At 46.8% G+C, this 51,229-nt stretch overlaps 4 protein-coding genes and 1 non-coding gene across 26 annotated transcripts in view; 2 read left to right on the forward strand and 3 right to left on the reverse strand.

The window, feature by feature from the left end:
* The window catches only part of REM2 (RRAD and GEM like GTPase 2), a 3,763-nt gene extending 1,110 nt beyond the window's left edge, over window positions 1-2,653 (forward strand). Inside the window, exons 2-5 of the mRNA XM_032622712.1 lie at window positions 313-654; window positions 898-971; window positions 1,706-1,913; window positions 2,304-2,653. Coding sequence (XP_032478603.1) covers window positions 313-654; window positions 898-971; window positions 1,706-1,913; window positions 2,304-2,599 — 920 coding nt within the window. The 3' untranslated portion in view covers window positions 2,600-2,653. The remainder of the gene's footprint in view (window positions 1-312; window positions 655-897; window positions 972-1,705; window positions 1,914-2,303) is intronic.
* A 4,294-nt stretch (window positions 2,654-6,947) lies between these two features.
* On the reverse strand, window positions 6,948-24,500 carry RBM23 (RNA binding motif protein 23). 13 transcript variants are annotated; one of them, XM_032621985.1, is made up of 16 exons: window positions 24,305-24,499; window positions 21,479-21,509; window positions 21,229-21,280; window positions 20,503-20,578; window positions 19,600-19,721; window positions 19,049-19,096; window positions 18,753-18,920; window positions 18,494-18,547; window positions 18,222-18,339; window positions 17,972-18,124; window positions 17,749-17,886; window positions 17,154-17,219; window positions 15,431-15,626; window positions 15,239-15,343; window positions 15,065-15,149; window positions 6,948-7,554 (listed from the first exon to the last, which is right to left on the reverse strand). In XM_032621985.1, the coding sequence occupies exons 4-16, from the start codon at window positions 20,566-20,568 to the stop codon at window positions 7,497-7,499; spliced, it is 1,377 nt and encodes a 458-aa protein (XP_032477876.1). In that variant the 5' UTR covers window positions 20,569-20,578; window positions 21,229-21,280; window positions 21,479-21,509; window positions 24,305-24,499; the 3' UTR covers window positions 6,948-7,496. The 13 variants fall into 13 exon arrangements, 12 of the variants coding, with proteins under 12 accessions (XP_032477876.1, XP_032477874.1, XP_032477872.1 ...); XM_032621983.1 differs by lacking the exon at window positions 21,479-21,509; XM_032621981.1 differs by having other exon boundaries at window positions 19,600-21,280; window positions 24,305-24,500.
* Window positions 24,501-25,780: 1,280 nt separating this feature from the next.
* PRMT5 (protein arginine methyltransferase 5) lies at window positions 25,781-33,680 on the reverse strand. 4 transcript variants are annotated; one of them, XR_004348704.1, is made up of 17 exons: window positions 33,386-33,680; window positions 32,611-32,729; window positions 32,209-32,294; window positions 31,908-32,042; window positions 31,417-31,529; window positions 31,221-31,270; window positions 30,839-31,002; window positions 29,960-30,121; window positions 29,707-29,784; window positions 29,553-29,611; window positions 29,344-29,466; window positions 29,082-29,257; window positions 28,394-28,503; window positions 27,845-28,183; window positions 27,540-27,656; window positions 27,139-27,203; window positions 25,781-26,331 (listed from the first exon to the last, which is right to left on the reverse strand). XR_004348704.1 is itself a non-coding variant. In XM_032624591.1 (17 exons), exons 1-17 carry the CDS (start codon window positions 33,493-33,495, stop codon window positions 26,179-26,181), a joined length of 1,914 nt encoding a protein of 637 aa, XP_032480482.1. In that variant the 5' UTR covers window positions 33,496-33,677; the 3' UTR covers window positions 25,781-26,178. The 4 variants fall into 4 exon arrangements, 3 of the variants coding, with proteins under 3 accessions (XP_032480482.1, XP_032480483.1, XP_032480484.1); XM_032624591.1 differs by having other exon boundaries at window positions 27,845-27,938; window positions 33,386-33,677; XM_032624592.1 differs by having other exon boundaries at window positions 27,845-27,938; window positions 33,300-33,510.
* A 185-nt stretch (window positions 33,681-33,865) lies between these two features.
* TRNAR-ACG lies at window positions 33,866-33,938 on the forward strand. The gene has a single exon. It is a non-coding gene; the product is annotated as a tRNA-Arg (tRNA).
* A 14,312-nt stretch (window positions 33,939-48,250) lies between these two features.
* HAUS4 (HAUS augmin like complex subunit 4) overlaps window positions 48,251-51,229 on the reverse strand; it is a 7,914-nt gene continuing 4,935 nt past the window's right edge. For 4 of the 7 annotated variants that reach the window (XM_032624405.1, XM_032624402.1, XM_032624404.1 and 1 more), the window contains 5 exons: window positions 50,643-50,739; window positions 49,607-49,770; window positions 49,333-49,463; window positions 48,903-48,971; window positions 48,251-48,758 (listed from right to left, as the gene is read on the reverse strand). In XM_032624405.1, the coding sequence (XP_032480296.1) occupies window positions 48,575-48,758; window positions 48,903-48,971; window positions 49,333-49,463; window positions 49,607-49,770; window positions 50,643-50,739 (645 nt within the window). In that variant the 3' untranslated portion in view covers window positions 48,251-48,574. The remainder of the gene's footprint in view (window positions 48,759-48,902; window positions 48,972-49,332; window positions 49,464-49,606; window positions 49,771-50,642; window positions 50,740-51,229) is intronic. The other 3 variants (XM_032624408.1, XM_032624407.1, XM_032624403.1) reach the window with 2 other exon arrangements.

Consider the following 51,229-nt stretch of genomic DNA (forward strand, 5'->3'; position numbering starts at 1 on the left):
GGGGTGTGCCTGTGTGTGTGAAGTGTGAGTGGGTGTGCAAGCCTGCACACAGGTGCCTCCCTGCATGGGGCATGTTTTGAACGGATTGTGGCTGGAACCACACTGGGCAAGCCTTCAGGTCAGCCCCTGGGAGCCCCACCAGTTCAGGCTTCTGGTGGAGTTCAGTGGAAGAAGGTCGGACCAAAGATTCTCAGCTCCTTCTGGGTCACGGTCATCGACTGGGCCTCTGAGGCTGGAGCAGCCAGGACTGAGTCCTCTGCAGGTGTCTAGGCCTACCCCACTCATAGCTTCCTTCTCTTTGCTCCCCCCCAGAAGCAGATGCTTCACTGCTGAAGAAGCCAGAGAAACTGTTGGCAGGGTTGGACTGGGGTGGGCCACCCCCTGCCCCAGGGGCCCCCAGACGAAGAGGAAGTATGCCTGTCCCCTACAAGCACCAGCTGCGGCGGGCCCAGGCTGTAGATGAACTTGACTGGCCACCTCAAGCCTCATCCTCTGGCTCCTCTGACTCCCTGGGCTCAGGGGAGGCAGCCCCCACCCAAAAGGATGGCATCTTCAAGGTCATGCTGGTGGGGGAGAGCGGCGTGGGCAAGAGCACCCTAGCAGGCACTTTCGGTGGTCTCCAGGGAGACAGTGCTCACGAGCTGGAGAACCCAGGTATTTGGGGGAGCCCTGCAAGAATTGAGGGTGCCTCTGGAGCCCTAGTCAGGGATGGAAGAGCTCAAGGCATGAACAGTCCTGGAGGCCAGAACCTAAGAGAAACTGTTTCAATGCTTTCTGTGGCAACCTCCCTGGAGGGGGTCCCTGGTGCTGGGATCTAAAGCATCCCTGGTTACCAGGTCTAACAGGTGTTGGGGAGCCTCCTAATGGGCTCTATTCCCTGTCCCTATTTCCCAACAGAGGACACCTATGAGAGACGCATCATGGTGGATAAGGAGGAAGTGACTCTAGTTGTTTATGACATCTGGGAACAGGTGAGAACTAAGATGTGGCTGCAAGCAGGTGATGAAACCTGGGAGAGCTGAGGAGGGGCAAAGTATGGCTGAAGGCTGAAGGCTGGTGGGACTACAGCCCCTGGTTTTAACATGTAGTGGAACCTGACCTTTCATATATATTGTCTCAGAGAGCAAAGGCTCACACCTATGCACACACCATGGTATTGAGAGCTGCTGTCTGGTTTCCAGGATCTTCTGACCCAGAGGAAAGTTAGGATCTGGATTCGACAAACCCTGCAACTGCAAGCCAGGCTGAACACCCTGAAACTGACCCCCTCTGTACATTTTTCAGCCTAGAAGATCCTGATCTGAGAGGACATAAGCTCAGAGCTCTGTAATGTCAGGGAAGGGGAAAAAAGTGAGGACTTGTGAATATTTGGACATAAATGATTACTTTGCAGAAACGAGAGGCCAGATTACACACACTTGAATAGCATTCATTTTTTAAGAGCTTAAGCATAAGAAAGTAGGATGGGCTACCCTAGTCTAGGATCCTATGTCCCCCATTCGCCCATGTGGAGCTCACATTACAAACTTCTCCCTCCTCCACAAACGCACCCCGAGTATGGAGATTCTGCCATTAACTAGCTCTGTGTCCTAAGCAGGTGGCTTCTCCCTCACATCCTGGCTCCTCATCCTTGAGGTGTAAGGTGCTGGGCAGGTTCTCCCATGCCTCCAGCCCTGACATTCCACGACTCTCTGCCCATCTGCAGGGGGATGCAGGGGGGTGGCTGCAGGACCACTGCCTTCAGACAGGGGATGCCTTTCTCATCGTCTTCTCGGTCACCGATCGACAAAGCTTCTCCAAAGTTCCAGAGACCCTACTACGGCTCAGGGCTGGGAGGCCCCAACATGACCTGCCTGTCATCCTCGTTGGAAACAAGAGTGACCTGGCCCGCTCCCGGGAGGTCTCACTGGAGGGTGAGTACCCTGAACCTCATCCATGTTTGCAATCTCAGGGAACCCTCTCCCTTCCAGGACACTTCTCCATAAGGCCTTTTAACCTCCTGGGTGCACAAAATTGCAGTTAGTCCCAGGCTAGGGGCAGACTCTCAATGCCCACGCCTAGGACCCCGAGACTCCCTTCTCCTCCCCCTCACCTCTTCTCAAGGCCCCTTTCTTCCTCCCCCTCCACACCACCACCGCCCTCCACTTAATCCCTGCTTGTTCTATCAGTTGCAAGAGATCCATTTGCCCCAATCCCTTTCCACTGCACGCCCTGGGCCCCCCAGGCCCAGCCTCGCCCGTCCCCGGGCCCAGCGCAGCCCCGTGGGCGGGCGGGCGGGCGCCTGAACACGTCCCTTCCTGCAGAGGGCCGCCATCTGGCAGGGACACTGAGCTGCAAGCACATCGAGACGTCGGCCGCGCTGCACCACAACACGCGGGAGCTCTTCGAGGGAGCGGTGCGCCAGATCCGGCTGCGGCGGGGCCCAAACCGCGCTGGGGGCCCGCAGCCCGAGTGGGGCAGGCCCGAGGGCCCCGCGCCGCCCACGCGCCGCGAGAGCCTCACCAAGAAGGCCAAGCGCTTCCTTGCCAACCTGGTGCCGCGCAACACCAAGTTCTTCAAGCAGCGCTCCAGGTCGTGTCACGACCTCTCCGTTCTCTGAGCCGCGGTCGCTATGGTCACCGCGGTCGCCATGGTCACCGCGGTCGCCATGGTCACCGCGGTCGCCATGGTCACCGCGCCCTCTGCTCGCCCCCTCGCCCCGCCCCGCCCCCGTCCGGCTTCCTCTGTGAAGACAGTCTAGGAAACCAGAAACTCCCGGGACGCCCCGGTGTGACTACGGGAGCCGGATCCCCCGCCCCCAGACCCCGGCGGGCGTCGCCCCACCCGCTCCGCGCGCTCTCCGGTTACCTCCCGGCCTCGGGGCTCCTGGAAGGCGAGGACGCTGACCCGCGGGGGTCGTGCAGCGGCTGTTGGGCGGGGCGGCTTCCGGCGGGCAGGGAGGAAAGTAGTTCTGCGAGGTATTGTGTTTTTTTGTTAATTCACGCTTGACCACCTCTCCCGTAAAGAGATGCTAAAAGCAAGAACTGGAAAAGTGCTTTGTAAACTCCTTTACAGTTTTCCACCTTTGTACTCAGCGCGAATATGCCTCAACTTTAAGAGATCCTTAAAGGTAAAGACACGGAGCCGCTTCTTTGAGACTTTACTAAAGCGTCCTGGCTCTGATCTGCTGCACTTGTGCACTTTGCCTTTAAGAAGTTCTTAAAGGCAAGGGCCTGGAAGCGCTGTTCTTCTGAATTGTGATTTACCACGGCACTTCCCCTTTAAGGTTATTAAGGGGAAGGTGTGCAGAGACTTGCCTGAAGAGCTGAGCGGTGGCAATCCGCCTTTAGCCAGGTCCCAGGAGGCACCAGCAAGGGAGCCACCCTTCCCTTTTCAATAAAGAATTTTTCTACTGCACTTGCTTACTTTGACTCTCTGTTCTTAAAGCCCCCCCCCACGGAAGGGATGGGTGGATTTATGTTCCTTGCTCCTCTGAGCCTGAGTTTTCTTGTCTGTAACGGTTCTAGGGAGACTCCGGAACTGACTTAGTTCTGGAGTAGTCATAACAAGGGGCAAAAGGCCCCTAAAGATTACGGAGCCCAACTTGTCCCTTTGCCAATGAAAAAACAGGCCTGGAGAGGAGCAGGGACCCGTTAGAATTAATTTGGTAACTCAGTGAGCAGGTCCCCATCACCTTACCCCTTACCGGCAAGGAGCCCACTGGAGGCTACATTTTTTTTTTTTTTTTTTTTTTTTTTTTTGCGGTACGTGGGCCTCTCACCGCTGTGGCTTCCTCCGCCGCGGAGCACAGGCTCCGGACGCGCAGGCTCAGCGGCCATGGCCTACGGACCCAGCCGCTCCGCAGCATGTGGGATCCTCCCGGACCGGGGCACGAACCCGCGTCCCCCGCATCGGCAGGCGGACTCTCAACCACTGCGCCACCAAGGAAGCCCTGGAAGCTACATTTTGCGCCTAGAAGTACACTCAGCTGTGGCCTGGGCTGCTTCAAGGTGGAGCCACATCCAACAGGGAGGCCCATCAGCTGGGGCGTGATAGGGTTGGCCTGCACCTCCCCAGCTGTCACCTGCAAGGTCCCTGTGAGAACTGAAGCTGTCAGTGCCTCCCCTGGGGACGCCCACGCCTGCTGCTGCCTGAGCTAAGAGTCTGAACAAAGAGAGCAGAGGCAGCAGTTCCCCTCACCCCTAGACATACAATACAGCTACCTGAGCACCTGAGGGCCAGGCCTCCACTCTACCCCACCCAGCTTCCCAGAACTCGATGGAAAGAGGGATGAGATGTCTCCTGAGTCCTTGCAGCTGGGGAGGAGCCAAGGGGGACCAGCCCAGCACAGGTGGTGAGATGATGATATGAATAATGACACTATCCTTAGGACTTCACTTATCTCAATTCTTTAATGACTATATGGTGTCACTACCTTTTACTGTGGAAGAAACAAAGTAACTTGCCTGAGGTCAATAAGCAATAGAGCTGGGATTGCACTCTCGTCTTCTTGATACTTAATGGTGATTGTATCCAGCCTTGCATCTGAGGTACCCCTTCAGTGAGGATGAGGGGAAGAGGGAGAGGGACAGTAGAAAGAATGCAGGGGACACTATGGGCAGAGCCATGGGCAGTGGCTGTGGTAAAAGGGCCAGAGAAATTACACGGCTATAGTGGCGTAAGCCAGCTCTAAACTCTGGAGACCAGGAACAGCGGCAGTGCAAATTGTAAACTGCAGGAAAACACACTGGGCGCGTTAAGGGACCAGATGGTCCTACAGTTGCGTTGAAATCTCAGGGACGTGAAGAGGAGGGCTAAGAGATGAGCACTGAAAAGAAGTTTGGGAGCCCTATTGCAAAGGACCTTAAATGCCAGGCAAAGGAGTTTGTGCCCAATTCTGTAGGCAGTGAGAGTCACTGAAGGGTTTTGAGTGTGTAAGTGACATGATGGGGCTGGTCCTTTGGGAAGGGGAGGCAAGGAGATGGACTGAAGCAGCAGAGGCAAGGCCTGAAGAGATGAGTTTAGGGGACAATCACAGAAATACACATGGAAGGTAATGAAGGACCACACTGAGGGAGATGGCAGTGGGAAAGGAGAGGCGGCATGGAACTTAGAGTCAGAATCTGTGCGACTTGCAACTAAGTGGTTGGGTATAAAGACAGGGAGAAGTTGCAGGTGATGGGAGGATGGTGAGGAACTGGGTTAGGGGGCAGGGGAGGTAGCCGGTAAATGTCTCCATTTTGGAGATTCTTGAGTTTGAGACGCTCAGAAATACATCCCTGGACAGTTGAGTCTGAAATTCAGAACAAGTTAGGGCAAGAGACACAGATAGGAGAATAATTGCCATACCAATGGTAGGAGAAAAGCCAGAGGAAAGGATGAGATGCAGGGCAGTCACACAGGGCCCCATGCTTAGTTTAATGCTCTGCTGTCACTTGAACGAGGCTCCTTGAAGAAGGAACCCTGCATTTTCATTTTGCACCAGGGACCCACTAAGGGAGAGACTAAGAGGGTGCAATACAGGCTGGGATCCTTAGCCTCAAACCACACATGGGTTTTAGGGGTCTGTGATTCTTGTGAAATGGTACAATCTGATGCGTTTGTGCAGTCATGCATTTGTCTAATAGGTTCGTGAATTTCATCAGATTTCCAAAGGGGTCTGTGACCCAACAAATCACAAGCCAGGATGGTACTGACTGCTGCTGAGAAAGGGAACTGGGTGGGTGGACGACAAGTGTAGGACGTTTACTTTTCACTGCATGCCTTTTTTCTACCTTTTGGGTTTTTAACTATGGCTAAATAACTTTTTAAAATAAATTTATTTATTTTTGGCTGCATTGGGTCTTTGTCGCTGCTCGCGGGCTTTCTCTAGTTGTGGAGAGCGGAGGCTACTCTTTGTTGCGGTGGGCAGGCTTCTCATTGTGGTGGCTTCTCTTGTTGCAAAGCACGGGCTCTAGGCATGCAGGCTTCAGTAGTTGTGGCACGAGGGCTCAGTAGTTGTGGCTCGCAGCCTCAGTAGTTGTGGCACATGGGTTTAGTTGCTCCGCGGCATGTGGGATCTTTCCAGACCAGGGATCGAACCCATGTCCCCTGCACTGGCAGGCGGATTCTTAACCGCTGTGCCACCAGGGAAGTCCCTAAGCTAAATCATTTAAAACAAAACAAAGCTTTGGTGTTCCAGAGAAAGAAGAGGGACCAAAGAGAGAATCCTGGGGACAGGCAGATAAAGAAGGTGGGGATGCAGCTGCCAAAGAAGCAGTGGAGGAACTAGGGTTGAGCTGGTAGTGGCTACTGCCCAGGGAGAAGGGTTTTCTAGAGGAAGAGTACCACCACTGGTCAAATGTGGCAGGAGGGGAGAATGAGGAACCAGAACGCCCAGTGCCTTTCATGTGGCAGAAGTCTAAAGATGATGACGGCAGGACCTCCCCCATGAGGGGAGCCACACACGCCACAAGCTTCCCTCCCCCCAACTCAGCCAGTTCCATCAGCCCGACCCATCTGTGTGTTCCCTCCAGACGCCTACAGGAAAGAGCTCAGAACAGACAGAAGCTGAAGCCCCGCTCCTGCTAGACTTGGGAGAGGTGGGGTCTTCTCTGAGATCCTAGCCACTCTTCTCCCTCCCTCTGATCAAGGCAAAGTAAGCCCAGGCTGCTGATCTGCGCTGGCATGAGACCAGCAAAGGGGCCCGATGCTGAGCTGCCTGTGCCAGGTAAGATCCTCTCTGCCCTCATGCGCCTTTTTTTTTTTTTTTTTTAATAAATTTATTTATTTATTATTTTTGGCTCTGTTGGGTCTTTGTTGCTGCGTGCGGCTTTCTCTAGTTGCAGAGAGCAGGGGCTACTCTTTGTTGCGGTGTGCAGGCTTTTCATTGCGGTAGCCCCTCCTGTTGCAGAGCACGGGCTCTAGGTGCACAGGCTTCAGTAGTTGTGGCATGCGGGCTCCAGAGCGCAGGCTCAGTAGTTGTGGTGCACGGGCTTAGTTGCTCTGGGCATGTGGGATCTTCCCGGACCAGGGCTTGAACCTGGGTTCGAGCAGGCAGATTGGCAGGCGGATTCTTAACCACTGAGTCACCAGGGAAGCCCCGTGCTCCTCTTAACCACTGCAATTTTGACTTGGGGTCTGTGCTCCCTTATCAGCCCAGTCCCTGCCCAACCTCTACTAACCCCATGCCTCCTGGCCCACAAGGCCTCCTCATTGGCCAAGAGCATAGACTGGGTGTTCTCTCCCTGAGAGGCCAGAAGTGAGGCCAGTCCTGTCTTAGAAGTTATCGCTCTGCTCTGGGCCTCCGCTTACAACTGGGCCTTTCTGCCCTGCTGCATCTAACCCTCTTTAGAGACTGGAACAGGGTCTCTCCTCTTCTGAAGGACTGCCGAAGTCATGGAAGGACACTCCGCAAGTCTTCTGCATTAAATCCTCACTCCCAGAAAGTCCACCCATACATACATCTTTTCATTAATCTAATTGTTCCAATCCACATCAGTCTAAGTAAAATCTTCCTGGATGTTTTAATCCTTCAGCTACAAATGCTTGTTGCTCTGCTCAAGTACTGCCATATGCCAGTCACTGTGCTGGGCCCTACAGAGAGAACAAATACAGATAAGGCACTATCCCTGCCCTCAAGCAGCTTACAATTGAGCTGGAGAGACAGGGCAGGTTGGAGGCAGCACTACCATGGCCAAAACAGCAGCAAACTATACCACATTCTGACTAACTGCAAGCTATATCACGTGCTCTAAGAGTCTGAATGGAAGAGACAGAACATTTGGAAGACATGTTTTAGGAACTGGGCCTTGAAGGTTATACAATAGGCTGTAGATAGATGGGGGAAAGAAGGAAAAGAAATGTCTTGCGGCAAAACCACATGAGCAAATGTACAGGAGAAATGGTGGGCAGCCTGCCACATGATGACGTAAAGACCCTCCCTGTACAGAAAGAAGCAAAATTTGGGAGGATGTCAAAGGGTCCCAAAACCAGACAAGAGCATTCTGCTTCTTAGTCCTTTATCACCTGGCGGCTCTCTGATGGAAATACTCAAGGAATTTGAGTCTTGATGTCATGACTCTACAGCTTGGTGGCCTTGTAAACTCAAGGCATGAATATAAATTCAGTGGGGCTGTGCAAGCCTTTTACCTGGCACTCAGGCTATTTTCTGGATGGAAGTCTATGGAGAAAGTCACTCTTAACCTCTCTTGTCTTTCTGAACCTCAGCTCTTCCCAATTATAAAAGGAGAATAAAAAAAAAAAAAAGAATAAGGGCTTCCCTGGCGGCCCAGTGGTTAGGACTCTGCGCTTCCGGTGGGAACTGAGATCCTGCCTGCCATAAGGCATGGCCAATAAATAGATAAATAAATAAAATGAGGATAATAATACCTATCTTGTAGGATAATCATGAGGACTAGATAAAAATGCAAATATCTTCATGATTATACAAATGAGCAGTGGGAAGTAATGCTTTTTACAAAAATTATTTTTCTTTTTAAAAAAATTTTTATTGGAGTATAGTTGATTTAGAAGCAATGTTTTTCTTTTGTTTTTGTTTTTGTTTGCGGTACGCGGGCCTCTCACTGTTGTGGCCTCTCCCGTTTGCGGAGCACAGGCTCCGGACGCACAGGCTCAGTGGCCATGGCTCACGGGCCTAGCCACTCTGCGGCATGTGGGATCTTCCCGGACCGGGTCACGAACCCGTGTCCCCTGCATCGGCAGGCGGACTCTCAACCACTGAGCCACCAGGGAAGCCCTAGAAGCAATGTTTTTTTGCAACCTGTGTCTGGTCCCTTATTCAGGCAACCATGCAACATGCTAATCTCTCAAAGCATGGCACCACTCTGGAGATACAAATTTAAGTTGTGGTCCACAAAGTCCAACAGCCTCCCGCAAGACTCACAGGTAACCCATTATCGGATTTCTTGTTTGGGTAGTTTTGGGGGGAAGATTGGCAACTGAAGCCTAAGGATGGTATTATACTACAGTTTCCCATTTTTCTGTTCAAATTACAACTTTAGGCAGAGGACCTGTGCTGAGTTAAAACACTATTCTGAAAGGAAACTGCCAGAGTAGGTAGGGCTAGGCTCTGGAGACCACAAAGACAGGTGCTATAGGAATGCTTGGGGGAGATTAGGGGGGATGCTTGCAAAGGACTATAACAGAGACTGCTCTGGGATTCTCCCTAGCCAGACCAAGCAAAGGGCACTAGGTATCCTGAAGGTACTTGAGGGGCCCACCTTGATTTTCCAAAGCCATCTGGTTGTAACCTGATTATAGAGTTTCAAGTATAAAGAGATTTGACCAGTGGGATTTGTTTTCCTGAAAGGTAGCCTGACTGTGTGTGACCTAGGACCTTGTAAGCCTGGGACTTTAGCCCAGGAACAATGAAGGTTTATTTTCACCATTGCCCCACCATCAGTTCCACCCCTGTAAATCTTGAGCATTCTCAAAGTTGGGGAGGAGAATTAGGTCAGGTAGAAAGTCAAGTATGTAGGCATCCAGAGGAATGGGAAGCTATCAAGTTCTAAGGCCTCTACAGGTTATCATTTCATTGAATCCTCACAACATCCCCAAGACAGGTACTACTGTTATCATCTCCTTTCTAAAAGGGGAGTCTGAGTTAGAGAAATAACACCTAAGCTTACTCAGCTGGTTTGTGGCAGAAGAGAGATCGGAACCACTTGGTGTTATTCTAGAGTATGATCTTTCTGCTACAGGGTGGAGGTCCCCTGGTTGGGCCCAGGAAGTGGGAGAAGGAGGCTAATTCTCAGCACCATTCATTTTAAACAGGTAGGCTTCAGGATGCTTGAAAGCTGACTCAAGTTCCCATCCTTTCTGGAATATTGGCAAGAGTCTGACAAGTCTCTGATTTCCAAGGTCATTGTTTCCCTCTTGCAATCCAGCACCGACTGGCTCTTTTCCCATCTTCAGGCACCTCATCCACCCACTGCCCTCAAAAATAACTGCTTAATGGGTCTCCAGTAACTCCACCCAACTCCTTAAGGGCTCCTGAGAGCAGATCGTCTCGGAGAGCCAAGAGAACTCATCCAACTTTTTTTTTTTTTTTTTCTTTGCAGTATGCGGGCCTCTCACTGTTGTGGCCTCTCCCGTCGCGGAGCACAGGCTCCGGACGCGCAGGCTCAGCAGCCATGGCTCACGGGCCCAGCCGCTCCGCGGCATGTGGGATCCTCCCGGACCGGGGCACGAACCCGCGTCCCCTGCATCGGCAGGCGGACTCTCAACCACTGCGCCACCAGGGAAGCCCTCATCCAACTTTTAAAAGTGATCTTTGATCATCTCTTTCCTTGCCTCCATTTTCCCACACGATCTAAGTTGACTGGTCTGCTTCACCTCACACAGAGCTCTCTCAACCAAGAACACACTTTGAGGGGCTTCCCTGGCGGCGCAGTGGTTAAGAATCCGCCTGCCAATGCAGAAGCCACGGGTTCAAGGCCTGGTCCGGGAAGATCCCACATACTGTGAAGCAACTAAGCCCATGCACCACAACAACTGAGCCTGCACTCTAGAGCCTGCGAGCCACAACTACTGAGCCTGCGTGCTGCAACTGCAAAGGCCTGTGCGCCTAGAGGCTGTGCTCCGCAACAAGAAGCCACTGCAATAAGAAGCCTTCACACCGCAACGAAGACACAATGCAGCCAAAAAAAAAAAAAAGAATACACTTTGCGAGCAATCAGTTCTGGATATAAAGTGCAAAAGTTGGGAGGGAAGGGGGGGATATCTGAAGTCAGAAGATTCAGACACACAGCTTCAGATCAGAACTCCTTTCCTGCATTCAGCTCATGACTACTGACTTCACCTGGTTGTCATGGAAACATCAGTCTCTCCTGGTGGCAAGCAGCACTTTAGAAAGCTTCACAGGCTACCATGGTAACACCAAAAAGAGTAAAGCTGCCTCCTCTCTTCGAGCGGTGAGGAAGAAATGGATGAGACTGCTAGGAAAAGCAGGCTAGAAGGGACAGCCTCTGGAAAGCCTGGCTCTGACTTGAACTGAGGGGAATTAATTCAACTCAACAGATATGAAATATGTGCAAACAAAACAGTAATGAATGGGCTTCCCTGGTGGCGCAGGGTTGAGAGTCCGTCTGCCGATGCAGGGGATGCGGGTTCATGCCCCGGTTCGGGAAGATCCCACATGCCACGGAGCGGCTAGGCCCGTGAGCCATGGCCACTGAGCCTGCGCGTCCGGAGCCTGTGTTCCGCAATGGGAGAGGCCACAACAGTGAGAGGCCCGCGTACAGCAAAAAAAAAACCCCAGTAATGAAAAAGACACATCTATGACTGGCTTCATCAAGCTATAACCATCTAGTAACAGAGTTTACAAAGAACTGTAAATAAAGTCAGAATAAGACCTACATAGGACCAAGAATACTGAAAAGGAAAATCAACTTCAACTAGGAAATCATCAGTCTTAAAGGACAGGATTTTGACCAGTAGAGAGGGGCAGGAAAAGAGAACAAGACAGTAGACATGGAAGTGGAAGAATTCAGGATATACTGAGAACTATAAGTAAAGAGACAGAAAAAGTGACACTTCCCCATGACTCCAAGGCTTTGGCTTCCACAGTGATGATGAGGCAGGTTAAGATTAAGATCAAGGGATCTGAAGCTAGACTGGACTGAAATCCCAAACTTGCTAACTGCATAATCGGGGGACAAGTTAGTTAACCTTTGGGGTATCCGTTTCCTCATTAACAAAGTAAAGATAATAAAAGAATCTACTTCAGAGGGGTCGTTGTGAGGATTAAACAATTCAATACATATAAAATGATTAGAACAATGCCTAACCCACACCAAATCCTACATAAATGTAAATTCTCATTAATTGTTAACCATTCCACTTTTTGGTGCCAGGATAGCCTCTTCGCACTGTCCAAGTAATACTCCCCCCCACTTTTTTTTTTCCAGTTGCAGCATGCAAGCTTCTTGGTTGCGGCATGCATACAGGATCTAGTTCCCTGACCAGGGATCGAACCTGGGCCCCCCAGCATTGGGAGCGTGGAGTCTTACCCACTGGACCACCAGGGAAATCCCTGTCCAAGTAATACTTCCTGATTCGCACCAGACTCTTTAATAGAAAACAGGGGCTGTGACAGAATACCTCCAAGTTTTTAGCTCATTTCCCTTCCTTATAAGCACCAAGACTAAAGGTTCATAGGTCACAGCCCTGCTTCCACTGGTAGCCCACAGAGCCTAAGAAAGAAGTAGGGTGAATCCCAATGTAAAGAACACAGCAGTTTAAAGAACAGGGAGGAATGCCACTGCCTTAGAAAAGAGAGAAGTGGAGGCTATAAGCCGAAAGTCAGGTGAAAAATCCCATTTAGAATTGAGGACTCGTGGGGAAATTCTAACTGTGCTGGGAACAGACCTGGGCAACAGTCTCATCTCTACTCCCACCTTAGCCACCATGCTCAGGCAGGAGGTTGAGGGAGGCTCCTTTACATTAGGCTGGGCCCAGAGGCTGTTCACTGCCCCTTCTCTCCACTCCAACCACCCTCTACGGAAGGATGAATAATAAGAAGGCACTGAGTCACACGCAGTGACACTGGCTGTTACCCACTAGACGTTGTCACCTTACGTAGGTTAAGACTAGAACAGAAGTTGTCTTTGACATTCCCTTACTTCCACCCTTGTCTCTCTCCCAGCAAAAAGCTACGCAAGGCTCTAAGAACAAGGAGCAAGGAAGAACTGAGGTGGAAGGACCCAAAATGCAGGAAGGCCAAAGCACCTAGGAATGGGAGTATAAGGAAACTGAGCAGTGGTGGGGGCCCACCTGAGGGCAGGAAGCAAGGCCCGGGGGTACCTACAGTTTGAAGATGTTCAAGACTGCCATGAGGAGGCCTGGCCCATAGCGTCAGGAGGATGCATAAAAATAGTCTGCACTGAGGTCAGGTTGCCTTAGCAGCCGTATCAATAACTGCAAGGGACTGGGCCTTAGCCAGCTGCTCCTACCTGAAAATAACGTGGCCTCCTTCCCTTCTCCCAGGTCCAGAGAGCAAATTAGTACAGGGAAGGGGTAGGGGTGACAGTGGGTGAGACTGCAGCAGCCTGGAAGTCCCTCCAGAGTCCCAGTGGCCTTTTAGGCCACAAGTAGGTTTCAGGTACTTAACACTGCAGTGTAAAGAGCAACGTCATAAGCTAACCACTAAAAAACCATCATTGTGCTTAGAAGCCTTAACTGACAAGTTAAAACCTAGCAGCAATTATCCAAATTTTTAGCATGACAATAAACTCTCAACATTCTGTTGCACAGAGACCAGTAAAGAATGGAGGAAGCCCACAGAGCCCTGTCCCTGAACTTCAGACCTTCTCCTTTTGGTTGGTCCCTAGTTGGTGAGCCAGGCTCTGGACTAGCCCCTTGTTCTAAGCCTTACAAAGCAGGCAGAGGAAGGTGTGCCCTCACCTTTGGAAGGGCCATGTGTGGAATACTCAGCTCCCTGGAAATTCATCAATCGGACTCAGGCCTGTGTTATCAAAGCCATTGGAAAGAAGAGTTGGGGGGACTGAAAGGGCAAACAATGACAGACTTAAGGCCTGGGGAGCCCTGATGTATAATGCCCAAACCCCTTTGGATATTGGACTGGATGTCTACTACAAAAAGGTCCAAAGGCGGGTACAGAGCTCAACAAAGTAAGAATGGTGAGCTTAGAAGGCTTCTCTGGTACTTAACCTCCTCAGGATCACGAAACACCCTTAGAGCAAGGTGCAGAATGTGCTACTGTCACACTGCCATCTGGTGGAAAGACAAGATCTGTCCCCAGGCAGAGAGAGGGAGCCTGGAGGTCTGTCCACTAGGCAGGGAGGTTTGGAGATAATCAAGATAAAGACAGAAGGAGACCACGGGGCATAAAGACCACAGGAGTATAAAGCAGATACAGATGGCATGTGTGCCTTTTGTCTGTTTTTCTTTCTAAAGATCAAATATTTAAAAAATTAAAATAAAGGAAAGAAAACTTAATAGCATTACAAATGTTTTATATCCCTAGAACCGTTCGTGGTTTTGGCTCAGGAGAAGTTAACGTCAGACAGACACACCACTGGACCGAGACCACACATGGGCAGCCGCCGCCACAACCGTGGGACCTGCCTTTTGTACGAAGTTTATATATATATATATATATATATATATATTTATATTTATGTACACAGACACAAGGTTATAAAATACAGTGAGAAGGACTCACGTGTGCCCAGCTGGGCTTGAGCCCACAGTCTCCAGAGGCACATGGAAGTGGTGGAGAGAAGCAGCCTCCCCTCCATCCTCCCACCCTGGGCCAAAGGAAGGACGACTACACAAAGGAAGATGGAAGATACCAGAAAGGTACCCCACCTTTCACTGAACTCCCGAATGCCCCTAAGACATCCAAAACGGCTGGCAGGAGAGATCATTCCCACACCTCCCAGCAAGATGATGAGCCCACAGTAGCAGTTCTGGCCCCAAGCTAAGGTTTAAGGCAGGCTTCCCAACACACATGTCTGTGCTATCTTCCAGGGCCCTTGTAGCAGCAAGCCAGCACTTTCAAGGTTCACTCCCTCAAACCCCAAAGTCCTCACAGACCAGAGGTCTTAAAGGTTTTCCGTGACAGACTGTACGGTAAAGGTACAGGCAGGCAAAGAGCGGTTAGTTCCTTCAGTTAATGCCCTATGGCCTTCCCAATGGGGGAGGAATCAAGGAATCAGTAAGAGGTGGTTGTAAAGGGCAAGGAAGGTCATCCCAGGAGACGATAAATACAGAGAAACAGATGTTCAATTCAAGTGCAGATTCTGTTCTCTTCAACTGGCAGCTTTGCTCACCAGAGTCCATTCCCACTGTGGCTGCGGTGGGCAGGAGCTCTTCTTGGTGTCCTAGGGGGTCCCAGTTCCCCCACCGTCAATGTTCACAACCTCAGGATGGTTTGGTCCACAGAATGGAGAGAAGGGGCCATGGAAGGGTAGACGTGGAGAAGGGAGTGGCAGGACCCAGAGGCACAGGTAGGCAGTGGACTGCGCCACTAATTACCTGTGGCATGGAGAAGATGTAAACGGGAAGCCGGAGGAAAGAAAGTAACTGTGAACACTGAAATGAGCTGGGCCTTGAGACTCACATGGTTTGGCGGGTAAAGAGGCTGGAAAGCTGGAAGCACTGGGAGGCGATTGCCTGGGAGGCGAGGTTCAGGGCCGGACTCAGAGCTGGAACAAAGAGAGACAAGGGAGTTAGCACAGAGCATTCCTGCCTTCCAGGCCCGACCCTTCTCTCCCTTTCCCAAGTCCAAGCCTACCAGTCAAAGCCGCTGGGTTCAGGGCCCCCAAAGGAACTGCTCCATTCAGTTGCAAGGCAGCAGCTTGGGCAGCAGCAGCAGTGGTCGGCAGCTGGATTCCAGAGCCTCAGAGGAAAAGACGAGGTGGGGTTAAGTCCTAACCCTTGATGTAAAATTCAACGCCATGTTCTTCACTCTGCAGAGAAGCCCTACCTTCTGCCAATTTGGCCATGAGCTGCAAACGTCCACACGCTGATCCCAGATCCAGATCCTGGTCTCCGTCAGGAAAAGTGATGTCTGTGCCACCATCCAGTCGCTCGGTCACATGGCCAACCCTCATAGGCCGACCAGCAAGCTCAAAGCCATTCAACTGTTCCAGGGCCCGGCGGGCACACTCAGAGTCAGAGAACTACAAGAAACCCAGGTCATATCAGGTACCTCCTGGCCACAGACATGCTCTCAAAGCCCCACTAATACTCTTTCATCCTACTGTCCCGTGAAAATTGCATGCTCACTGTGGCTCAAATTTTTCTTTCCCAGGGAATGTGACCTAAGATCCCCATGCCCGCAAATGGTTCTCTAAAAAAGACCTTTTCCAGCTGACTCAAGGGCAATCGCTTTTCAATCTCCAGCTCCACTGAGAACCTAACAGTGCATCATTTGTAGGGAGCCCAGCCTGATAGGCTGTTTCACAAATGGGCATATCAAATGGAAGTAAGACAGGCTGAGATCCAAGGCTCCTGAGTTTTAATTTCAGCCCTCAGGACTAGTAAGTTTCAGTCCTTAGTCAAGAACCAGGAACGTGGAACTCCAGAGCCCAGGCTCAGGAAGGTGCACACCCTGGTACTGAGAGCGAGACTGCACCCCCACTCCCACCCCGCCCCAGTGCGGCTGACTCTGGCCCACTGGCCAGAAGGCCTCTACTCTCTCGTCCCTTCCAGCAGCAGCACTAGCAGCAGCCTGGCATAAAGAGGATTCCCCGTTTGCTGTTTATGTGTCAAAGGTGTTGACCTAAAAGGCAGCAACACAAGGGCAAAAAGGCCCCACAGAAGCCTTTCTGCATCTGAGTCACACAGGGAGCTAGAAAAGGTAATTGCCACCATGAACACCACAGCTGGCTTTATTTACTCTGGTATTACCTGTCCTAGGGCCTGGCATGTGGTACTGACAGTTCCTAGGCAGGTGGTATAGGTGGCTTGCTTTTACCAGATACTTCTGAGATGAGCAATTCCCACGGTAGAACACAACCTACCTCCCCTCTGCCCTGCAGGCAACTGGGGGGGGGGGGTGTATGCTGCCTAGATTGAGCCCAGAAAATATCAGCTTCTATTAGACTTTGTGGCTGGCAGCCAGTCCTAGCCTGGAGTCACATGGGGCTGGAAGAACCAGTTATGGGAATTGGAAACAATTTTGTTGGAGTGTCAGGAAAAGGTGAGACTTGCCCACTATTAGGTGGCCTTACTGTTTTCCCTATAGTGGTATTTAAATATAAAGATATTTCTCAATGGGGAAACTGCTTCAAACTGGGTAGGACCGGAGAGAAGTATATACCTTCTTATTCCCATCCCATCATGAAAATATACCAATTCTATAAAGCACATCTATAAAGGCCCATACCAAACCTCCCTCATGCCCCCAACCTCTTAGCTGCAGCCTGGAATCGTTACTATTACCCAGAGAGCAAGCTGTAGCACCAGGGAAGCTGGTTGACCTCCTGGACACCCCATACCAGTGCCACTGACAGAGTGTAGGAGCAAAGCCATGATCTCAAGCAATGCACTCATCTCAAGGGGCAGAAGGCTAGTCCAAGCTTCAGGCACCAGGGTTTATGGGTCATTTAGACAGTTCCTATGGGAGGAGCATGAAGCTAAGCTGCAAAATCAGACAAGTGGACAAACCTACACTAAAATTAAGAAGTTGAAGACTAGAGACTCACCGTAATAAAACCATAACCTTTAGAGCGGCCTGTATCTGAGTCCTTCATCAGGACAATATTATCAATCTGCAGAATAGAGAAAAATAATCAATAATCTTTTGGCTAAGCCACACCTTTGATCTTTCCTACCCAAACTGTTCTATTTTTTTGGCCATGCGCAGCATGTGGCACGTGGGATCTTAGTTTCCCAACCAGGGATCGAACCTGCGTCCCCTGAAGTGGAAGCACAGAGCCTTAACCACTGGACCGCCAGGGAAGTCCCCTACCCAGATTGTTCTAAATACCTCTAACTTTCTAACCAACCCATTACAGCTCTCCAAATCATTTTAAAAATGAGATAAAGCCCATCTCTTTCCCAAACACTTTTTCTGACTCATCTTACTTCATATGGACCCCATTATTTGATTTCATGGTGCCTAATTTGTCTCCTGAGCAGTATGAATACAGAGATGGAGCCCAACTCCTCCAGCATGGACCCACATGGCCATTGTTAAACAAGCAATGGGTTAATCATGGTCAGACAGAACGAGAAGGTACACTCGCCCTCCCCACTTTTTCCGATTCCCTTCAGAGGTTTCCCTCACTTTCTACTCACTTTGCCAAAGGGCTCAAAGATGCCCCGGAGCATGTCCTCAGTGATATTGAAGTGCAGGGAGCCCACGTAGAGGCGCATTGGTCCACCACTGCCCTTCTGCAGGTTGTTGGCCATGGCTGCCAGTCGGTTTTTCTCAGCCTGTGGAAGAAGGAAATGATGGGTCATGCCCCACACCTACCACCGTTATCTCCATCTTCTTATGTCCATTTCTCAGGCTGCTCACCTGTGAGGCCTGTACAATGATAGGCACTCCCAGCAGCCGCTGTCCGGTCAGCCCAATGGCAAGTGGCACAGACTGGATCTCACAGAATTCCACATAGGCAATGCCCTTAGAACGACGTGAGTTCCGATCTGAGATGATACGTACATCTCGAACCTATCCAGGGCAAAAAGGAAATCCTGAATTGGGCATAAAGGGGGATGGATAGACGACAGGCTTCTCTGAGACAACTAAGAGGGGGAAGAGGGGTTACCTTGCCAACAGCCGAGAAAAAGTCCTCCAGGTCTCGAGGCCGAATGCGGGCAGCTAACTGCATACAGAACACCGTGCGGGCATCCCGCTCCTCAGGACTCAGATTATCAACTGGCTCCCTAAAGAGTGAGCAAAATCGTCGAGACCCTCCCTCCCAGTACTTGGTCATCATTCTTCAGCTACCCTCAAGTACTACACATTCCTGTGGTTTGGCTCAAACCGCTTTTTATTCATAACTCACAATCCCTAAAAGAGTGCTCATTGTCAACTCACCTGACTGGGCTCTTCTCCCGGAAATGAGGACTCTTACTGTGTCCATACCTACGCCTACAGAACAGAGAACAACCAAACTGAAAACCGTGTCACCCACCTTTATCCACACTGGCCCAGTGCTGGGTCTTCCACCATGAGAAAACCAGATTACAGCACCTCATCGCTCATGCCAATTCTGAGTATCACCCCTCCAGTAACTGGGTCTCCTGCCTACCACAAAACACGATACAAAGGTGATCTTATAAGCAAAAGGTGATACCCAGTGGCAAGTGGTGGACTCCTGTAGCGCACACGATCCTCACGACGTCGGTCTCGACTTCGTGACTCACTACTACGTCGACGTTCCCAGCTACGGCTGCGGTGACGACGCTGCCGATCTCGACTCCGGCTCCGACTGCTTCTCCGCCTATGACGGTCTCGACTACGACTGTGGACGGCAATGACTATTAAGCTCCTTAAAGAACAATCCAACCTTTCTGGTCTTTAATGTATAGCTTTCCCTGGTATCTTTCCATTTATAATTCTCAAAACCCAAGCGGCCCCAGAATGACTGACCTGCGTTTTCTATCCCTGCTTTTACTATGGCTCCGACTCCTCTTCTTCCTGTCAAAGAGAGCATAAACTCTTACTACTGAGGTTTCATCACCTGTCCCAAGGATAAGAAATGACACTAAAGCAAGGATGAAACAGAAAGCAGTGAAAGACCAAAGCCTAGAAGACAATATGGCAGAAGTTCACAGCAATGGCATGACATCAGTTTACACAGAGCCCTGAATGCTGTCAGGCATCTGAAATGGCCATTTTTCCCCACAAAACCAAGCAAAAGCTCATGTTTCCAAATCAGAGATCCTCTTGCTATTTTACTCAAGTGAAATACTACATCGACGCTAGGACTGATCCACAAGTCTATCCACAAATCTACACTGGCAAGCGAAGACTAGAAGATCATTAACCCAGGTCACCATCATTCCCATGACCCAGTGGAGCCATTACTAAAAGTCAGAAGTCTTACCAGCAACCACCTCCCTGTTCTGGCTGTTTCTATAACGGACACAGTTGCTTCCCTTCCTCAAGCTGCCAACCCATTTTCCTCAGGCCACACTCACCTGCCTGCCTCCCCACTGGCGCTGCTCCCACTGGTGCCACTGCCACTGCTGCCGGTACAGCTGGTGCTGTTGGTGGTGTTACTAGGGCTCTCCTTTTCAACCTCGTTAGTTTGCTGCTCATCCTGAGGGGTTCGCCAGGAAAATGACACAAGGTACCAGGTGGCAGACACACAGATTCCATTGGGCAAAGAAAGAAGTGGACAAGGAAGAAAGCTCATGAAATCGAAGCTCTCAATCATCTAAACAGTTTCTAAGCACCTGGATCTCCTAACAAAAAGAATAAGAGAAGAAGGAAGGAAACTACCCAAAAAGATCAGATTTTGAAGTCAAACCTTTAGCTACCCCAACATCTGTTCCACTAACATCCATTTCCCTGGAGAGTGAGAAATGAGAGTTATGTCTAAGATACACTGACCTTCTACTGTGTCACTGAGAGCTGTGAGCAAAGCACTGGTTCCCACCGCAATTTCATGTCCCCCCCCAGTTTTTGGGGTCCTTTCTGTAAGCATGGCCCTTGAGTATCGGCCTCCAGCAGAGCTTACTAAAAGATTATGCCTTGAGCTTCCCTGGTGGCACAGTGGTTGAGAGTCCGCCTGCCGATGCAGGGGACACGGGTTCGTGCCCTGGTCCGGGAGGATCCCACATGCCGCGGAACGGCTGGGCCCGTGAGCCGTGGCCGCTGGGCCTGCGCGTCCGGAGCCTGTGCTCCACAACGGAAGAGGCCACAACAGTGAGAGGCCCGCGTACCGCAAAAAAAACAAAAAAAAAAGATTATGCCTTTTATGAAAGCCACTGCACATAATAAACAAACAGGGAAAGAAGATTCACAAAACGTTGAAACTGATGATCCACAAGTGCTTTTCCTTACCAGACCAATTCCAAGAGTGAGATGAGGAATCTTACCTCCTCTTTTTTATAGGGAGCCTCCAGCATGGCCTCAATCACTATATCAAAGTCATCGGATGCCATTGTAGCAGATCTGAGGAGAGGACATCAATACATAAGAACCTCATTTATATTTTTCCTCCCCTTCCAGCACCCCACATTCCCTCCCCCCTCCAAGAAACAGACTTCAGGATATACAGTTCTGTTTCTTGAACTCCAAAGGTACCTTACCCGCTCTTGTTTACCCTATGTTTATTTTTGTACCTTACAGATCTGAACTAGTTCTGCTTTGTGGCTTAGAAAAGGTCAGGGGTCTAGAAGAAAACTGAGTATCTAGGTAGAGACAAAATACAATATAGACCCTGTCCTGTGAAAAGAAAATGTTGGTACTCAAAATTACTATTTATTTTACAACAGACACTTGGCCTCCATTCTACTGTTCAAAATTCTGAATAAATAATTGGTTTAAACTTAAATTGGCACATATTTCCAATTAAAAGGTAAGAATGCATGACTAAAAATTAGGAGCAAGAGAAAGCAATACCAGAATAATGCAGATTAGTCCTAAGCTTTTCCCCACACCATCGCCCAACACAAATAATGAAGGGATTCATCATTAAGCATTTTCTATACAATACCGACCAGAGTTTGGGTAACTCAGAAAGACCATGATTAAGACAGGCTTAACCAGTCCCACTTTGAAGCCTTTCTGTCTAGGAAGGTACAGTAGGACTTCTCGCCTACCCCAAGCTTTCACATCTAGCAATGGTCTTTCCCAAGTCTGTCCACCACAGGTCTATAAATAAAAAAAAACAGAAGACACCAAACAAAATCAATAGGATAAATTATTCAGAAATTACTGGTCTGAAATTATCAATATACGTAACATGAATGAATCTCAAAATAATTATGCTGAGTGGAAGGAAACAGGTTAAAAAAAGCATACATACTGTATGATTTCATTTACATAAAATTCTAGAAAACGTAAACTAACCTGTAGTGACAGAAAGCAGACCAGTGGTTACCTAGGGATAAGAATAGGTGGGAAGGGGCTAGGATGAAAGGATTATAAAAGGGCATTTTGGAATTTGGGGGGTGATGGTTTCATGGGTGTTAACTCATATCAAAACACATCAAACTGTACACTTTAATGTGTACGGTTATATTTTATATCAATTATATCTTAATAAAGCTGAAAAAAAAAACCAATCTAAATACTTTCTATACAAGGAGGTTAATCATAATTAGACTTTCCATATCCTCAAGAGCTTTGTCCTCTTTAAAGCAGCTAACGCATCATCCAATCATGCTGTCTTGGTTGCCCTCAGAGTCCATAGCCTATTTTGATGATTTAATAAAAGTAATCATTATATCAATATCTATCATTTATAGTACCTAATATTGCTAGGCACTATGCTAAACATGTTACAGAGATAAGATTCTTGGAAAGAGCCAACCAATAAAACTTACTTGGAGCCAAATTTAAGGCTTAAAATGGAAATCAAACCAAAATAAAATAGGTGTGTCTAAAAACCAGTGAACTCAATCTCTTATACTAACACCTTACATTTATTTAACAATCAATGGTAACATATGCTACAAGCAAATACTGGATCTAATGCACAGATGAGGGACTTCCCTGGTGGTCCAGCGGTAAGACTCCGTGCTCCCAATGCAGGGGGCCCAGGTTCAATCTCTGGTCAGGGAACTAGATCCCACATGCATGCTGCAAGTAAAAAGCCCATATGCCGCAACTAAAGATCCCACGTGCCTGAACTAAGACCCGGCACAGCAGAAAGGAAGTGGGGGGAGGGAGGAAGGAAAGAAGGACGGAAGAAAGATTTTTAAAATGCACGGATGAAAAAACTGAGGTTCTGTGAACTGCCCAAAGTCACAAAGCTCAAATGGAGGAGCTGACCCTTGATCATAAATCTTCCGACTCTTAAGTCTAATATTCTAACAGGTTACTGCTCTCTCATGTGGTTTATAACTTAAACCCTAAAGGAAATTTAAAAAAGAAAAGTACACAGCTTACCAAGATGTCTACTTTTAAATATATACTGACCTGAAGAATTAATGTTCTGATAGGTATATCAAAAGAATCAGTCCCATTAGTCACACCTATTGTGTGGCTTACAGATACTCAGCGTGTAACAGTATATGCTACAAAATATTAGAAACCAGGCTGACTTTAATATATGCTGATTTTAATATATGCCAGCATATATCTTAACATATGCTACTGTGGGAAAAAATGGTTCTAAAAGTAAGTTTTTGATCTACAAGCTCTGTTCCTTTCATTCTTTTTTTTTTTTTTTTGTGCTACGCGGGCCTCTCACTGCTGCGACCTCTCCCGTTGCGGAGCACAGGCTCCGGCCATGCAGGCCCAGCGACCACGGCTCATGGGCCCAGCCGCTCCGCAGCATGCGGGATCTTCTCGGACCGGGACACGAACCTGTGTCCCCTGCATTGGCAGGCGGACTCTCAACCACTGCGCCACCAGGGAAGCCCCTTTCATTCATTTTGGCTGCCAAATCTATACAAATTTTCTAAGTGTCATAACGCTTCTCTTTTTTACAGTCTGCCTTTAACTCTCCAAATGAAATGCTTCAAGAACTGCTCTTTGTTGAGTGCTAGTACAGCATAGGGATAACTTAACACCAAAAAACACTTTCATGTAAGTTGACAAATAAACCCCTTCCTATGGAATAAAGTTTTCAGACTTCAGAAACGAATGAATCTATTTAAGCAGACATATATAACACCAGCACACTTTGAAACTTGCAATCTTGCTGGGTTTAGTCTTTCTAGATGTCCTAAAAACAGAATGTCCCAAACACTATGTGCTTTCACGTTGGGAGCTTTCAAACTCTTTGAGTCCTAACTTAAGGATCAAAGTCCACTCAATCCCATACATTAAAATATTATAGTGCTTTCTTCCAACCCTGCTTCAAAAACTATGTTAGAGGCCCATAATCATGGCACTACGTGGACCTTGTCATAGCACAGACAAGACCCAAGCCAGCACTTAGGCCCCACTGCCGCGGGGGCAAAAGAGAGTGAAGAACCACTGTCAGCCCCATCAGGCAGAATTCACCAAACGCTGGAGTCCCAGAGGTGATGGTAGCGCCATCTCCTGGGTCCGGTAACTGAGCTGGGCACAAACATCTCCAAACTGAAGACAGCTTAATTAAGAACAAAAAACAATGAGAAAGATAAAAACATTCCCCATGTTGTGTAACAGCCAAGGCCACGCTTCAAAAAATGGTCCTACAAGTTACCGACTGGCAGCATCTCTGCGAGGGCCAGTGTCCCGATTCTAAACCCTCGTACGTGGCCCCATTATGCTCCTCTACCGCCACAGGATGTGTGCGCACAGTGGCCAACATACTGAACATGAGTCTTTGAGAGGCTGAAGATTGAGAAAGAAGCCTCAATTCCCTCATCTCTGAGTGGTGGCACTAGGGGCTGAAAACGGATCCCACATGTCCTCTCAGACCGTGGTGGGTCGATGCTCCCTCCACAGTGTGGGACACCCTAAATGTCAGGGCTGCGGGGACCTGGAAAGAGATCAGTCATTGGGACCCTTGAAACAGCATCTTCATCGCTAAAGGATGTAGCCACGAGGGTGCCGATGGACTACAGTTAGGTAGCGAACACTTCCAGACCAAAGTAAACAAAAAATGTTTTTAATTTTAAAAGTTTGCCCAATTCTGCTCTTGACGCCATTTTCTGCCTGTGACGTCAGGGGGAGGCGCCGTGCGGCAACGTCACGCATATGTGACGTTTCGGGGGGGGACCCGGTTTCGGGGTTTCTTACCAGTTCCGGGTCCCCGCTGGGTGGGGGGGTCCCGGTTCCCTTCGTTCCTTTGGGTGTGTCGGGGGACGCGAAGCACGGCTCCCTTCCAGAGACTCAGCAGTAAGAGCCCCACTACAACTGGAGCTGCTCCTCTTCCCGCAAAATGGCGGCAACTCCGCTGTCTTCCAGAACCTTTCCCAATCTGCGCAGGCGCCGAAACATTCAGGTGGCGGAATTAATCTCACGGGTTTCGCGGCAACACTCCAAAGTACAGATTTTCATTGGCTAAAATCTGAGCATGGGTGGAGCCAAGCTCAAAGGTCTCTTAGCAACCAACAAGTTCCCATTGATTGGCTAATCTTTCCGAGACTCAGGGAAAGCAGAAGCGTCCTTAGGTAGCCGCCTATCGCTCTCTCATTGGTTAAATGACTTGCGGAAGGCGGGGCAACCGGGCAGAGCACCGGAGAAAAGGACCCTCCGACTCGCTCCCGGCTCTCATGTAGACTAGGCTAACACCGCGGAAGAGCCTATTGATGTCCTTGGCCGTCCCCACTCAGATTTGCCGAGGAGCTCACGTCAGGCTTCTCTGGGACAGCTTTCTGGAGAGCAACTGCATTTGCTTCCCGTGGGGAGGGATGCTGGGATGCCCATCCCCATTGTGTCATACAACCCTCCCAACCGCTGCCTCGTTTCCTCGGCGCCTGGATCTCATGTGACTGTCACAGATTTGTCTTCTTCCGCATTCTGCCTGGTCCTACAGCTCATATACCTTCAGTTCAAATCAGTGCCCCACACACCTCCCACCGCAAGGGTAAACTTGAGGCAGTTTCTCAGGTGACTCTGGGTGCAGCAGTACTCAGCCCTCTAGCCAAAAAGAGAAGGAACTGATGTCCACCCTCATGTTGCAACGTCTTCCAGAACCCCCAGAGCCTTCAGCTGCCTAATACAGCTGCCAGAAAGATAGCTGGTTATAACATGGAGAGGGCCATGGAGTCACAGGAACCGTGTTGAGTCCTGATTTGAATACTAACTTTATATCATTGTACCAATTCAAATTCCTCTTCTGTAAAATGTAGAATTGGACTAGATTATCTCTTAGGACTTCAAACTCTAATCCTATGATTTTATTCAAATAAAATAAGTGGCTTCTTGCTGGTGAAGCCTGGATGACTTCCAGTTTCTCTCCCAAGAGGTAACAGAGGAGCTGGCAGTACAGCAGCTCAGGAAGGTGGAAGGGAAGCTGGCTTCACTCACTACCCTATCTTTCTCCATGGCAACAAACTCTATGCCTCCTCCCCCAGACAAGAGCCTAATCTCAGGTCTTAATGGACAAGACCTCCTGTAGCTGGTCAGAAAGCCTATAATGGGGAGTCCAAGAGTCACCACTAAGCTTCTTAAATAGGAAATAAAGCTAGGCCCCTTCAAGTCTTGGATAAGAGCATAGATCTGAATATGTGTAAGTAATGGGTGGAGAAGCAGAGGCAGGGGGCAGCAGAGTTGGAGCAGGAAAGGCCATAACCTCACTTTATTTGTATTTCCTCCTTACACAAAATCATCAAAATAGGAACAGAGATGGGCAGAGAAAAGGGCTGAAAAGTTGTTCAATCCACATGTTCTCAGGGCTATCCCAGGGAGCACTTGAGGCTGAGTGCCTGTTGGAGTAGCCACAGATTCAACATGAATTCCTCATGCCCTGGCCTGAAGTCTTCACAGATTGGTGGCGTGAGCCCTGCAATTCTCATCCTTTGCCCATCTTGATGTAAGGCAGGAAAGTGGACTGAAATGCTCCTTTCTGATGGGCAAGGCAAATCAGAGCCCATGGTGTACTGCACCTTCTGTGCTACAGGAGCAGAACCTGAAGCTGCTTCCAAGGTTCTAGACACCTGCAGGCAGGGCTAGAGGCCAATGGTGTAAGAGCGGCCTGTGGGGTTGTGAATAGCAGAACAGACTGGTGCTGTCACAGCCCACTCATACCACACCTTCTTGGAATTGCTGCATCGCCAGAAACGCACACAGATGGTCTGGCCTTCACGCACGGTAATGGGCTGCTGTAAGAAGAAAGACATGGAGGTTCAGGGTGGAGCTAATGAATTTTATGTGGCAATGTACTAAGCTAGGTGTGGAGATAAAATGATCAAATGACGTTCCAACCCTCATGAGGTTTATTTGAAGTCTATCAGAACAAATAATCAGAAATGAACAGACACTGAACAATTAATCAAAAGTGGGATGAACACTGTGAACAGGGATTGGGTGCTATGAAAACACCTATGAAAGTTAACACTAACCTAGTCTACAAGGTCAGGGAAAACTATCTGACAATAAGAATGTTTAATGAGACTTGGAAGATAAGTCAGCTGAGTCAAGAAATGAGCCAAGAACTTTACAGGCAGAGGACAAAGGTGTGAAACCACGAGGCAGGAAAGAACATGGGGCATTAGAGGAACCAAAAGAAGGTCCATAGGACTGAAGCAATGTAATCAAAGGACAGTGGCTGAAAAGGCAGGCAAAAACTAGATCACACCAAGTCTAACAAAGATTTAAGACCTTATTGTAGGGCAGTGGAAAAATATCGAAGGGTTTTAAAAGCAGGAGAGAGATAGGATCAGATTCATGTTTTTAAAAGATGACTCTTGCTCCAGGTAGAGAATGGACAGAAGAATAGCCAGAGTAGGCGTGGGAAGCCAGGCAGAAGGCCCCTGCAGATATCCCAACATCTACAACAGGATCCAAGAGCACGTGAGAGCAGTAGAACATGGGTCACAGACAAGCATCATCCTGGGAGAAGGGAAGGGGCAGAACACCAATGACAATAGTTACTCTTTAACCCAAGGAGCCTTAAAGGTGATTCCTACCTTAATGGGGAAGAGGATGGGAAACCATGAAAACATCCCAGGAGAGTGAGTCTCTGGACGGATACCTAAGTGGACAAAGTAATTTAAAAAACTGAGTATAACTGATTCACTTTGCTGTACACTGAAACTAACACAACATTGTAAATCAACTATACTCCAAAAAAAATTTTTTTAATTAAAAATTTAAAAAAAATTGAGGTCTCCATGACTCTGCTTTTTGCCTAGATTGAGGAGAATCTCTTCTGTGAACACAGAAGCAAGTAATCAAAGATCCCCATTCACTGATTCCTGGGTTCCCTGTGACTCTAAATGAAACATGTACATACGCTACCCGAAACATGTACACACACTGCCCAGGTAGCATACTCTTATACTCCCCATCTACTGCCCTAGACACTTACTCAGAGTGATGTCCTGATAAAGCACAGTCTCAAAGTAGCCTGCAAAGCCATGCAGCACTGTGTTCACCTCCACGGGAAACTCCAAGGTGCAGTAGCGGTTGTTGTCAATCATAGGATCTGTCAGGGAAGAGCGGTGTGGGTGATGAGCGGCCAGAAACCCTAGACAACTTGGTAAAGCATGAGCAGGAACCAGGAAAGGAAGCCCTGATAGAGACCAGATAGAGCAGACTCAGGACAGCAAGGGAAGAAACCAGGAGGATGAGCTCTCACGCAACCAGTCAGAGGACAGCCATGCAGGAACCCACCTCTGTTGGGATGGCTGAAGGTAAAACAGGGCTGGGGTGCAGACAGCTGGTGGAAATTGTGCAGTCGTACCACATAAGGCATTTCAAACTGGGCCTATCCCGAGAGAGAACAAGATCTGGAGAAGACAGGCAAGAGCTACCTAATTCCCCAGGGAATGCAGCTCAAGCTTTAGGGACACAGACAAAGATAAAAACACAGGGACTTCCCTGATGGTCCAGTGCCTAAGACTGCACTCCCAATGCAGGGGGCCCGGGTTCCATCCCTGGTCAGGGAACTAGATCCCACATGCCGCAACTGAAGATCCTAGCACACGGCAATGAAGATACCATGTGCCGCAACTAAGACCCGACGCAGCCAAATAAATAAATATTAAAAAAAAAAAAAAAAAAAAGAAAAAGATAAAAACATAGTTTCACTTCAATTGCTTTCCCACATCCCCAACTCCTTCACCTCTTCATCTTATCCAGTGGAAGAAAACACTTATGCTGACAGAGAAAAAGAAAAGGACTAAAGAGAAAAGAGTCCTCCAGAAGAGAGTAGCTCTTTACCTCAGGGTCGCGGTCCTTTTCCCGACAGGCTCGGACCTCATTGTACAGCTTGGAGGAGGAGATGGGAGCTAGAAAGGAGGTGTACTCCCCAGGGATGCTCACGCCATCATCTGCAGAGCGGGAGAGTCACATTAATTCCCAAGGGATGCAAATGGTGCGTCTGTACTGAAAGCTCAGACCTCCCATATCAAAATAGACCCAGGCAGCTCCATGCTATCACATTCCCAGGCCAACCTGCTCCTAACTCCTGCCCTGAGGGATGCTACTTCTAGGTTAATTTAGAGTCACACAAGAGTAAAACTGGAAGGAACCCAAGGTATTTTAATCTAGTGGTTCTTAACTTTCTTTCCTTTAAGATCCTAATGAAAGCTAAGCCCAAACAAAGTATATATGTCAGCTTAGGAAGTCTACAGATCTCCGATTAAGAGTCTCTGCTCTAAAAAAAAAAAAAAAAAAAAAAAAAAAAGAGTCTCTGCTCTGGTCCACTCCCCTCATTTTACAGATGTGAATACCGAGGTTCAGAGAAATTGCTTCATTTGCTAAGGGCACTGACCCAAGTCTGCCCTGCCTTCCCTAAACTTTGTAACCTCCTCTAGGCTGCTGCCACACCCACCCCTCCCCAGTCCCATCCAGCCTTCCCAGTTGATAATCCAATCCCCTTACTCAGTACACCCCAGCCTGGAGGCACCTTTTAGGAAGTGCTGGGCTCCATCCAGGCATTCCGGTGACAGCTCATTATCAGCGAAGGACCCCAGAAGCTCACTGACAATGATATCCGCTTTCTCTGGAGCCACCCATTCCCGCATATCCGATGAGACTACTGTCACCTGGCTTCCCCATTCTTCAAACTGCCAGTTCTCCAGCCTAAAACAGAGATGATACAAGTGAGGATAAGATAAGAAAAACTGACACTGGGGACAAACTTTCCAGCAAAGAAGGTTGCTACTCACGTCACCACAGCATTTGGGTTCTTCTCCACAGCGTACAGCTTTATCCGCCGGTCAGCCTGCTTGGCTGCCCTCAGGGAAGCATTCACCAGGGGCCCCCGGCCTGCTCCCAGCACCATCAGCACTCTAAGAAAGAGAGGGAGGAGTCAAGCTGACTCTGCATGTAGAGAGGCAGGCATGCAAATCTCTGGAATCATGGGGAGAGCACTCACTGGACATTGGTGTCCTTCTCTTCCTCTGGCACTCGGTCTAACAGACATTTATAGATGGCCTGGGGGAACGAGGGAAGACCTCATGGCTATAATGCCATCCTCACCCAGGTCATCCCGGCCCTGTGCTTGACCCCATCTGGGACCCACACTGTACCTGCTGGTATTGAGAGTATTTGATAGGGTCCTTTTCAAACACTTCGTATGTCTGAGATTCCAGATTATCCATCAGTGGCTGATGAATGAGAGGAAAAAGGCAAAGTAAGTTAGCCAGTTTCTGGCAAGGACAATGCACCAGAATACCAAAACCTTCCCACTGCCTCCTGAGCTTTGGTAGGATTTTAGGGCACCTGCTCTCAAGAGACATTTCCTCCCCCCACCTCCTTCCTCTCAGTGTACTCCAGACCCACCTGGAGTGGGGATTGCAGGTAGTCTTCATAGCCCTTGGCAAAGAGTTCGTAGGCATTGGGTGGAGGTCGATTCTGGCTCAAGTATTCCAAGTACTGGAGGTAGGAGCAGAACTCTTTCTCTGAGTGGTGGTTGGTGCCTGTGATGATGAACTGCACCTCCAACTGTGAGAATAAGTCAGCCCATCAGACACAGTCCTTGTACCAAGAGGGTATTATTATGGTTTATGGCCAAAGAGCTCTAGCATAAAATAAGGCCCAGATCACCAAATACCAACAAAAGCATCAAGAGCCCTCCTATGCCACATAATCATCATCCTGGCTCAAGAGGCCCATGGATTGTTGCTATGACTTTTTTTTTAAAATTTATTTATTTTTGGCTGTGTTGGGTCTTTGTTGCTGCATGCGGGCTTTCTCTAGCTGCAGGGAGCCGGGGCTACTCCTCGTTGCAGTGCACGGGGTTTTCCTTGCAGTGGCTTCTCTTGTTACAGAGCACAGGCTCAGTAGTTGTTGTGCACGGGCTTAGTTGCTCCGCAGCATCTTCCAGGACCAGGGATCGAACCCATGTGCCCTGCACTGGCAGGCGGATTCTTAACCACTGCACCACCAGGGAAGCCCTGTTGCTATAACTTCTTAAATGAAACTTTCTGCAAAGTTTTCATGAGATCTGGTTCCTTTTGAAATGTTTCTGGGCCCTCTACTGCTATTTGCGTTTTTGCATCCAAGACCCCCAACTTTGCCGAAATTGCTCTCCAGAAACTAGAGGGGCAAAGAACCCCACAGAGGGAAAAAACAAAATAAAACAAAGAACACCCCATCATACATATGTGAATAAGGCAAGAGGATTAGCTGCAGCACCTTTAGAACCCTTCTACTACACACCTTGAGGAGTCGGAAGATCAGCCTCTGGTGCATCTTAGAAAGAACAGGAAATCCCTTCTTATTGGTCAGGAAAATGCTGGTGGGGAGAATGGCTGCTTTGATGGGCTCCCCAAGCCACCGATCAATGACATGATTAGATGGGAGGTCAGCACCAATTTCGAGAGCTACACAAGGGAAAAGAAAGACCTGTAAATCACTGATAGGTCAGAAGCCTTTCCTTGCTCTTTTGTGCAAGATCAGTCTACTCCTTAAGAGCAAGGCAGACCTAAGGCACAGAGAAAGTAGCAAAACTGCCCAGCAGACAAGTGTACATGAGACCCCTGATTTTTGGTCACAGAAGGTCAGAGAATGATAACCTATCCCAGGATATTTGTGGACTTACCCACCGCAATCCTCTTGCTATAATCGCACAAGGTCCGGAAGTTGTGCCACCTGTCCAGAGTCAAATACAGAAAAATACAGTCAAATACATATGGCCCACCAATCACCATACCTCAAGGAGACCTTCCTACAGGTTCCACTCTGTACTTCCCTCCACCCTAGCCTTTGCCCTGGTACAGCAGCAAAAGGAGACATACCACATCCATGTCTTCTCCTCTCCACTGTACTCCTCTGTGTGTGAAGTTGGCGCATTCTCAATTATATCATCTCTCAGGTCCTCTGGTGCCACCAATGGCACCCGCATCCAGAACTGCACATGAACAATAAATAGGTTCTGTACCCTATTTACAACTGTTTTGAACTCATTGGGTCCAGAAAGCTTCCTTCAACTAAACAGATCTTGATCCAGATTTCAAATTACTCCCTTTACATGCTTTTCCCAATTTGTGATTATATGTGTGTGTACATGTATCTTGTGCATATCCTTAAGTAAGTATCTGCCTTGTCTTCTATCTGAATAGTCTATATATTTTATAACTCTCTGCTTACCACTTTTAGTTTTGGGTAGGCAGTAATGACATTTCAATTCTGCCAAATCCACCTTTTACTGAATGGCTAGGAACAAGAAGGTACTTAGCACAGCCTGACTACCATAATATGCAGCAGGAAAGGAGGCCCTCAGCCATACCATGGAGGAGTGGTGGCCAGTGTGGATGTGGTTGGTCAAAACTCTCGCCAAGTTTGTGTTATCTTCCTGATTTAGGGGCAGCAGGAAAGCTGGAAGACCCAAATATGCCCCAAAATTCAGCTCCTGTAACATAGCCTGGAATGGAGATCAAGAGAAAAAAGTTAAGAGCAAGCAATTCAAATAGCTTTAACTGCATTATATTAGATTTACTAAATTATGGAGGGGGAAAATACTACTCTCCCCATCCAGCTTGTTTACAGACCTGATCTTTAAAAAAATTCATTGAAGAGGTCAGTCTTACCGCCTCAGAGTTCCTGCGGATCTTTTCCACTTTTGAGTCTGGACGAATCCATGGAGAAAGCTTTCCCACAATTAGTGTATTCCAGTCTGCACTCCCCCACCCAAGAAAGACAAAGACTGAATGAGGTTCAGAACTTTACTCATTCAATTTCTAGTTCTTAACAGGGACTAGAGAGTTAGAGATGAGAGACAGACTTTTTCTATCACAGATACAGGACAGGAGAGCCTGACGCAGAATAGGGAACTAAGGCTTTCAGCAGGTAAGCAAGGAGAGAACAAGAGTTATCTATATCCCGGGGGGAACCAATATATCCAAGTCAAGAAAGGAAGAGAAGGAAGGCACTGATAAAGCATAAGTTGTTATTGCCTCTAATAATTAAGGGGTATGTGGGATGGTCCCTACCCCTTCCTGACAGCAGTAGGTCTGATCGTGTCTGGGGGCCCGGCCGATTCTTAGCAGGTTCCTGAGTGAACTCCCTCTTGAAACGCGGGTGGAACACAGGCATGCAGAGGAAATCAAACCTACAACCGCGACAGACCCAGAATCGTCATGTAAAGACAGCAGCCCAGACATCCAAGCAATTGGACTAGGCTATCTAGATTCTGCACAACCCTTTCAGCTGCCGTCAGTCACCAGACTGGACTGCTGAATTCAGCCCACCTTGGGGCATATCACTTCCGCTGCACTGTGCCTCAATTTCTCCCCGGAACACAGCCATGGAAAAGATGAGTAAAGAGAAACGATGAAAATCCACACCACGTGGACTTTCTATTCTGCTGTCACTGGTTTTCCAAGACTGTCACATCCAGATCTGCACCAGTACTGCACAACTTTCCCCCCTCAAGGTTTTTCTCTCCTCTCCCTAGCCCCCTCTTACACTCTCAGACGATAATCTCGCTCGCCATGGCCCTGGAGGTCTGTACGCCCCCTGTGTGAGTTCACCTGATAACTCCCCTGACTTTGGGGTTCAGTGACCCCACGCCCCCAACAAGTTTTTTTTCCTCTCTCTCACGCTCCAGGGCCCGAGACTTCTCCCCTCCAAGGACTAATGGTTTCCCCCGCCCTCGTCGTATCCACTCCGACCCCCTCACCCCTGCCTCTCGGGAATGACTGGTCTGCGCCTCTCTGTCCCCGAGTTCGGACCCCGCATTCCGCTCGCAGAGGTCCAGGCCCTCACCCCTGCTTGGCCACAGCCCCCAGTGTGTCAGCTATTTCGGGGACGCAATTCAGGTCCCTCCCGCTGGACACGCGACTTCCACTGGCACCGCCGACCGCCATCGCCGCCATCTTTTCCCTCGCGCTGTCCACGCCGAGATTCCCTGACACTAGCAGCCAATCACAAAGCCGAAAAAAAGCCCCCAAAAGGCGGGACGAGTCTCCCTAACAACCAAAGCGTCTTCCACGGCTCCGGAGCTGGAGGAGGAGGGGTGGGGAGTGGCCCTTCCCGCCAATCCGCGGGCTGCACAGTGACGTACAGCTTGGCTCCGGAAGAGTCACCAATCTCAGGGTCTGGTTCTTGACGAACTTCAATCTCCCATAATGCTCCGTGTACTCGTAGAATTCCGATAAGAGACTACACGTCCCATGAAACCCTGCAGTATAAAACCCTGCAATATAAGCTTGAAGTATCATCATTGAGAGCTGCGAAATTGTCTCAGGGCCAGTGGCGCAATGGATAACGCGTCTGACTACGGATCAGAAGATTCCAGGTTCGACTCCTGGCTGGCTCGAAGGGACAGGTGTTTCCTTTATTGCATCCCATGCAATGGCTCGAAGGGACAGGTGTTTCCTTTATTGCATCCCATGCAATATGGTCATAAGCAGTATTTTGAAAATCTCCCCTTCTTTCTTTTTTAAAAATTTCCTCATTATCTCTCGCCCTCATTTTGAATCTTAATTTTATTGCGTTTTGCAGCCGTTTTATGTCAGCTTTTCCCCTTACCGAATTCAAAGGTGATTCTTGTGTCACTACTTAGGTCCATCCGAATCCTGAGAAAGCCGGGTTGATGGCTGGGGTCTTTGTGTGGGCCTTAGTGTATTTTTAAATAGATTGTGGCAATTCAGCCACTAAGTCTTTGTGATTCTATATCTCAAACACAAAAAAAGTAAACAAACACCTAAACACACACACACTGAGGATAGAGAAAAGGAACCCATGGTGAGGAAATATAGTGAGGAGAGAGGAGAAATGAACTGCCTGGCGGAGGCCTGAGAGAACCTCTACATTTTCCTTTGTGAATGCCTGCTCCAGGGGTGGAAAAGAAGGAAAGGAAAGCAAAGAAAGACGTAGAAAGGGAATACCTGAAGGTAGGGATGCCAGAAGTGCTGAGGGCCTGGCAGCAGGGTTGGAAACAGAACACAATACAAAAGCCCCGAGGCAGGAGGCGTTGACAGAATTTAGGGACCGACTGACAGGGAGCGTGATAAAGGGAAGTCTGTGGGTGATAACCCAGGGTTCTGGCCTCTGTAGAAGCTGGTTTAGGGGAATCAGGGTTTGGGTTTGAAAATGCTGAATTGGACGTCTAGGGGGCGCTGTGTAATAGAGAGTTGGATGAACAGTGACCTGAACCAGACAAGATTTGGAAATCGCCGTTAGACAGGTAGTGACTGAAGCCATGAGACTGAATGAGATCACCGTAGCCCGTAGGGGATCAGAGTTCTGAGAAATACGGAACGGGTGGATAGGATAAGCTATAAGGAGCCCGAGCAATGTAAGTGCCCCAAAAGGATGAAGATTAGAAAGCTAAAGAAGAAAATGCCTATGAAGCCTAAGAGAGTTGGAGGTGATTTTGTCCCATCTTCTTCTTATTATTACCAGACTTTCTTTTTTTAAATACATTTATTTATTTATTTATTTAATTTATTTTTTGGCTGCGTTGGGTCTTCGTTGCTGCACGCAGGCTTTCTGTAGTTGCGGCGAGCGGGGGCTACTCTTCGTTGCGGTGCGTGGGCTTCTCATTGCAGTGGCTTCTCGTTGCGGAGCACGGGCTCTAGGTGCACGGGCTTCAGTAGTTGTGGCTCGCGGGCTCCAGCAGTTGTGGCTGGCGGGCTCTAGAGCACAGGCTCAGCAGTTGTGGCACACGGGCTTAGTTGCTCCACGGCATGTGGGATCTTCCCGGACCAGGGCAGGCGGATTCTTAACCACTGCGCCACCAGGGAAGCCCCTAGACTTTATTTCTTAAAACAGTTTTAGATTTACAGAAAACTTCAGCAGGTAGTACAACACAGCCAGTTCTCTCATGCCTCCCTACAGCTTTCTCTATTATTAACATGTTAACATTAGTATGGTACATTTATTACTATTCATGGACCAGAATTGATACATTATTATTATTAACTAAAGTACATAGTTTATTCAGATTTTCTTAGGTTTCACCTAATGTCTTCTTTCTGTTCCACCATCCCATCGAGGATACCATATTACACATAGTTGTCATGTCTGCTTAGACTCCTCTTAGCTGTGACAGTTTGTCAGATGTTCCTTGTTTTTGATGACCTTGATAATTTTGAGGAGTACTGGTCATGTATACTGAAGGACACCTCTCTATTGGAATTTTTCTGATGGTTTTCTCATAATTAGACTGGGATTATGGGTTTGGGGGAGGAAGATCACAGAGGTAAAGTGCCATTTTCATCACATTATATCAAGAATACATACCATCAATATAATTTATGACTGTTGATGTTTATCATCTGGTAGAACTAGTGTTTATCAGGTTTCTCCACTGTAAAATTACACTCCTCCCGCCACCCCTTCTATCCTGTACTCTTTAGAAGGAAGTCACTTGTGCATTCCACGCTTAAGGAGTAGGGAGCTATACTTCCCCTCCTTTAGGCTGGAGTGTCTACAATATTTATTTGAATTCTTCCCTGCAGGTCTTATGAGTAGGGAGTTGACAGGAAGTGGGTGAGTGCTCTGCCGACATTTTAAGAAGAAAAAGAGTTGCTGGGGAGGCCTGCTTGTTCTCTGCCCCAGCTGTGCCCAACCAAACTCTACATTCACAGAAGACTTATTAGATGTTGTTTTGTCTTCAGAAGCTAATTATCTGGGCTGTGGACCATCTGTGCTCCTGGAATCTTCCTCCTGATGTCAAGCTGGAGGCTGCTCTGTTAACTAACCCCTCCATGGTGAAAGGAAGAGAGGAAATCTATGAAACAGTAATGTCAGTTTTGCCATCAGTTAAAATAATTTTCAAAAGGATTTGCATAAAAAGAGCCTAGAGTTTCTGACTGACCTTAAGTTAAATTTAGATGGGCTGAATTTCATTCGTCTGGGATGTCTTTGTTTTTTCATTCAAAATGGCCTCCGCTATGTGGCAAGCATAATGCTGAACAGTTCCCGGGAATTCCACACCAAATTGCTCTCTGCCTGTCCTACAGCACTTTGCTTTGCCTTAAAGAACAGCATGGTCTGTGGGTCTGTCTATATGAGTTACAGAGGAGTAGAAGGAACAGACTGAAAAAGAAATAGAGAACCTTTTAAAGGACTTGGCCCTAGGCATAAAGTCAGAGTTGGTGAGGTCCATCTTATGCTCTCCTTCCCTCTGCTCTGCTCTCCTTGCTGAACTTTTGTGCTCAGAAGCATGTCAGTCACTGTTTTACTATAGGATGTAGGCCTTTGCTGGGATGAAGACAGAGAGGTGGCAGGTGAGAAATAATGTTACTTTCTCCAACAGGAGCCAGTGACAAACACGCTAGAGCACTGGAAACGTTTTTGGAAGGGAAGAAGTACCCTCTCCCAGATAACCCTCCTGTTGCCCTCTAGCATTCCTCACCTTCAGGCCCAGTTCTTCAACCTGCTTCTGTTTTTATGTCCTTGTTTAAACACTGCCAGTGCATTATAAACCCTCCTTTCGCCTTCTCTTGGGCTCCCCTCCTTCTTCAGCGCTCGCTTCCCTCCCCAGGCCCACCTTCACTCACCTTTGTGCCTGCCCAGCCAGCTGCACTCTTCAACACCAAAATAATGGCCCATTTGACCCTCCTACTGCTCCAAATTGCTTCTTCACAACCAAGGCTTTCCTCCAGCTACAAAAGTGGCAGAGTTACTGAGGCAAAATAATCTGTGCCAATTTGCATTCTCTTCCTTGTCATCTCTATTATACAGTATTTATCTGTCAAAATGAATAGAAAGTAGAAACTGTACTGGAACATAGAAAAAGATGGAAAACTACCCAATTTGTTTATGAAGCCAGAATATACCTAATATCAAAATCTGTCAGAAATAGGGCCCGCCCCCTCCACAGAAAAAAAATAAAGCAAACCTATAGACCTGTCTCACTTAGGAATATAAATGTAAAAATCCTAAAATATTTAAGATTAACAATAAAAGTCAATAGTATATTAACATAATAATATACCAGAACCAATTAGTGTTTATCTCAGGAATTAACACAAAGTTAGGTATTAGGAAATTTATTTATATAATAGGTCAAAAATAAAGCAAGCAGAAAAACATTTGATCGTTTTTAATAGACATCAAACAGAAAATGGTAAGTCAATTCCATTTTCTAAAACATTCTTAATAGTCTTAATATTCTTTATATACAAACACATATATGTGTATATGAAGTCAGCAATTTATATAAAGATAAAATAATACAAGAATGTCTTGTCTCATCACTGTGTTATTTAATATTATCCTGAAAAATCCAATACAATGACTGGAAATTTTTTAAAAGCAGTTATAATTTTTGGAAAGAGGCAAATTTATCATTGTTTGCAGATGATATGATCGTATACATAGAAAATCCATGAGAATCAATTCTAAAATGATGAGAATTAATAATATCATTCAGCGACATCACTTAATACAAGACAAATACAAAACATATCTGTAGCCTTCTTATAAACTAAGGATAACCAGTTAGAAGACATAATTAATAAAAATATCCCGGAACTTCCCTGGTGGTCCAATGGTTAGGACCCCATGCCTCGAATGCAGGGGGCATGGGTTTGATCCCTGGTCTGGGAACTAGGAAATATCCCAATAACATAGTAGTTAAGATCATGGGCAGTGGAGCCAGATGGCAAGAGGTTAAAGCCCTATTTATCCATTTATTAACCATGTGAACCTAACCCCTCTGGCCTCAGTTTCCTCATCCACAAAATAGGAATGTAAATAATAGTTCTTATCTCATAAAGCTGTTATGAGCATTAAATTAGTTAATATAGTAAAGCATTTGGGTGGGGGGTGGGATAACCTGGGAGACTGGAAAAAAATGTAAAATAAAAAATATATATACATAGTAAAGCATTTAGAACCTGTCTGCACATAGGAGGCCTTCAATATACATTAGCTATTGTGATTAGTTTTTTACCCATTCACAGAGGTAACAATAACATCACCATAAAATACTTAGCTGTAACCTTACTGGAAAATGAGAGGAACTTATGTATAGAAAATCATAAAATTTTGCTGAGAGAGAGAAAGACTGAAAAAAAATGGAGAAATGAGTCATGTTCTTCGGAAAATGAATCTTATAAAGATGTCAATTCTTACCAAATTAATTTCTCACTTTTCCAACATTCAGTCACAATTCTTTTTTTTTTAATTAATTAAAAAAAATTTTTTTTTGGCTGCGTTGGGTCTTTGTTGCTGCGCGCGGGCTTTCTCTAGTTGCAGTGAGCGGGGGCTACTCTCCATTGTGGTGTGCAGGCTTCTCATTGCGGTGGCTTCTCTTGTTGCCGAGCACGGCCTGTAGGTGCGCGGGCTTCAGTAGTTGTGGCACGTGGGCTCAGTAGTTGTGGCGCACGGGCTTAGTTGCTCCACGGCATGTGGGATATTCCCAGACCAGGGCTCGAACCCGTGTTCCCTGCATTGGCAGGTAGATTCTTAACCACTGCGCCACCAGGGAAGTCCCTCAATCACAATTTGAATGGAATCCTTTGTTACTTAATAAAATGATTCTACCATTCATTTGTAATAAAAAGCAGACAAGAAAAGCAAAGAAGGGACTTTCCTGGTGGTCCAATGGCTAAGACTCCACACTCCCAATGCAGGGGGTCCAGTGTTCCATCACTGGTCAGGGAACTAGATCCCACATGCATGCCGCACGCAACTAAGAGTTCATGTGCCGCAACTAAATATCATGCATGCCGCAAAAGATCACGCATGCCACAACGAAGATCCTGCATGCGGCAACAAAGATCCTGTGTGCCGCAACTAAGACCTGGTAGGAAAGAAAAAAGAAGGAAAGAAAGGAAGGAAGGAAGGAAGGAAGATAGATTTTTAAAAAAGGAAAATCAAAGAAAAATTTTTAAAAAGAGGAGAAAGGAGACGGAATTTGCTCTACATTTTTAGCCTGTTACCTCAAACCCTTTATGAAACAAGCAATGTATAAATAAATAAAAGGCTACAATGTGCAGTTGGTATAAGAATAGACAGAGAAAAAAAGACAGGGGCTTCCCTGGTGGCACAGTGGTTGAGAATACTCCTGCCAATGTAGGGAACACGGGTTCGAGCCCTGGTCTGTGAAGATCCCACATGCCGCTGAGCAACTAAGCCCGCGAGCCACAACTATTGAGCCCATGTGCCACAGCTACTTCAGCCCGCGCTCCACAACAAGAGAAGCCACTGTAATGAGAAGCCTGCGCACCTCAACAGGGAGTAGCCCCCGCTTGACGCAACCTAGAGAAATCCCGCATGCAGCAGCGAAGACCCAACGCAAAATAAATAAATAAATAAAAATAAAATAAAATAAATTAAAAAAAGAAAGACAAAACCAATAGCCCAGAAACAGGCCAGTTGTATGTGTATACATGCATGATTAAATATATGAATGCAATTTTTTAAAGATTTTTTAATGTGGACCATTTTTAAAGTCTTTATCGAATTTGTTACAGTATTTCTGTTTTATGTTTTGGTTTTTTGGCCACGAAGCATGTGGGATCTTAGCTCCCCGACCAGGGATTGAACCCACACCCCCAGAATTAGAAGGTGAAGTCTTAAGCACTGGACTGGCAGGGAAGTCCCCTGAATGCATTTATGATAGTAATAAGAGCTAACATTTATTGAGCCCTCATTTTGTGTCAGGTTCTATGAAAAGCACTTTACATTCACAAGAACTCTGAATCTTCACATGAACCCAGTGAGGAAGGAAATGTTATCCATCTATGGGTGAAGGAATTAAGCCTTAGAGAGGTTAAGTGACTTGCCCCCCTAAGAAGGGGTTTAGATGGGGTACAAACCTAGGTCAACTGACTCCAGAGCCTTTGATCTTAACCTTAAGACAGATCATCTATAGTTTTACTTCTAGAAAGCTATCCTAGACAATGTTCACAAACTAGGACAAAGATTCATTAAGAGAAATGTCTAGTGTAGTATTTTTTTTATGATTACAACAAATGTAAAACAAGTTGGATATCCTATAGGGGTATGGTCAAATAAATCACCCATGCAAGGAAACCTTAAGCAGCCATTAAAATCAGTGTTGTCAGAGAAAATTTAATAAACATGGAGAAATGTTCATGATATGCCATTAAATGACACAGATTACAAATCGTACATGCAGAATGACTTTAATATGTGCCGGGGGAAAATGTATTTTCCAAGCTATCTATAAGCATGTTTATACTATGTGGGAAACATCTTTACAATGTATCTAAAACCTGTGATCTCTCCTTGGTCTTTCTGCTTGTTTCCATTCTTCTTTCTTTTGAAGACCTAGCCAAGCCCCCCCCCTTTAGGCCCCTGTAGCTGTCCGATCTTCAGCAGTCACTCTCACTCATAGCAATAACGTAACAGTCCTCCTAGGCAGACTAATATTTTTGGGTTTGTTGTTTGTTTTTGGTTTTTTTCTAGTTTTATTGAGAAATAATTGACATACATCACTGTATAAGTTTAAGGTGTACAGCATGATGGTTTGATTTACATATATTGTGAAATGTTTACAACAGGTTTGGCTAACATCTATCTTCTTATATAGTTACAATAAAAAGGAAAAGAAAGAAAAAAATGTTTCTCCTTGGGATGAGAACTCTTAGGATTTGCTCTCTTAACAACTTTCCTACACATCATACAGCAGTGTTAACTATAGTCACCATGTTGTACAGTAAATCCCTAGGACTTATCTATAACTGGAAGTTCGTACCTCTTGATCACCTTCCTCCAATTACCCCTTCCCCCACTTTCCACCTATGGTAAACACAAGTATGATCTCTCTTCCTATGAGTTTGTCTTTTAGATTTCACATATAAGTGAGATCATACAGTATTTGTCTTTCTGTGGGCAGAGTAATATTTATTAAGCTCTGCCACAGGCCAGGTACTTTAAATATATTATCTCACCTCAGGACATAATCTTGTCCTAATGCTCAGGACATAATCTTGTGAGGGAGGACTTATTAATATATCTATTTTGTATACGAGAAAACTGAGGTTCAGTGTCTTGAACAAAGTTGTGCTTCAACTAAATAGTAGAGCCAGAATAAGAATCCAGTTCTTCTGATTCCCAACCCATTGCTTTTTCTTTTGCAATAGCGTTTCCCCAAACGTGGTCCAAGGACCTTGGGGGCTCCCTGAGTCCTTTTTAGGAGGCGCATGAGGATCTCCTACATGTCTGCGTGAGGCCAGATTTTCTTTATTCAGCCAAAGCCACGTATCATAACAGAAAGCAGATAATGAGAATCCAACTGCCTTCTATTAAGCCAGATACCAAGGAGATTTGCAAAAATATAAAACAATGTCACTCTTCTCATAAGTTTGTGGGGGTTTTTTTTGTTTTTTTTAAAATTAATTTATTTTTAAAAAATTAATTTATTTTTGGCTGCATTGGGTCTTTGTTGCTGCGCATGGGTTTTCTCTCGTTGCGGCGAGCGGGGGCTGCTCTTTGTTGCAGTGCGCGGGCTTCTCATCGTGGTGGCTTCTCTTGTTGCGGAGCATGGGCTCTAGGCACGTGGGCTTCAGTAGTTGTGGCACGCGGGCTCAGTAGTTGTGGCTTGCGGGCTCTAGAGCGCAGGCTCAGTAGTTGTGGCGCATGGGCTTAGCTGCTCTGCGGTATGTGGGATCTTCCTGGACTAGGGCTCAAACCCATGTCCCCTGCATTGGCAGGAGGATTCTTAACCACTGCACCACCAGGGAAGCCCCATAAGTTTTTTTTGTTTTGGAAAACACAGTTTTTTAATTAAAATGTATTATTTATGTTAACATGCAATGGGCTTATTATGTTTAATGAATTAATAAATATTTTAAAATTTTCTCACTTTTTAAAACCTTTTTGATTGGGAAAATATTTAGTTTATTAAATATTGTGAAGGTCTGGGATATCAGACACATCATCTCAATATGTAAATATCAAATCACATTTCAAAGTCAAATTTAAATTACTTGGATTTTTTTTCTTTGCTTTTCTCTAACAATGACAACTAAGACCATTCTATATTGTATTAGTTTCTTCAGTCTTTAAAATAATTTTAAAAATAATGTTCAAGTAAACTTCCAGCAATTATCTTCAATTTTTTCTGAATAGAAAGTTCCCATTCTTAAGACATAGGCTTGTAATTCATATACTTGATATCACTCAGTGGCGTTTTATCTGTAGTAGGAAGAGGACAATCAAATATCAAGGAATATTAGAAAATCATTTAAGCCTTACTCATTTGCTGCCTCCTTCCCTGTGACATGTACATAAAACTCTTTTGGAAAGGCAAATATATAATATCACTTATATGTGGAATCTAAAAAAAAAAGAAAGATACAAATGAACTTATTTAAAAAACAGAAATAGACCCACAGACATAGTAAACAAACTTATGGTTACCAAAGGGGAAAGGGAGAGGGGATAAATTAGGAGTTTGGGATTAACATATACACACAACTATAAATAAAATAGATAACCAACAAGGACCTACTGTATAGCACAGGGAAATATACTCAATATTTTGTAATAACCTATAGGGGAAAATAATCTGAAAAAGAATATATATATGTGTATATATATGTGTGTGTGTATATATATATGTATAATTGAATCACTGTGCTGTACACCTGAAACTAACACGACATTGTAAATCAACTATACGTCAATAAAAATATTATTTTTTAAAAAAAGTTCTTTTGGGGGCTTCCCTGGTGGCGCAGTGGTTGAGAGTCCGCCTGCTGATGCAGGGGACACAGGTTCGTGCCCCGGTCCGGGAAGATCCCACGTGTTGCGGAGCGGCTGGGCCCGTGAGCCATGGCCACCGAGCCTGCGGGTCCGGAGCCTGTGCTCCGCAACGGGCGAGGCCACGACAGTGAGAGGCCCACGTACCGCAAAAAAAAAAAAAAAAAAAAAAAAGCTCTTTTGGTTCTACGTTTGCCACTAGTGATTAAGTTCTGCGTTTATAAAATTGAGATCTAATCAAGATCATATTTAAATATCAAAGCAGTTGTGACTAACTAGAGCTCCGATACTACCTGACTCCATCTCGGCAAAGGATTATATTCAAGAAACAACCATGCTCAATAAAACCAAGTAATTTTTTTTCTGATATCCTTCAGGAAAAGACCGCTGATAGTCTCTCACTTTTAATTTTTAATATGAGAAATATCTATAGATAAAACTTACATAAACAAAATCTCTTTGGCGTTCTTAAAAATAGTGGCAAGTAAAGGAGTCCTGAGACCAGAAAGACTGAGAACACCTGTTTTTCAACCAGCTGCCCTCCAGGAGCCTCTGACGTTGTAGATAGGGTTAAACACACTGCCCAGTGGGGTAATGAAATTCAAGGCCTGCATGACAGGCACCTTAAAGAAGTTGTAACAAAGTGCTGTGGGTATTAAATGACAGTGAGATCTTTTCTAGCTGGAATGATCATGGGGAAGCAGAACTTGAGGTGGGCCTCCAAGATGATAGGATTTTATGAGCAGAAGAGTTCTTGCCAGGTGGATAGAACCATAACAAGCACAGGAAAGCATGAAAGGGTGAGTAAGCCCACTGGGGGGTGGCTTAGGGTGAGTAGAAGGTGTGCGTGGTGGGAAAAGGTTGGAAAGTCCAGCTGCACTGTGAGGGCTTGAATTCCCAGCTAAGCCATGTGGACTGTGATTGGTATGCAGTGGGGACACCTGACATGTTTTGAACAGAGAAATGACATGAAGTGAAAATTACAAACTACCTGGGAAAAACAAGTCAGAATCATCATAAAAATTGGCCTGGCAGTGGTGTATAAGATGAGAGGAGGGGCAGTTAGGACAATTTGCAGGGACCCAAAATGAGGACCTGAGTAAGGTGGGGCAGTGGCAGGGGAAGGATGCCCATTGGCCATGCTGACTGGTCTCACAAGGTGGCAGGACATTGGGGAGGTCTTCTGCTTCAGGGCCTGGCTCCAGCTGGGTGGGTCCAGAGCCTCTGGAGAGCCCTGATCTTGTTCTTTAACCCTTTTCTAAACTCTGGGCTAATCATTTACGTTTGGTTACACATTCTTTCTTCAGCCAGGCTTAGTACATTTAGGTCTTTCTACATTTCAGTTGTATTTTTCTGAGACCAGGCCTTACTTAGCCACTTTGGCTGGACCTCAGCCACTTGAATATAACTATCTTTTAGGGAAAATTCTTTCTACAGATTGCTAACCTCGTTCATGATGAGTTGATGCCTATATTTTCACTATCTCAAGGTATAAGGAGACCTCACTTAACAAAACCTAGACCAGGGACTTCCTTGGTGGTGCAGTGGATAAGACTCTGTGCTCCCAATGCAGGGGGCCCAGGTCCTGATCAGGGAACTAGATCCCACATGCATGCCACAACTAAGAGTTTGTATGCCACAACTAAGGATCTCGCTTTCCGCAACTAAGACCTGGTACAACCAAATAAATAAATAAACATAAAAAAAACAAAAAAAAACAAACCTAGTCCAGATCCTTTAGGATGGGTATTGTGGAGACTTTATGGGGTGAGGGGCCCTCCAGGGGGCACCGGGTTCGCCTTTTTGTGGTGGCTGAGGGAGAATGAAGGCAAGGTCACTCCCTTGAGACCTGGATATTCACCCCTCCTTGAAAGCCTGGAGGAGACAGATTTTGCTTGTCTGAGAGTGCCCTAGTTTCCTTCCAGAGAGCGATCCTATTCCAAGTTCTGGAGGTGATATACTTTGCCTCTCATTATGGAGGAAGAATCAACAAGACTGGTTCTTTTTTTTTTTTTTCAGCCGGGCTGTGGGGCTTGCAGGGATCTTAGTTCCCTGACCAGGGATCGGGAACCCTGGCCTAGCAGTGCAAGTGCCAACTCCTAACCATTGGACTGCCAGGGAATTCCCAGCAAGACTTGGTTCTTGATCAGATGTGGTAAAAGGTAAGTGAAGAGAGAGAGGAGTGTGATAGAATGAATGAGAGACAGTAAAGGCAAATCTTTTCTGAAAAATGTGAGGAGGAGAGGGCAGCTGAGGTCCAAGATGCTAACCCTCAGCTCTCACTCAACCTCTCTGCTTGCCCTCCAAGGCCCCTTCTCATCTCCACAATAGAGAAATTTACTACTGCGAACCTTCCATCTCCAGTCAGTGTGAAGAAGGAAAGGATCAAGACACAGCACCGTAGTGCTCTCTTCAGGTGCACTGAACACTCTTTGTAAAGAAAAGGGAACCCTCATACACTGTTGGTGGGAATGTAAATTGGTACAGCCGCTGGAGGACAGTATGGAGGTTCCTTAAAAAACTAAAAATAGAGTTACCATATGATCCAGCAATCCCATTCCTGGGCATATACCCGGAAAAGATGAAAACTTTAATTAGAAAAGATATATGCACCCCAATGTTCATTGCGACACTATTTATAATAGCCAAGACGTGGAAGCAACCTAAATGTCCTTTATCCATTGACAGATGAATGGATAAAGGTGTGGTATATATATACAATGGAATACTACTCAGCCATAAAAAAGAATGAAATAATGCCATTTGCAGCAACATGGATGGACCTAGAGATTATCGTACTAAGTAAGTCGGAAAGAGAAATACAAATATCATATGATATCACTTATATGTGGAATCTAAAAAAATTATACAAATGAACTTATTCATAAAACAGAGACAGACTCACATAGAAAACAATCTTATGGTTACCAAAGGGAAAAGGGGAGGGAGGGAGGGATAAATTAGGGGTTTGGGATTAACAGATACACACCACTATATATGTAAAATAGATAAACAACAAGGACCTACTGTATAGTGCAGGGAACTACATTCACTGTCTTGAAATAACCTATAATGGAAAAGAATCTGAAAAAGAATATATATATATATATATATATATATATATATATATAAACCGAATCACTTTGCTATACACCTGAAACTAACATGACGCTGTAAATCAACTATAATTTTAAAATTGAAGGAAAAAGAAAAACGTATCCTGGTGCTTGTCATACCATTCTTTCAACTTTTCTGTAGGTTTGAAAACATTCCCCCAAAAATGTTAGGTTAAAAATTATAGTATAACTAAGCAATATTGACTGTTTCTGAGTTTTTACATTGATCTATGTTGGGCTGACCCCGCAGGCCTGCAAGCCTTGTAGCTGCCCAGCCTCGAGACCTAAGAAATAGCCCAGAGTCAGTGACAGAGACATCCGTGTCTTATTGGACAGGGAATCTTACATGTCCACAGCAAAAGGGTCCTGGAGCAACAGCCCCCAACCCCTGCTGATGGCAGAGAGCAGGCAGGACATGGCAGCAATCTTCACCACTTGGGGGAGAAGGAGGCTACCATTTATAGGGGGAATTTAAGTCAGGCTGGCTCATCAGCTACGAGGAAAACCAGCAGCTAGGCACATCCCTCACAGCCCCTCAGGTTAGCAACCGTCAGGAGGGCAGATGTTTCCCTTAAATAAACTAGCAGGTGGAGCCGTTCTGGCCTAAGGATTAGAATGATCACTAGCTGGGGCTGGGGGCAAGCACGTTCACATGAGTAGGGTGCAGGTGAAGCAGGGACTGGTCAAGCAGGGGATGTACAAAGAGCAAGAGAACAGCCGTCTTGAGTGGCCTGACCGTACAATCTAATTGCTCTTGTTCATTTTGTGTGGGCCAGCACTTGCTTATAGATAAATGGAAGTAAGCACTATTTACAGAAAAATTTAAAGTTGAGTCAAAAACCTTAATTTTTCCTATGAATCAATCCAAAACCATCATTATTTGATCTTAGCAAAAGAGCACCTTGAGACAGTCTCCCTGGAAAGTGGTTTGAGAAGCTGGGTAGGCCCTTCTAAATAAGGTTGTCGGTCTTGTGCTTGTTTGCAGTCCCTGGCTTTGACACCAGCCAGGGCCCTGCCTTTTTCTAAGCTAAGCAGACCGTGAACTTGGTTCCTCAGGGTGATCTCCTCCCACCCTCTGCTCTCAGAGAAAGAAGTAACCCTCAAACCACACCAGAGGGAAGCAGGAACACAAATGCCTTGTGTCCTTTCCTGTAACCGAGCTGGATGCCCTGCTACTTTATCATACCCGCCCCACTGAGAGCCACAGTGACAGAATAGTTCCCTATCCATCTGAGCATCTAGCACTCCTCTGGAGACTATAGTTCTTCAAGAGCAAGACCAGTTTTAATCCACTTCTGCTAAGAACAAAGCCTCTAAGGCTCCACATGGGACTCCCCTGGTGGCGCAGTGGTTAAGAATCCACCTGCCAATGCAGGGGGCACCAGTTCAAGCCCTGGTCTGGGAAGATACCGCATGCTGCAGAGCAACTAAGCCCATGTGCCACAACTACTGAGCCTGCAATCTAGAGCCCGTGAGCCACAACTACTGAGCCCACGTGCTACAACTACTGAAGCCCGCATGCCTAGAGCCCGTGCTCCACAACGAGAAGCCACCACAATGAGAACCCCGCTCACCGCAACTAGAGAAAGACTGAGCACAGCAACGAAGATCCAACATAGCCAAAAATAAATAAATAAATAAATAAAAAGAAAGACTCCACGTGGGTGGGCTGGCCCTTCAACCTCCCTCACTTTGAGTAAGCATTACGGATCTATCTCTATTTGGATCTACTCAGTTTCCCTCCTTATCCGTATAGCCTTTTTCTTTTTTCCATATAGCCTTTGATATTCTTTTTTTATCTTTGCCCAAAGGAAAATCACTAAAATCCTCAGATACAACATTATCACTTTATTCAGGAGATAATCAGGTATGATACAGGGCTGACACTGACAAATAGCTGTACAGAAAATTATGCAAATCTGTTACATTTGCTAGAAGAGACTCTCATTGTAAACAAGGAAGAAAAACCAGGAGGGTGCCTAAAGGACTGCAGTGTTTTTTTTTGTTTTTTTTTTTTTTGACTGCGGTGTTTTGAGCAAGTGTCCCCACGCCCCCTTGAGTGAAGGTGGGCTCAGGTGGAGGTGGCCCTTCCAGCAGGAAGAGGAGGAGGCAGCCCCTATGCAGAAGCTGAGCCTCCTGGCCCCACCCACACTCAGCAGCAGGCCTTGTTGAACTCCTGGAGGGCCCAGCGCTTGTTCTCAGTTGCCTGCTTGAGTTGGGTGTACTCTTTCACCAGCCTGTCAAACTCCTCCCCGAGGACCTCATAGGTGTTCAGGACCTGTCGGGACTTCTCCATGTCCTGCTCTTGTAGGTGAATGGCCCCCTCCAAACGGTCCCTAAAAGCCCAGGCACAGAAGATACAATATAAGGATCTGGTTCCTCAGAAACTACACGAGAATGAGAAGGCACTAAAATGAATGAGTCTGGAGGGTATGAGGACCAGCTCTGAACAGCTGCGTCAGGCTCTTGGGAGTTCTCACCTAATGAGACGATGAACTTCCACTTTCTCATCAGTGTAAGTGTCAGACAAAATCTTGAGCTCTTCCATCCTGACCGAGGGAAGAAAGAAATGTCAAGCTGAGGATCCCTAACAGCAGTAGACTTAGGAATGGGACCCAGGACCTGCCAATGGTCAAGGTCCTGTGTTGAGCAGTGACAGGATAAACAAGGTCATTCCAAATTCCCGAGCAATTTAGCTCACAGTAAACCACCTACTTCAGAGGACTTTAAAATAAAAGACCCAAGAATGTTGACAGCTTTAGAGTAATCCAAAGGCTAATACTGCTACGTGACATTTACTGAACACCCACAGGGTGCCAGGCGCGATGGAGACGAAAGAGATGAGGGCGAGGGTTGGAGTGGGTGGTGTATGAGATGGAGTCCCTCAGATCCGCGGTGCTCACAGCTCACCGCAGCTTAAGGATCATGGCGCTGCACTTGACCTCCAGGTACTGGGCATTGATACGGTCCAGCTCAGACTGAGTCTTCAGCCGGTGCTCTTGAAGAAGCCTCTGCAGCAAGGCCAGGCAGCGAAGAAGCACCTGAGCACCCGGGAGGCAGGAGCAAGAGGGCGGCCATGAAAGAGGGTAGAAAAGAAAGCAGATCAGAAATCCCTGGCTTCCCCAGAGGGGCCCCTGGGGTCAGGGTAAAAAAGAAAGGAGGCCATCCCACCGCCCTGCCAAACCTGGGAGTAGGTGGCACTCTTCTTCTCCAGGAGCACCATCTGCTCCTTCTGCTGGCTCTTGGCATCCTGGCACTGCTGCTTCTCACCCACCAGGACCTCTGCGAGGTTCCACACCTTTGCTGCCTTCAGGGTTTCACTGTCTGAATCTGGGCAGAGACAGAGCGCTGGATAGGAAAACCCTAATTGCTCCTGCCCTTTGAAGGCCATGTTTCAGTGCCCCTATCCGATATCTAACCCTACAGATTCTGTCTTCCTCCAGGTTTTCTTCTGATGGCCTGGTAAAAACAGCCCAGTTCTCTTACTTTCCAGATTTGGCCCTTAATTCTTTTTTATTAATTTTTTTGTAAAAATAATTTATTTATTTATGGCTGTGTTGGGTCTTTTTTATTTATTTATTTATTTTATTTATTTATTATTTTTGGCTGCATTGGGTCTTCGTTGCTGTTCGTGGGCTTTCTCTAGTTGCACTGAGCGGGGGCTACTCTTCATTGCGGTGTGCGGGCTTCTCATTCTGGTGGCTTCTCCTGTTGCGGAGCACGGGCTCTAGATGCGCGGGCTTCAGCAGTTGTGGCGCACGGGTTCTAGAGCACAGGCTCGGTAGTTGTGGCGCGTGGGCTTACTTGCTCCACGGCACGTGGGACCTTCCCGGACCAGGGCTCAAACCCGTGTCCCCTGCACTGGTAGGTGGATTCTTAACCACTGCGCCACCAGGGAAGCCCCGGCCCTTAACTCTTAAATCATAGAAATAAAGATAAGGTCAACTCCTATTAACCTGAATTTTACTCCCTATTTCATTCTGATTCTCTTAAGAACGAACCATCCTTCCCTGCAGCAAGAGGATGCTGCCACTTTGCTGAATAAAAGAAGTCTCTACAAAATTTCTTGCTTTTATTCTACCAGCAAGGAAACAAACAAGTAAACATTTCCAACGCTTCTCAGCTTCTGTCCCAAATCTAAAATTCAAACACATTATTCTCAAAAGAGAAGACCAGGAGCCCTGAAGGCCAGCCATGAACAGAACACAGCCAGCACGCACCTGAACTGGGATTGTGGTAGCAGAGCAGGGTGAAACATTTCTTCTTGAGCTGCTCCTCCACTTCAGGCAGGAGCCGGGCTCTCATCCACATAAAATCCTACAGCCACAGAAGTGAAAAGTGAGATGTAGACAGACTGTTGGAACTAGAAAGATCCAGTGAATGAATATGTGATGACTAACAATCTCAATGATAACTAAAGAAGATGCATCGAGAGACATCAGGGAGATTAATTTTTAACCCATCAAATTAGCAAAGAATACAATGACTGTCAAGATCCCATGCTGATGAAAACGTGGGGACCTAGGTGCACTGGGAGCTCTTCTCTGGACAGCAGTTTGGCAATACGTACCAGTGTGTTCAATGTGTGTAGCCTGTGACCTGGTGATCCCAATTCAAGCACTAACACTCGGAAAATAATCATACAAAGACATGTATGAACTAGCATGTTCCTATCAGTGTGGCTTCTACCAGCAAAAATGTGGAAATAACCTTAAATTAATATCCATCAATAAGGTTAAGCAAATTATGCTACATCCATACAATGGAATCCTATCTGTAATTTAAACTGATGATACAATAGGACTCT

Source organism: Phocoena sinus, chromosome 2 (assembly GCF_008692025.1).
Source record: "Phocoena sinus isolate mPhoSin1 chromosome 2, mPhoSin1.pri, whole genome shotgun sequence".
In the NCBI taxonomy this organism is placed as follows: domain Eukaryota; kingdom Metazoa; phylum Chordata; class Mammalia; order Artiodactyla; family Phocoenidae; genus Phocoena; species Phocoena sinus.

Coding starts and splice junctions, on each gene's coding strand:
- PRMT5 (XM_032624591.1), bottom strand. CDS start 33,495: ATGGCGGCGATGGCGGTCGGCGGTGCCAGTGGAAGTCGCGTGTCCAGC. Junction 29,612..29,706: donor AATACTCTCAATACCAGCAG/GTACAGTGTGGG, acceptor TCGTTCCCCCAG/GCCATCTATAAATGTCTGTT. Junction 29,258..29,343: donor AACCCAAATGCTGTGGTGAC/GTGAGTAGCAAC, acceptor TCTCTGTTTTAG/GCTGGAGAACTGGCAGTTTG.
- RBM23 (XM_032621980.1), bottom strand. CDS start 19,838: ATGATTGAGAGCTTCGATTTCATGAGCTTTCTTCCTTGTCCACTTCTT. Junction 19,097..19,599: donor GCCAGTGGGGAGGCAGGCAG/GTGAGTGTGGCC, acceptor TCTCTTTGACAG/GAAGAAGAGGAGTCGGAGCC. Junction 18,125..18,221: donor TTTTCTCGGCTGTTGGCAAG/GTAACCCCTCTT, acceptor TGCCCTGGATAG/GTTCGAGATGTACGTATCAT.